General features: G+C 45.4%; 1 protein-coding gene across 6 annotated transcripts; it reads right to left on the bottom strand.

Moving 5' to 3' along the window:
- Positions 1-36,858: 36,858 nt before the first annotated feature.
- On the bottom strand, positions 36,859-63,102 carry LOC118776045 (transducin-like enhancer protein 1). 6 transcript variants are annotated; one of them, XM_036526115.1, is made up of 20 exons: positions 62,504-63,102; positions 61,887-61,987; positions 61,003-61,066; positions 60,730-60,774; positions 53,821-53,883; positions 53,458-53,562; positions 50,388-50,577; positions 49,221-49,237; positions 43,883-43,999; positions 43,580-43,633; positions 43,144-43,296; positions 42,729-42,870; positions 41,894-42,090; positions 40,717-40,793; positions 39,908-40,157; positions 39,123-39,370; positions 38,501-38,648; positions 37,838-37,988; positions 37,574-37,650; positions 36,859-37,428 (listed from the first exon to the last, which is right to left on the bottom strand). In XM_036526115.1, the coding sequence occupies exons 1-20, from the start codon at positions 62,525-62,527 to the stop codon at positions 37,321-37,323; spliced, it is 2,331 nt and encodes a 776-aa protein (XP_036382008.1). In that variant the 5' UTR covers positions 62,528-63,102; the 3' UTR covers positions 36,859-37,320. The 6 variants fall into 6 exon arrangements, with proteins under 6 accessions (XP_036382008.1, XP_036382009.1, XP_036382010.1 ...); XM_036526116.1 differs by having other exon boundaries at positions 42,729-42,867; XM_036526117.1 differs by having other exon boundaries at positions 43,153-43,296.
- Between the last annotated feature and the right edge of the window lie 8,987 nt (positions 63,103-72,089).

Below are 72,089 nucleotides of genomic sequence, written 5' to 3'. Positions count from 1 at the left end.
TAAACAAGCAAGAGAGGAGGATCTAACAGATGCTAAAGGGATATCTGTCCTGCGGAACGGCATCCGGGGGCCTCCAGCTGTAAAGCAGTAATAAAAACCAGAGTGAGAACTACAGTGGAGCTTCTGCTTTCTCAGGCCGCTTATATCAAACACAGGGCCTGCACTGATATCAAACACAGGGCCTGCACTGACATCAAACTGAAGGCAAGCACTGATATCAAACACAGGGCCTGCACTGACATCAAACTGAAGGCAAGCACTGATATCAAACACAGGGCCTGCACTGATATCAAACACAGGGCCTGCACTGATATCAAACTGAAGGTGTTTACAGACATTAAAAACAGATATCTAACACAGAGCATACACTGATATCAAAATATCAAGTATTTAATTAAAAGTCTGATATTAAACATGGGTATCAAACGCTGGGCCCACACTGATATCTCTGCAGTGTTGTGGCTGCAATAGTGTTCACTGTTTTGATATTAATATATAATCTTGTCACCAGTTATTTTTTGACATGGAGTAACAATTATATTTGACTTTCAATGAGGCTGTATCAGAAATCCTGCAAGCAGGAAGTGCCTCATATTCAACTTCCTGTGCAGCAGGTGAAACGCATTGTGGTCCTGAGGGCTGAATTAGAGAAGCAGAGTAAAGAGGGAGTGTGGATGGTGAGCTAGAGTGTCAGCTAAATGAATGTGAACTTTGGAGAGCTGAACCGGGCCACATGAGAGGCTAGGAGCACAGTGCTGGAGCACTCTAAGGGGTGATTCTGTTATTGTAGTGAGAATCGGCGCTGTGATTACCCACTGAAGAGCAAGCGACGAGTGGCCACTTATAGACCTTTAAAGAGAAGTAATTTAACAACAGGGGTCTCTCCAACATAAAACCTCATCTATTTATAATTCTGCATTCAGAACACCCCTCCCCCTCCACACACACGCACACACACACAAACACACACACACACCACTGTATTTATAGGCAGTAATCTTTTATGTAATAATCATATCTCGCATAAGCAGCTTTGGGCTCATCCTATTCAAAGGGTTTCATGTGTCTCTCCAGGTTGCATTTGTGTTGTGTGCCGTTTAAAGGCGCACACATGCTGTACACAGATGCTGTCCTCCTGTTGAGGTCACATGAGGTCACCCTATCTGCAGTCACCAGAAAGGTTGGGCTATTTTCACGAGACGTTCCCGCCGCTGTCACCCTCTCAGATCAGAGAGTAATTAATGCCACGCATTCTCTCAGTGAGTGACCTAGCAACTGCTAGCTGATACAGGCAATGTGCTTTGTAAATACTCCAAATCTCCTAAATCCACAGCAATTCCGCTGAGCTAATTCAGACTTTCATTCCTCAAACAGATTTTTCCAAAAACAAGAGGAAAAGGCCCAACACAGAGGACAGCACTGTAGGGATGACCATAAACGCTGTCTATACCACGGAGCTCAAGAGTTTGAGAGTGTCCAGTGTTACCAGGGCACTTGATGGATTATTAATGCAGAGATTCTCTGAGATTGCTCTCTGTAAAACTGCTCTGGGACTGGTAGGTGTATGTGTATATGAGAGAGTGAAGCAATCAGACAGAACCAAGTATCAGTCAGTATCAGTAGGTATATTGTTGTCGTTTGTAATATTATTATAATATTATATGTTATTTTTAAGGAAACTTCCAGATTCTTCAAATTAGGCAATTACTTTTGCTGTAATTACATTCTCAGCTCTGCCCTAAAGATCTGTCAGAGAAGTTCAGCAGTGATATACATCTACCCAAGATTGTTGATATCTTGAATGTATGCTGAAGTAAACTGACCATTTCACTGAATGATCTGAAGGGTTACTTTTACAGCTTTCATTACTTGATCATTTCAAAAGCTGCCACCAAAAACTGTGAGCAATACAGTTCTAATTGTGTCCATATTCAAGAGCCCACTTTCCAATGTCTCTGCATTATGTTATGATTGAAAAACACAGAGAAAAAAAGGAGATATTATATAGGCTAAGTGAAAACATCACAGCAGTGCCTTTGTTGAGGAATAAACAGAACCTTGGCACAGAGCAAGAGGCCTGAGAGGACACGGGCGGCTCGGTTTCTGCCTGCAGCCTTTGTAGCTCTCTTTGTTGTTCTCTGTTAAGTTGCTTGTAGGAAGGAGAGCTATATGAACATGAGGAGACACAGCAGTGAAGCCCACTCACGGACCTCATTGCTGAATTGCTGAAGCTGGTGAAGGCTGAGTGTCATTCAAAGGGGTTAAAGGTGACATAATGTTCTGTTCTTGATTAGTTTTAGTCAGAGGTGAGGGACAGGAGAATTACTGTGCTGCAGTCCCAAGGCACTCCTGTTTTTCACAGGGGACCATGGACTGTACCACCATGAGAGTTATAGGAGTATCTCAAGGAGCTAAACCATGACACCACCCCCAACACACCCTGTGCCACAGGTCTTACCTGTGTAAAAAAATAAAATAAAATGCATTTTTTTAAATATAAAGAAAATTAAACATTTACATGTCATTTCCTGGGAATAACAACAGTAAGGTCATAAATGTGAATATCACCTAAAAGACAAAGAGCGGTTACAGTTACATTTACATTTACTCATTTGCCAGACATTCTAATGAAGAGTCACTTCCAGCATAGGATACAGTAATGCACATAAAAAAGACATGCACAACTGGATGCATGCAAGAATGAACGAATGAATGGATCATTTGTTCTGAACATTACAAGCGTTTAGTCCTGGACTCCCGCTGAGTTTGAAACGGACAGGAAGCGCGGATCATAGCTGTCAGTTTAACACCACAGAAAAACAGGCAGTGTTCATAGCGGGGAATGAGCTGCTTCCCTGCGCTGAGCCTTAAGAAGATCGTCGTGCCGCGCTTCGCCGAGGCGTAAAAACGCCGTATCTGCCCTCGCAATCCAGCGTGTGACAGCAGCGCTCCCCCGAACAGCGGGTAAACACACCCACGAGGGTAGAGAAGAGCGGTGGGAGAGCTGCGCGGAACATATGCTAATCAGTCTCTCTCTTCAGGCAGCACGCGGATAATGTGCTCATTGTTTAGACACTGAAATTGTTCATTACAAAATGACACACTGTTTGCCAATTCTGTCTTCATTATAAATGTAAATATTAACCGCCGATAAGCAAAAAGAATACAAAAAGTCGACGGCAATTAATTGGCTCCAGCAGTAATTAGCAACTGCAAGGCAAACGCTTAGGAGGCGCTGTAATTGTCTGCATTAGGAATACACCTCCTGTACAGATTCTAATTAGCAATTCAAATAGTTCAGAAATTATATGCCTCTTGCCTTTCCTCTCCCTGAAGTACTGTTCATTAATGAAAAAATAACTCTCCAGTAAATGTCATTTGCATTGTTTCCTGTAAAGAGCCCAACATCAAAGCATGCCTGTTTGTACATGTTGCTCTCCCTCTGTGTGTGTGTGTGCGTGCGTGTGTGTGTTTGTGTGTGTGGGTGTGTGTGCGTGTGTGTTAATTATATGAATGTGCGTGTATGTGTCTGTCTTTGAGAGCTGGTTTGTGTTAACTCTACGAATGTGTGTGTCTATCTTTGCGCATGTGTGTGTCTGCGTTTGAGAGTGTGCATGCACACATACGTAGGTTTGCGTATGTGCGGGTTTGTAGACATATCATGTAACATTTGTAACATGAGCTGTAGACTGAAAATGTGTGGTTCTTGAGAATAGATGGTAACATTTAATTAAATTAGATTTCGTTATACTGTTTTTGTCTCAGAGGTATATACAGCTATATTTTAATCTGACTTTGTACCAGAAGTGAAATGAACAATGCATCACAGTCTATCACCTGGATGGATGTGCAGGTGCTTTCTTAAAAGGAGGAGGCTCAGCATCAGGTGTCTGATCAGCTGACCTCACAGCAGCCCTACCTGTGACATCTGGACAGCAGCTACGTCTGCACCATGCTGAAGCACCTGTCTGAGGAAACACTGCACTCTCACTGCAGTCCTGTCTGGCCTTTTCCCCAGTGCTGAAGCCAACAGAGCAGCTATCAAGGTCCTGGAAAAAATGCAACTTTTCCGGCTGTAATTCAGAGTTGCCATGGAGAGAGAGAGGAAAAACTATGCACCCCATAATTTGTCCATTTGAATACATGCCCTCTCCTGCATTCCCCTCACCACTGGAACGCGGCAGCATCTCAAGATGAAAGCGCGTTTCTGGCTGCCGTCATACGCAGTGTGTCGCCATCTCTGCAAACAATAGGAAGGGGAAGAAAATAAAGATGTTCAAAGATTCCATTTGGATCATCTGCACTGTTAATCACAGGAAGCACTCACCATGAAATTACTGAATACAGGCTTATACTGAGATGAATCACACACACACACACATACACACACCCACATATGCACGTACACGCACACACACACACACATACGTAGACATACTCATATATAAACACATACACACACCCACATATGCACGCACTCACACACACACACACACACACACACACACACATACATAGACATACTCATATATAAACACACGCGCGCACACACACACACACACACACACTGCTGTTGAAAGACTGGGAGATGGTCTGCAGCTGTGGAGGAAACAAACTGAGAGCGCTAGTGTCCTCCTGCACCACCAGAGGGTGCTGTGCAGTTGTGCATTATGTTGGGTTAGGATGTCTGGAGCCTCTCAGATGCAGCTGGTTGGTTCAGATAAATTGCTCTGCAGACAGACACTTAGCCCCCAGCTGCACAGGCGAATGCAGCACACCTGTGTGTTTCTGTAGAGCACCTGAACAGGCAGCACCTCTCTCTGGCACAGCTCGGGGAGGGCCAGTGTGCTATTCCATCCACTGTAACAACAAATGTGTCTAACTACCGATGCATTTTTAAATTAGTATTTAAATAATAAGGGTCGGCAGGATCTCTCCCATATTTTTTCCTTGGCTGTCTATCCCCCAAGCCCCCCCCCCCCCCCCTCCCCTCCCCCCGACTGCTCCTGTTGCTGGGAGAGGGGAGGGGCCACAACACCAGGACATCCTGGAGAACACTACCAAATAAACACAGCAGAGCCAAGCAGAATGCAATTCTTTATCGTCTCTGTGGGGGTCCGTTTGTCTTCTGTCAGACACAATATACACAGCGTTCATTGCCCAAATAAGCACACAATATTCCCCCATGTTCAATAACAATGCTGAATTACTCATTCCCTTTGCAGGTGTCTACATGCCATCAAACATGCTCTCCCTGACTGCACTTACACTTTCCCCAGGGAGCGAGAGGAAGCACGCACCCTTATTTATGGTGACTATCAGTGCTTATATTTTTGCATATTATACATTTATACAGACGTTTCACAGAAGAAACTCAGGTTAAGAAGGTTATATCGCTCAGGTGTACAACAGTGTAGGCCAGACCGGGGCTGGTACCTGCTTCCTTCTAGGGCATGCCCTGTACCCCCCACACCACAGCATCATTACTGGCAGACACCCTTGATGTCAGAGTGGGAATGTGGGACCAGCACTGCAGTTTCTCTCTGCTCTCCAGCAGACAGCAGCCTTTAAGACACAAATACATTATTCCAGGCTCAAATGAGGAATCTAAAATGCAATGTGCGTAAAATTTGATGTGTGAAACATACCATGAATTAGAAAGGTATGGTTTATTGTGACTCACTTAACCGAAGGCTTGCATTGCTCCCGCGGTGTGACAAGACAGAGGCATTGGTGATCAAAGGAGTGAGAGGATCTTACAGGTATGGCACTGATCAGCTGAATGAGAGGACATTACAGGTATGGCACTGATCAGCTGAATGAGAGGACATTACAGGTATGGCACTGATTAGAGGCGCAAGAGACATTAGAGGGGCATTGCAGATCAGAGGAGAGAGGATGTTACAGGTACATCACTGATCAGAGGAGCGAGAGGATATTACAGATGCATTGCTGAATCCGGCAAATATTGCATCTATGTGAGTCAAATTACACGCTCAGGTGTACTTCATCCAAGCCTAGAGCTGGGGGATGCTCCACTGCTGGATGGCAGAGCTGGAAGAATCCCACCCTCATTTAAGACAACAATGATTCAGATACTTAAAGATAACAGCCTCAAATGTAAGTCCCAATACTCCTGACCTCTCGAGTAGCTGTGACCAATGAGGAATTAAAATGAGTGAATGCATCTGCATGTTCACTCAGACAGTGCATGGTTATATAGCACATGGTGAGTACTCTGCTATGGGACGGCTTCAGACAAGCCTTTTTGATGTCTAAGCTCCCATTCAGCTAATGTCTGCATTTCATTGACAACAACTTGAGGAGCAGAACTCTGTTTGTCTAAAGGCTGCGTGACAGTAAGGTGACCTCAGAGACGATACAAGTAATCAGAAATCCATTCTCGGATGTTTCCAAATGCATGTTTTTTACCTCTTGTGGATGAGCTGGTCTTGCAACATACCTCCACTCCAAAGGAGAGCAGGAAATACTGTGGTGGAGCCCTGTCTGGCTGCCCCCAAGAGCAATGAGATCATGGGGTTATGGGGTTATCATATTCACCTACATGTTTTATTATTCTGGTGTGCTTAAACCCTGCCCCCCTGCCAGGACTCCTCCCACTTATCTGCCACTCCCCTGCACTGCCTGCTGTGACTCTATAGAGTTGGATGAAATGAAAGAATACAGTCTATTTATCCAAGGAAACGAGGGATCATTGGACTGTTATGACATGTTAATGGACTTTGGTGGAGTGTTTTTCTTTAATCTGGCAGGAATTCAGCATGCTTGCCAGAGAGCACTGTGATCACCTCCTCCCAGGGCAGCCCCAGAGCAGGTCTGGAGAGAAATTCCTCACTCTATAAGTGCACGTATATGTATATGTATATGTATGTGTATATGTATATATGTTGCATAAACGTTTTTAATCAGTTTGAAAAAAAATCATTTCTGCTGCATCTCAGTGACTTTCATTGTTTCTTAAAAACCATGTTGGAATTGCTGTGTCTTACACGCATGCGTGGAAAAACACAGAGAAACAGCCGGAAAAGGTGATCCTGAGCAGCTTATCAAATTGCCTGCCAAGTCTGAACATTTGCTAATGATTTGAATACAACTTAGAAAACAACACCACAACAAAATATGCTCCTCGAAGCCATGCCAGATACAACAGTCAAGGAGAGACCTGCCACGTGGGATGGTGTAAAAATAACAATATCTCAAAATTGTGTGACTGATTCGTGCCATGGGAAGAACATTTCCTACTGTATTATTCCAAAAGAAATATTCATGAGCAGATTAACTGTACAAAATGAGTAAATGGCTCCTACATCAAACATGTCTATTATCTTTTATTATGCAAAGCAACAATCACTGTTCTGGTTACTCTGGATCTTTTGAAATTTTATGACAGTGCTCTGAATTTTAGTTTGTGTGTGTGTGTGTGTGTATTTCTGTGTGAGTGTGTGGACTGTGGTGGGTTATCTGAACCTCCCACTTCAGAAGGGGTTGACTGACGCAATGCATGAGGCCTCTCAGCCGGTCATATCAATGTGTTTATCCTCTCAGAGAATCATGGGAAATAACCCCTCCCCAAAAGGCAAAATCTAACCAGTCTCCAAGTAAGTAAAGTAATTCTTTACATTGGTTTTGTTTTATTGTACAGCTCAGCTGTGTCTCTCTGCCTATGACAGCCAGGATGTTTCCAGACTGCTCCTGTCCGGTATGCCAGCATGGACCTGCTTTGGGGGTGGAGCTGGGGTTCAACTCTGTGGAGTCTTTTCATCCCAATGCAACCCCAAGGTGAAGAACCAGAATGAGCAGGAAGCATCATGATTCCAATAACCCTCCGTCACCATGGGCACACATACACACATACACACACACACACACACACACACAAACACACACACACACACACACACACACAGACAGGCCCACACATGCACGCACGCACACAAACTGTGGCAAATCCCAGAATCATAATGACTGCAGAAATTGACGGGGTGGTGTTGTCATACTTTGTAAAGCCTCTAATGTAGGAATTTATTTATTAATGATACGCGGTTTATGGCTCTCCATCTGTCTTGTTTTAGCGGCGGGCTGAGTGGGATCGGGATAATGTGTTTCTGATTTGCGCAGCACTGAACGCCAGAGCACACCGGCTCACGCGCCGCTCTCCGCCAATCCCGCTGAGCTGCATTATGGCCGCTCGGCCTCCGCTGCCAAACAGCTGCAAGCCCCGAACTCCAAAACCGCACCGCACCACATCAGACTTGTTCTCTCGTAAAAGAAACAGAATGTTCTGGAAGGCGTGGAGACGATGGGTTCAGCGCGACCGCGTGCAGCTCATATGGCGCGTCGCGCGCATTCGTGTGCTGGATTTACGAGCATGCCTGACACCTCGCAGCATGAAATGGCTTTAGCAGCCCCCCCTAAATCTGTGTTAAACAGAGGAATCATGGGATGTATTCCCCCAAGAATCCCAGTGTTTATTTTTTTCACATTTTTCCACTCTGATGCTGATATTGTGGACTGGCCAGCTTGATGCTTGATCCTTCCACATGCATCACAGGCCACAGCTGGACATGGATGAGCTGATGGACACTCACAGTCACTGCCTGGGAGAGGAACGCTCACGGTCGCCGCCTGGGAGAGGAACGCTCACGGTCGCCGCCTGGGAGAGGAACGCTCACGGTCGCCGCCTGGGAGAGGAACGATCACGGTCGCCGCCTGGGAGAGGAACGCTCACGGTCGCCGCCTGGGAGAGGAACGATCACGGTCGCCGCCTGGGAGAGGAACGATCACGGTCGCCGCCTGGGAGAGGAACGCTCACGGTCGCCGCCTGGGAGAGGAACGCTCACGGTCGCCGCCTGGGAGAGGAACGCTCACGGTCGCTGCCTGGGAGATGAATGCTTGCGGTTGCTGCCTGTTATCCCTTGGTGTTTCACGCCTGGTTGGACAACAGATTAAACTCTGTGTTTGGTCAGCCTGCTCCACAGTACTGACAAGTCAACACTGGGATAGGTGTCAGGTTTATCCCTGGGTTTAGTGCCTGGGTCCCGCTTCTTACATGTTTGGGCAGGATTATGTTTCTGATGTGTTCGGACAGGGTCGTGTTTCAGAGGTGTTTGGGTGGGGTTGTTTTTCCGAAACATTCAGGTAGTGTGCTGTAGTCATCCAAATCCAGCTCATTTGACGGTCATGTGACCTCTGATTCCTGTGTGCCACTGTTAACACTCGGAACACCAAAGCTGGGATTTGCATTCAGGAAATTTAAACATTTGAATCTCCAGACAACAGATTGTGCTGCAGGTCTAAATAAGCCTTCTCCCCTGCCAGCAGGAATATCCAGCCAAGCATGGCGAGTACCCTAATGCTGAACACACCATTGCATTTATGTGACGGAGGCCTTTTCATGGGATGAGCTCTACAATTCAAAATGAAAACTGAAACACACTTCAGTGAAAACTGAAATTAATACATTTAAATGCAAACATTGGAAATGAATTCATTTCAATGGATACATAGGAAATTCTTGCTTGTGTTTTTTTAAATATTATCTGTAGACCTTTAGTATTAGAGGTCTTAAATTGTATTTAGTATTAACTTACTACTACCCTTTTACTAACCTTCAATATGAACCTATTATTAACCAGTCAGGATTTTGTTTCCAGACAATGTGTGTCACTGTCTGCTTTTTGCATGTGGCCGTGACAGAGCAGCCTGTGTGACATCAGTTGCTATCGACCATTAGCACGTTAGCACAGCGGAACAAGGGGTTATAAATCTACTGGCTTCATCAGGCTGACAGCTATCAGGGGCAGTTATCCTCACCCAGCAAACGAGCTGGACTTGTTGTTTGGCGTGTCAGTTGCTATCACCACCCCCCCTCCCCCCACCCCCAACGCTTCAGGTGCTGGCTCTTCATGCTCTGCTGGCTAATGTGGCCCCCAGGGGTGGCGGGTGTCGGGGGGGGGCACTCTTCATTTTCACCTTCATGGGAGCGTGATGCATGGGGACTCTATCAGTGCCCCACCCCCACTTCTACCCCCCTCTCAAAATAAAAGCCTTGGTCCCGGTAAAAGTGTGGTGTACTGTGATGCCCCTGGCCCCCAGCAGAGTCTTCGTCTTAACACCCTCCTTATGTCCTGCCAATGAGGGCCGGTCCCCCCCCCGCCGTCTGCAAATTGGATGCTGTTTGTTTACTTTTCACCCCACAGGCAGCTCAGTCATGCTTCAGTATACGGCTCTACATGCCACATTATGAGCGGTGATTACCGTGATATTTTGTCAGTGATGGTCACGCTATTTCTACACAGGAAATGCTAATGCAGATCCTACTTCCACCTTTAGTTTAGGTTTGATTATTCTTGCTTCCTTTATTCAAAACCCAAAAATCCACAGAATCCCCAATAGGACAACACAGAATTGTTTGAGAGCCTGACTGAGCTCTCCTGTCAAAAAACATTTCTTGAAAATTCACTGTAATTCACTCTCACACAGTGGATGAGAGACTACAATGGCCTTGAAACAGGGCTGGAGGCCTGAGTATCTGTTAAGACGAAAGTGCTTTGAACATTTACTCTTTCTTGTTGCCCTCACTGTATTTTTTTTTCATATATTGACTACAGTACTAATGTTATTCATTTTTACACTAAATCCTTTTTATCGCCAGTGCAACAGAAAAACAGCCATCCATGACAAAAAACTAATGCCCCTGCCATGACCTTATTTTTTTGTTTTGAAATCCATGGTTCTGGGAGTAATCATGATATTTGGAATTTGGAAGACTGCTGCCTGATGAATTTGTGTATTCATTAGCCTACCAATATCCTTTTTTTTCAAAAACAAATTTGCAATTCATGCATACATCCAAAGATTAGGTATGCACACACTCCTCGTGCAGGCGCACGTTTTGGTTTGGTATTTATTTGGCGCTTGTTGCTGGTGTCACTATGCAGCTAGAGACAACCTCCCTCCAGGCACAGCTAAAAGGTGAACTGCTGACCGGAAGAGGAGAGAAAAATGCAGTTCCATGGAGGCAACCTTTAACTCGCAGGAGACATTGATGACTATAGTTTTAATGCATTCTGGATGAGGAGACTAGTAGTCAGAAGCTTGTTTACAATGATTTTCCATCGTTAGCAAGCTCTGTTTTAGCACAGACGCCAGTATACAGTATTTTTGGGGGGCCCACCATGATCAAAGTGCTGGTCATTTGTTGTACTGTTTGGTATAGCTGAGCGAATTCACCTCTTTGCCGCCAGTTCTTTGAAGCCGGAGCTGGCTTTGTGCTGTTGTTTTTGAAAATAAAAATAAACTTAACCAGTGACTCCAGTGGCTGTGGAGCCCAGCATCAGCTGGCCCATGAGGAGATCCCCATTGTCGGTAAGTTCACCTTTGCTGTCTTAGAACAGGGAGGTGTGCCCCTTGCCACTTTGGGTTTGTTGGTTGGATGTTTTTCGCACAACACATACCTACACTACCAGTTACACAATCTATTCTTTCCACAGCCATATTCATAATCTTATTTAGAATCATCATTGCTGGTCAGAAGACAGTATATTCATGACATGCCTTAAGTGTCCTGTACCAGCCGAGTTGCTGTATTTTTGAAGTTTGATCCTAAAAGGCTGTTGTATTCTTGCATGAGTGCAGCTCATTTAAAAGAAAGTCTAATCTGAGAGGAAGCAGTGCTTGCCACCTGAGATGCACACCAGCTGTTTAATTGTGCTTTGTGCTAGGGGAGGCTTTCTCTTTAACTTTTAATTTGTTGGTTGTCAAATGACATAGCATCAGCCATACTGAGTTAGTGCGCCTCTCTGCCTCAGAGCGAATCAGATCGCTGTCTTGTAATCCTGTCCTGCCGCCGGAGATAGTTTATCTGGCTAATGTATTCTACTTCCTGTTCGCAATTATCCCTGTCTCTCACGAGTCCCTCCTTCCCCCTGAGTTAATTATTTTTTTATGCACTTGTTAAAGGTGTCTGAAGTAGTTATATGATGAAGGTTTCCTGACAGCATGTCTGCAGTGGTTTTCCTTCAGCCAGGAGTATCTGTCCATGTTGAGATGCACTGGAAATTATATTAAAAACACAAGGCTAATGTGAAAGAGTACTGTGATGGATGGCAGATACATAGCTGATGTTACCAGTGAGCTAGTATCTCAACTATGTTTGTTCCTGGAAGAGTCTTCTCTTTACTGAATGAGCTGTGTACTTTTTACCTGACAAATGCTATTTTTAATTATGAATCATTGAGTGCCCAGACAACAACCTTGCAAAATCATGAGAGCTAAAAGCCTGAAAAATATGTTTGAAAGTGAAGATGCACTGTGTTCTGCAATTAAAATGGTCTGTGTAGTTCAATACCACAGCTCACTGGGTCATAATTTGTGTTTTTGAGATGCTGCGCTGGATAGAGCTCATTATTTTAGTAGGGGGAACATGTGGAAGGCCCTGTGTGCCATGTTGGGGTACCCCAGGGGCCTGTTCTGGGAACCCCTCTTTACTAATGACTACTTTTCTACTCCTCTCTGAAGATAATCACCCCATCACTGATGGCTGTGTTTGGACTCATTATGGGATTTGATTCTGGACCTGAAGCTCCAATCAGCATGATGCCATGTTTGCTCATGGCTACAAAATAACAAGCTTGATAAATGAGTAATGTGCACTAAACTGCCACACATCTAATGAAACCTAAAAAGAAAGGGGAAAAAAATCTGATCCCAATATCTTTGTCTGATCACAAATACAGCATGCTCTTTGATGTAATCTCCACTTCAGCATGTCTGCTAGCTAACTGTCTCTCTGGAGCAGGAAGTCTTTGTGGAGTTTGTCAAGCTGAGGGAGCTGGGGACAGAGGGATGTAAGGCCAGTAAATGCTCATTATCTCTTTCAAAGGAGCTGCAGTTGTTGGGAAGTCCATCTGTGCTGCCCCCCTGAGTCCCGGGCAGCTCTGCGTGCCATCCACCACCTTTCTCAGGGCGTGCCTGTGACCGAGTGCTGTGAGGTGCTCCTCTCATTTTCATCAGCTTTCAGTGAGAGACAGGCGGCTGCAGCCTCAACCCCCCCCCCCCCCCCCACCACCACCACCAAAGGGTCAGCAATGCTCCCTACCAGAGCAGAGCCATGCAGGCAGAGGGAGGGAACGATCACACCATTTTCCCAACAGATTTCACTCTTTTAATGCTGAAATACTGCATTCTATCATGCAGAACTTTATGCATCTAAGTTCTCAGTGACCTTATCACACCGTGGGTTTGTAGCATTCACACACTGGCCTGCTCCTCTTTCAAAGCACGTTCAGGGCTGCAACACACGGCCAGGGTCACCTGTCCCAGCAAATTAAGAGGCATGCTGATTGAAATGTTTTAGTCCAGCTCTTTGTGTGAACAAACCGACAAGCACACGTGGGATGGCTCAACAGTGTCTGCCTTCCATAGTGGAAACAAAAGCAAAAATTGGATTTTTTTTCATGGTTTTGAATTGTTTTGCAGGCAAGAGGATGACAGAAAGCAGAAACACTGTTTTTCTTTTGTCAGTAGTAGTGGTATATCAAACTCTAGGACACTGGAACCCTGGTTTACAGGTGAAGATGGCAACCTTTGATGCACCAGTAAGAGATATTCCCTTTTAAGAGGAATTGCTCTCAGCAGTCTGAGCACGTGTCTGCATGAACATGTTGGGCAGTGTGGTGAGGGAAATGGATTTATAATAGGATGCAGGTTAAAACTGAACCTGCCTAACCTGAATAGCATTGGTAAAAGTATGCAGGGATGGTGTAATATGGTGACCCGCCCAAACTTCTGTTGGGTCAGAAGGGCAACAGAGCATATGAAGTCTCTGTGAAAGTTCTGGTTTAGGTGTGACTCTGTGTCTGCTGCTGGGCCCTCAGGCGCCGACACAGGCAGTAGGCGTTCTCTCTCAGTAATGGAAAAAGCGCCGGGCCTGACGAGCGCGCACACCTGTGACTCCTCTCTCTAAAACACGGTGCTCTGCGTCCCTCGCTGGGCCGCAATTTTCACCCAGATGGGGGGTCGTTTGCATTATTCAGGGGCCTGAGGACTGGGTCCCGCCACCAGAGAGCCCCCCACCCCTGTGCCTGTGATTTCTGCCTGCTCAGAGCGGGAAAGCCTTGCTGCTCCGGTGGATGGCAGCCAGAAAGTTTTACTCTGCTAAATGACTCCTGCTCGCCTCTGCTGCAGTCATAAACACCTGAGAAAACCGTGAACTGCGTGTGGCTTCATTTCCTCGTTTTACCTGCCAGAGTTGGAGGAAAGAGGTTTGCTCATAAACAAGACTGAGGGGGAAGCTTTTTACAGTTTGAGGCTTTTATCCTGTCAAGTGCAATTTGTTTATGCTGTATATTCATCTTAATAAGGTAACATTACTATGTTATTACATTATCTCCATATGTGCAACTGTAAAGTACACCATGTCTCTTTCCTTTGTGTTATAGTCTGTTACAGCAGGAATATGAAATGTGAGTCACTCAGACAATTCTACTCCAAATAAAATTGGATTGATTAATGGTTTTGTCCAACCTCATTTTATACCTAAACGTGAGCTTTCGTGCAGGGAAAATGCATGCAGTCCTGGAGGGTGGGTACAAAAAGGCCATTCAGTACTCTGCTTTACTGTGGATGTTATCCAGTGACTCAGTGATAGCTTCATGTGTGCATAAAACGCCGATGCTCCTGAATTCTGACTGGAGAACACAGCTCCTAGCTCCACACGCTCTCGCTCCTTGACACAGTCTCACTGACCTCTATATGTGCCGTACACGGCTTCATCGCTAATTTCATTTAACTTTGCCTAAATTCCCTCCCTGTACCTTGAAGCAGACAGCCTGGTAGATGAAGAGTAATCAGAACATGCTGCATGTCACGGAAACCCTACAGGACTGCGGAAGAGAGGCAAAGGAATTAGACACTGTTATTGTAAGACAAGATAAATGTGTGGCTCAGTTCTGTACTCCTCTCCTCGTGTATCTGGGTTTAAATAATACACGTGCTGCCAGCTTCACTCAGATCATTTATTTCACCCTGAAATTGTTTGTCTGTGAGATCATCAAAAAGACTCTGGCTGACACAGTGCAGTACATCTCCTCCTGCTACAGTAATGCTTCTCTCAGCGTTGGAGGATTTGCCAGCTTCACAGGCCTGGAATTAAATGAGGGCTCTTTATTGCAGCTCAGGATATTCAGTCTTGCTGCATCAAAAACAAACCGGTCCTTAACCCTCTGGCGTAGGCCCACCGTGTCCCTGTCTTAGGGTACTATAGGGCATGTCAGATCACTATATATAAACTGATGTTTGGCATTAATTTGCTGAGACCTTCAATCAAGGGCATTTTGTGAAAGGGAATATGTTTTACGCTGAGAAGTGCACCGATCAAAGGGTCTAGAGGCATAATTATTGCACGATGCATTTGGTGTGTTTTCATAAATTCACTCATTCTCTCACTGAGTGAATTTAAGGAACACCCTGTTTTACAGGAATTGAATTTAGAGGCTCATAGCAGTCACCATGAATACTCCACTGAAGAACGGCTGCATTTACGTTCCACAGGAATTAGTGATTTGTGTTTATAAAATATATTTTTGTCTACATTTATCTAAATGGCACTGTAGTATGTTGCCTTTAAGTAGTGATAAATGATTAATGGATGGCAGCTGCTGTCCTAATAAGACCTGCATTAGTTTAGCACCTCATAAAAACACAACTCATTAAGCAGCTCATTGAGCATTGTTTTAATACTTCACAAAGGCCACTTCACAGAGGAATAATTAAACATAACCAATTCGTTTACTCAACATTTTTAAAGCAACAGTGACTGGGGTCATTAACCCCAGAAACTATATATTGAATATAAAGGACTGAAGGTTAAGCACACAAAAACATCCGAATGTGTTTTTTACCTGCAGATGCATCATCTCTTCACTGGAGGGATAATGAGGAGGATGGGTCACAGGAAGAGGATGCCAAAGTGACCCGCTGGCTCCCGTGACAGTCAGAGCAGTGCCAACAAAAACATGGAAAATCTATTTATTAATAATTCCCTGCTGTCCCTGTGGCAACCAGCAGCGCTCCCTAAGGTAAGATTAATTTTAAAATATGAATTTGACCCGCCCTAGTTTCTGTGCGCTTCTGGCTGTAGAATAAATGTTAGTATTGGCGCTGGGTGGAGCAGGGGTGGGGGGTGGATGGGGGGCGGGGGAGCTGACTCTTCCCCTGCGTGTTGCAGTGTGATTTATCCCCCTAGAAAAATGTGCACCGATGGATAGATCCCCCTCTAGTCTCTCTGTGGGTTTTTGCTGAGCCAGCCAATGAGTGCGGTCTTGGCCGTCGTATATCACCATGGCACCATTACCAGATTACTGCCCTCCTCGTGGCATAGGCGCCATCCATCACCACGGTAACTGGGTCTGCCGCCGAGGCAGGCCATGTGCAGCCCAGCCAATCACAGGCCACCCCCCCCAACACCTCCCTCTACTGAAAGCAGGGGGAATCACTGTGCTATTTTACCGCTTAAAGATCACTCCACACCCACCTGACAAAGGAGTTGCAAAACATCTTTTGTCATAAACTGTAATACCTCATTTCTGAATCTGCCATACTGCTGTGGGTTTAACTCACTGAGGACAAACATGCCTGCTAGTTTATGGAGCTTGTTTTTGCATTATCATAGTTTTAACACAACTGTAACACTGCTACAACACCACTTTAAAGACATGAATTTGCTGTAATGCTGCTTTTAATTTACTGTAACACTACCTTAAAGCCACTGTAACAGTACTGTAATGCTACGTTGTAACCCTGTTGTAAAACTGCTAAAGTAAATAGTAACAAATTGAAACAATCAGATGGGTTGTTTCTAAATTATCTAAATATCTAAATTAAGTAATTTATCATGCATTTTGTGTTTTCACAATATTTTAATGTTCATTAAACAAGGTGTAAAATGATACTAATTGGTTTAAGCCCCAGAGTCTCTGGTAACAGTCACTGGCTCATAGTCACTCAGGGGTCAAAAATCAAAAAATGCTACTTCAGCCAACATGACCATAGATTCTGTGAAAAGTGTTCATTTACACCATAAGGGACAATATAAAATATACACACACCCACACACCCCTGACACATTCTCTGTTTCACAGCAAACTCCTGATTGATGACCCTGTGTTTAGCTTATACTTGTACAACATTTTACCCTGTTGAGTATTCCTCATCCATCCTCCTCTTCCATTGTGAAGTTTATAGACAGGAATGCTAAGTGTGGCTATTCAGTCTTGAATCTTTGTCACACTTTTTTAAAACAACATGTCCTTGACTTATAATTTCATGCTTCTGCATTTTCCTGCAGCGGCTGGGAGTGGAGTGGCCTTAACAGCTCTTCAGTGTGAAAGTAGATGGGCTCTTCCCCGCAATCGCGAGCTGAAAGAGGTAAGTGATAATGACGGTGTCACCGCTGATTGTTTAAGGCCTTTCAAATTAAAAGACAAAGCCGTGTTTCTAGTTAATTAGATATTATACTTCTTTATACATTCAAATGCAGGTGGCAACGGAACTGGGTTATGGGATTATTACTGCAAATGCGTTTCACATTTTTAAATATTCACACCGCTTAATTGCTTGTGTTATACCTCTGTGTGCTTCAGGAAACGATGGATATTATTTCATGCGTGTTAGCAGGCTGATTTTACTAGCGTTAGGGCTAAATGCCTGCAAGAGCTGTGTCTTTGTTCAAATTACATCAATCTCTCTCCTCTTTCTCTCTCTCTCTCTCTCTCTCTCTCCCCTCAGTATTGTAGATTTGTCATTTTGGCAATTTTGTCAGACTAAAGCCATCTGATCACTAATGGGTTGCAATTGTGTGTGACATCCAACCTTTTACATTGATGTGTGTGAGGATTTATGTGCTGTAAAAAAGCCCAGGATTGGTATATCAAGATTCAGCCAAAAGTAGTATGCCTCTTCCACCAAAGTGATTATTTAATTCTTATCTTTAATAACTGTACATGTTTGATAATATATGTATTCATTTTAATATTCATTATTGTCTCTATATGGGGTCTGACTTAAGGCCTTGAAGGACTTATAGCTTGTTTTTGAAGTAGTGGTCGACATCAGACCAGGGGATTCTTTTTTATTGAGATTATTCGCTTGTGTGTTTGAGAGGGATCCACAATGGGGCTCTGACACCGCACAGGTTACATGTAGAAACCATGGAAGTTATATATCCCTTGTGCCCCCACCCCCCCTCCCTCAAAACTGCTCTTTAGAACAGTCAGTTTAACTGGCACATATGTTCATACTCACAGGCAGAAGAACATAAACCAACATTGTTTTTGCACTTGCATTCAGGTGAAAAGCCTGCACTTGAAAGGAGATTTACTAGAGCGAGACCAACATGCATCTGTTAAACAGATTTCACAGGAGGATTGCTTCAATGACATCCACATGCTTCTGTTTGTGTGTGTGAGAGAGAGAGAGTGAGCATGTGTGTGTGCGCATGTGTCTGTCCTGTTAATGCTCGTCACTTCCTGCTCTTGTGCCGAGTGTAATGTCGTAGAAGGGCTGTACTCGGAAACCGTTCATCACCTGTCATGTGTGAGGAAGCATTTAAAGGGGGGCATGCCCCACACTTCAGACAATGCAGAGCTGTCTGCCAGTGCCAGGCGGCCTGAGATGATGTCGGTGTGCAGGTTGGCGCTTTGGGGGGAGAGGGGAGTGAAAGGCCGGCCAAATGTGCTTCCAGGGAAGGAAGAATAAAGTGCTTCCCCTGGAAATTACTACTTCTGTCCATCAGACCTCGGTGTGTCTGTGTGTGTGTGTGTGTGTGTGTGTATGTGTAAAAGTTCACGCAAAGGTAGGTGAAAACACAGAGCTTCGTGTTTTGATGCGTAAAGCATTTACTGGGAGTTTTTCAAGTGACTGTGACATTGACATTGAAAACAAAAAATGCTTTGATTACCATAGAAATGCATTGCCATTTTATTACTACTGATTACCCCGCCCCCAATGTCTGACATGGGCCTCACTCCCTATACATTATGATTCTGTACAATTAAATCATGACAACTGTGAACTATTACAACAGGTGTTATGCATTGTATCCAATGTGTCTGTGACAGCTTTCTCCCTTCTGACTGTTAAACGCACACCGTACAACACTCTTTCTCTTTCACATGCACTCAAACATGCTGTGTCTCTTTGTCTAAAAGTCAAATCAAATGTTATTTCATTTCTCTGTTGATCACTTTGTTGATTGGTTGAGCCTGTAGAGTTGTCTAGGTTGCATTTTCATTCATCCTTACTGAGTCTTATCTATGATACAGCTCGCTGAATACCATGCTGGCGTTTCCCCTCTACCACATTTCCCCTCTACCCCCCCCCCCCCCCCCCAACCACTTGGCTCCTGAACACTGCGCGAATGTTTCCTGTGTGGATTAAGGAGAATTCTGAATCAAATAAAATGTTTCATTTGTTTGCTTCCAGCCACAGTGAAACTATTAAGATTGACAGAATACCCAATCAGTCAGAGCAAATAGACTTTCATATACCAGAGGACTGAATAGTGCTCTAAAGGTCGCACTGCATAATGGCTCCCTGGCATTTTGAATGTGGCAGATTATCATATTCCAGCTGTGTTACGGTGAGTTATTAAGATTTATATTGTTATACGAAGAGGAAAGCATTAGGCTGACAGTCAGTCTGAGATCTAATGTCTCTCTGTACAGATTAAAGGCACAAATGGAAATGATTTATATTATGTAATTGATATGACCTGTTGGTATGTTAACATGAAATGAATGTGATATTGCTAACATGATTAAATTAACATTATCAAGTAATGTCTTAACTTCTTTTCCCTGCCTGTCTGTGTTACAAATGTGTCTTTTACTGTTAATTTTTTCTCAGATGAAGTTTGAATTATTTTGTGGATTTTCATACACATTTTTGGACTCTTGTCACCCTCAGCTACAACCCCATAAATATCTCTCCCTAAACATTCATACTAATTTGTGTCTTTTGTTTTAGGAAACAAACACTAGTTTGAGTGATTTTTGAAGGCTACGATGCATATATTCATATTTGCTGTACAATATTTGAAATGTAATATGTATTACATTTGTATTTGTTATGTATTACGCAATACTTAAGCCAGCGTATCCATTTAGATTCCTAAATTACAAGTGATGTAAGCTTGTGATCAGAATTTCCTTTAAATGTCAGCCAGCTCGCTCTGATTGAAATTCAGCTGTTGCAGTGGAGCCTGGTCAGACCTGCGACAGCGAGGATGACAGAAACGTGTGTCTGTCGCGGTGATAACCAGACCCTTTGAAGGTGGAAATTAGTTTTCAGAAGCTGCGCCACATGCTTGATTGATTCTGTCTCTGAAGTCACAGGACTTTAATGTTTCCTGCCTGGGCTGCCACTGCCATACAAACATGGCCTGATAACAAACTGTCAGAGGGCTGCCACCAATCTAACATCTCTACCGAGCCACTGAGACTCATCTAAAATGCGCATATTTTACTCTGGCCCCACCCATCTGCATCTGCCTGCAGCATGCTTGCTCCTGGGGCCTCTGTTTGTAACCTGCTCAATATAGGAGCCTCTGTCTGCAATCTGCTCATTACAGGAGCCTCTGTCTGTAACCTGCTCCATACAGGAACCTCTGTCTGCCACCTACTCAATACAGGGGCCTGTCTGTAACCTGCTCAATACAGGAGCCTCTGTAACCTGCTCACTACAGGCACCTCTGTCTGTAATCTGCTCCTTGCTGGAGGCTGTGTGTGACAGAGCAAGTCTGAGCTGAAAAGTTTCATCAGAATTATTGTACCAAACCAGAAAAGTACTCACTCAGGTAGAGTGGGGATGTTCAGGTAAAGTTGCTTTTATATAGAAACTCACAGTCAACATGGCTGACACAGAGAGAGATATTAGAGCCACATGGGACCTTCAAACATCACAGTATGACTTCAGATAAAACTGCTGAGCTGTTTATGCACATGAACACATACTCACATCACACACCTCACACACGTACTCACACACCACTCGCACACCTACATGCACACTCACTTAACCTGTTCTTCACCGGTCTGGAAAGATCCTGCCTGTCATCAGTGGATGTTTTGATCACATCGCATCACATTCTATTCAGTACAGTGTGCAGTGCAGGTTGTTTACAGTATGTGGGAGCATTTTGTTGGTCCAGTAACACAGATAAAAATTTATAACCATGTCGATGAATATATGACCCTGTTGTGTGTATTGTTTGAATGTATTAATTGCCAGTGCAGCTTAAATGTATCTGCTATTCAATTCTCTCAGCCTACGACTGGCAAAAGACTGTCAAATAGAGGGCTTTAGCTGGCATTAAATCTTTAGTGGCTCCAAATAAACAGTGGTTGGATTACTGCGCCTAAAATTGCTAATAAGGGAGCGATTTATGATGTGGAATTTAAAAGGAATTCCTAATTGCTTTTCAGCTGGCTGGAAGAGGAGCTGCAACATTAGCAGCTATTTTGTTTTGTGACTTGGCGGATCTCCAAGGTTTGAGACCTAATTGGAATTAGAATAACATTTCTCAAAGGCCATTCATTTAGTCAGCCCAAGTACAAATTACGGAGCAGGAGAGGCAGAGTGGCCCTAATGATCCAGGATAACGATGTTTTATTCAGATTTTAACGAGCTGTAATCACTCTGCTTGAGAGCTGGGGAAAAAGCACACAAAAAGATTAAGAGGGGACAACAATTAGCTTTTTTTCAGCTGATAAATCACAGACGCGTTTTTTTTTTTTTTTTAGTCACGTTGGTCGAGACGTTTAGATAAAAGCTACAACTATTTTAAGTGTTTTTGTTTGTTTTGCTGGTCTGAGATGATCAGAGCTCTTAGCCGCACTTGCATATGAATGAGCAGGATGCTATTGGTGTTTTACAGTTGCAGGGAGTTGTGTGTTAAATTAGGAAGCCTACATAGACTGTCTCTAAGGCCAGGGATGTTCATGAGGCCAAATCTGAGCATCCTGATTGTCAGAATGCAGGTCTACCATGAGTAGTTTCTGCTCTTTCACCCCATCCTACATGTGCTAGAGAGCCATGGCACTCTCACCAGGGCAATAAGCACACTTAGGTTAGCAATGTTGCTATTTTGAGTGTGAGAGGTTGTGATAAGCATGGGGGTTGCAGAAACAACCCCTTCCACAACACAGGGTCCTTACCCCTATCTAGTTACTCCTCCCACTAACCCACCGGTGTGACTGTGCTCACAATCAATCAATTAGTTGATGAATCAATCAACCGATTGATCAGTTTGCCAGGGCAGGGCTTGTGTGGGCCTCGCGCTAACCGGGTTGTGTGTGGAGAGTTCCACGAGGCCTCATGTTTAGTCCCACTGTTTGTGTTTTTGCTGCACTGTGTTGGTTTGGTAAACAAGGCAGATTCTTAGAGGAAAGCTAATCGTTTGGTTTTGTTTTCTTTCCCTTCTCTCATGCTTTGGAGTTCAGCCATTTACATCTGCTGTCACTGGCACATGGCTGGTCCACAATGACACTCATAAAAAATAATTTAAAAAATTTTTAAAAATTATGTGGTCACATGCAACATTATTGTGTCCCCCGTCGTGCAGCAGATAGGGGTCTGTGTATAGGAACCTTGTTCATCAGCACATAGTCTATACCAACCAATCAACTTCTTCTGCCTCAGTCGCCGCGGAATGGTTCTCCGTGTTGAAGAAGCGCACGTTGTGTGATTGGACAGAATGTAGACGGGAATTGGGTGATTGGATGAAACTTTGAAGAGATTGCCCTATCTTGCTCTTTGCTCTACTTACAGTAACCTGCAGGAGTCTTGAAGTGGTGCAGGATGTAAAGACTTGTCCCTGCTAGTGGCATGGCCCCCACTGATCCTGGGTCAGTGACTGCTTATCTCTCTCAAAATCAGTGCAGTTACAGTTTGAGCTGGGTTCAATGATTTCGGATCAGTATGCAGACAGAGAGTAAGGGAAACAGAGAGAAAAAGACTGATGGGATAAAAGAGCCTGAGAGCGAGAGCAGCGGAAGCCTGTTTGTCTGCCTGCCTGTCTGCTGCTTCTGTCCATGACCTTATTCTCTTATTCCTCTCCTTCACTTTGTTCTGTTTTGACGTATGATTTGACAGCTGAATATGATTTGATAAAAGATGAATGTGTATGAAGGTTTTTCATTACTGCATAATGACTGAATTTTTTTTCTTCTTTTAAAATACCCATCAACGCTGACATTTCCAGAGTTAACTAATGGGTGGAGGATTAAAGGCAGTGCTGTATTTCCAAGCCATCTTTAATCACAGCTCTAAACATCCCATGATGGTTTTTCTGATTAGTGTAGCATGTCATTCTCTGCTCCGCTCGATAATCACATTCATGCAGTGAGACCTGGGGACACCAAATCCCCACGGCCCCTGTGTCTCCCTCACAGTGAATCACACAGCCATGGCTCTCAGATCAATGATCCCCCCCCCCCCCTCCACATACTCCCCTCCCATGTAAATAAGGGCTCCAGGTCCAGCAGGAGCATGCCTCTGCAATGTTGGGCCTCACAGGAGACACGGCGGTGCTGTGTACGCTGTCTGAAGAATCTCTAATTATATTATATTGTATGGGTCATTGTCAATTCAAATTTGATGTATATAAACACATAGTGCAGATGAATGTACTTCTGTGTAAGTGTATTATAGGCACTTACGGGCTGGTCACCATACTGTGCATAACATTTAAATAAAAATAAAAATCTATCAAAATCAAAAATAAAAAAAACATCCAAATATAGTACTCAACAATGTGTGTGTCCACGAGCATGTGTGTGCTTGTGGTTGTGCGAGTGTGTCTGTATGTGCATCCAAAGGGAGAGAACTGCCTGCCTTTGGGCATCATGCTACATGTTGTGTACCCCTGGGCTCTGTGTAATGATGCAATTGATGAGCCAGTCCCACTGGTGAGCTTTTCTGAATTTTACTGTGGGAGCAGATGACATAAGGAGACCTGACTCAAGCCTGGCCTGACCTCTGACCTTTCCTTTAATCACAGCCATTATTCTTCTGTAAGCGAACTGAGGCTGCCCTGCAAGGTCAGAACAGGCTGTATTTTCAGTGTTTAATGAAGTACAAGAATTCATGAGACCTGGAGTGTGATTGGCTCTTTTGGCTTTAAGGGAGGCATAGCCCATTGGAATCCCCAATGTGTCCAAAATGCATGTAGGAGACCATGTGGTTTTATGGCCTCAAGCTCTCTAGCCTGTGGAAAAAGAGAAATTGTGATTGGTTCCCTCATAGCCATCACAGTGACATAATTTTCTCTGTCAAGGTCACAGCATAGTGTGGTTATTTAGCATAAGCAATTTCATATTCATCTCTATAATCATCTGTCCATTCTCAGCAACACAATCACCAACCATGATGTCATTCACGTCTCCTGTCATTTTATTTAATTTGACCCATTAAATTTATAAGCTACTATACCATGTGACTGGAAAAATTTTATAAAATAGATGTTAATTTAAATATACTTCCATGAAAGCTTCATCAAGATTGTATGATCAGGATGATCAGATACTTCTCTTACAACATCAATATCAATAGAACACCAATGTCTTTACTACTTTGTATAAACTGTGTGACCTGGAGATTTTCAGTCAATCACATGATGGCTTTGCTTATAAGCCCCAGAAAAATGTATTTAAGATGCTTATAAGCTTCGCCATGATGTTGTGTTCAGAGAAATCATTAATTTTATCCTGCAGCAAAATGTAAACTTTCCAGAATAAGCCTTCGTTGACAGATTTCTGACAGAGTGAGATGGAGCTAAGAGGTAATGAACCTGCTGCTTTGAGCAGCCAGGCTGTTCCTTCCAAACCCACAACAAACTGGATTTAAATGCTGCTGTGTGCCAAATGTATGGCTATTAGCAATTTAATAATTTAGATGGAGCTTGTATTTAGTTTCACTACACTGTGGGTGATTGAGGTGATTGAGAGGGACTGGAGGAAAATAAGACATGAAGTGTATTTAATGTGGGGGGGAATCTCTCAGAACCACAAGAAATGCAAGGACAGAATGCAGATATTAGACCGCAGAGAGAGAGAGAGAGAGAGAGAGAGAGAGGAGGTGAGGTTAGAGGGAGAGACAAAGCGGAGGAAGAGAGAGAGGAAGAGACAGTGGAGGGAGGGAGAGAGCGTGTGGGCGGGGGAGAGGGTGGGAGAGAGAGAGAAAGCACAGAGCGGTGCACGGAGCCAGATTGATGCTGATACCCTTCGCTGCCAAGTGAAATGCCAATAACGCTTGTATAGCATTTTGTGAGGGCAAAGGCAGTATTGATTCTCCAGCAATAATAAAGAATGAAGTTGCTCTCTCAGGTATAAAAAAGAGTATTGGCAGCTGTTACAAAGCGCTGACTCCTGACGGCCCGAGAGCTGCCCCCATCTTAACACAAATCAGCGGGTCCTCGCGGGGATTGGGAAGGCAGTGGGGCGTGCTCCCAGGGCGCGTCTCGCCGCCTATTAATTTACCTGCTGCTTTCTGCGGCTTATCAGCGGATTTCTCCGCACGCCGGCGCCGCGAAATGAATTTCTCGAGGCTTGTTAAGCGAAAAATGTGAAAAACTAGAGAGGCCATGAAAGTTTAATTTGAGAGGATATAGGAGGAACACAACACGCGCGCAGCATTTTAATGAAGCGAGAAACGGGCAGCATCAATATTGAGCCGGGGCACGCGAACAGCCACTGAATCTTAATAACTCGCGCCTGTTTAAGCAGGTGCAAAAAAGAAAAAAAAGACATCGGATTCAGGGACGAAATGAACTGTGGGGACACGGATTAACGCATCAGGTTTACGCTGTCATGATAGCACGGACTTTATTGGGGTTTTTTTAATAGGGTAGTGTTTTTTTGACATCGTCTGACATTACCTTATGCACCCCCTGTTTGCTACTTAAGTGTTGTTATAACTAAGATTCATACGTTGAGTTTCGAGTTAGTTTGCTCCCTAAAATAATTTCGTTTAGGATTTCTGTTCATATGTAAAATCTAACGAAGTCTATTTGGACACGTGTGCGGTCGTCCAGACTGCCGGGCTACTCGGATCCTTTATTGGCTCCGCAGAAAGATCCGTTCTGACAGGTATTGGCGCTCAGGTGTTCAGAGGTCTGTCACCAGGGGCACTGTTTACCGTGACAGTGGTGGAGCAGATGCGATACTGGTGTTTACACATTAGCGTGCGTTTGTGTGGATGCAAACAAAACCTTCATGCAATCACAGAGGCACACATACTATATTTATATTGCTTGAATAATAATTCCTTCCTCCCAGTTCTATTTCCTGTCTGAAATTATAATCCTTTGCCAAAAATGTATTATTTCTCAATTGACTCGTTCAACACAGTGTATCAACTATTTGTTTGAAAATTAAATTAGATTTACTGTCTCTTCAAGGTGATTAGATTCATGAATCATGCTGTGCTGCCTAAACTAGCGTTCTCCTGTGCTTGCAATTGTTTGCATCTGGTAAAAGCATTCCTGCTCGGGTTTCTCTGACTTCCTGGCCTGATCGAGCAGTTAAATGCCATTGTTTTACACTAGAGGTCACCCCTAGCAGAGAAATCCTCCCACGCACAGCCACATCTATGATTGCAAGAGCGATGCGAAGACCCGAGCTGCTGGTGGAAGGTGTCCTCGTGCAGGACAGGTACGTCCATAGTATGCGATCCCATAAAAGCAAACTCATGCACGTATTTAAATTCTGAAATGTAAAAAACGGTTATGCATCATGATTGTAGTCGGAGTAACCACCGTTATTTGTAGGATTCATCATAGTGATAAGCGTACATTTGCACGTGCATTTGGAATGCTCACGTTTAGCGGGAAGGGAGGAAAGCTGTGGGGGAAATGGCTAAATTTTGTGCTTCAGTGTTTTTCCTGCCGCTTGTGTCACGGCAGATATCATTATTATATCTTTATTAAGCAGATATCTGTTTTTAGATCAGGTTATCTTACAGTTTGGCGGATTATCCATACATATTCAGCTAGATAATTATTGAAGCATTTCTGAAAAGGGCCTTGCTCAAGCAAATGTGTATGCATGCATGCATGTGACCGTGTGTGTGTGTGTGTGTGTGTGTGTGTGTGCGTGTGCATGCGTGCGTGTGTGTGTGTGTGTGTGGATACCTCAGAGCCTCAGGTGACCTCGCAGCTGATCCCTCTTATTCATTATTCATGACAGAAAATCATTAATGATTTAAATGCTGTTAAATCCACGGCTGATTATGACCTGTGACTTCAGCACAGGTAATTCTCCCTCTGAGTGACCAGGAGATGCCCCCGAGAGACATGGGGTCACACTGCAGGATCCCCCAAACCTGAAATAAAAACACAGCCATGTAAATAAATGCATTACCTCACAGGAATATAATGATAAGTTAGCTGTGTAGTGCACGAGGAATGAGGACATGAGTTGAGCTTTATGTCGTAGGAGAGTCCATGAGATGATCATCACTCAGATTAATGAGGGCTTTTAAAGGGCTTCTCAGGCATCCTCTACAGCTATGGCCAACACCTTTCCCTTCTCACAGGAGATACAGTTGGTTTATATGGCCTGGCTGAGGGGTGTTTATGTGGGTGTGTATATGTGAGGGTTCTCTGTAGGGGGGTTTATGTGTGTGTGTGTGTGTGTGTTTGTGTGTGTGCGTGTGTGCGTGTGTGTGTGTGTGTGTGTGTGTGTGTGTATGTATTTGTGAGGCCATGCTGTTGGTGTGTGTGTGTGTGCCTGTGTGTGCGTGTTAATAATTAATGCAATTTGTGTATACGCTGTGAGGTGGTGAATGAAGGTGTATTTGTGTAATCATGCTGTTATATGGTGTAATGTGGGTTCTGATGGATGGAGGTGTGTGATAGTATGAATACTGTGTGCAGTGTTATGGTGGTGCATGAGGCTGAATAGAGTGGTGTGTGACAGTGGATTTTGTATATCTTGTGCAATGTTATGGGGTGTGTTGTTTTTATTGTGTGTTAGTGTGTGTAGTGTATTGTGCCATCTCTTTGTGTGGTATGTATTGTGTTATGTGATTGAATATTGTAATATATAGTGTATGGTGATGCTTGTGTCTGGTGTTTGGTATCTAGTGGAGTATGGAAGGATGTTATTGTATCTGGTGTATGATGGTGTAGAGGATTTTAACTCAGTGGAGATGTTTAGGGTTAGGGTTCAGAGTTAAGATTAGGGGTTAGGGCATGAGTTAGGGATAGGGCTGACCATACTTATGGTTAGGGCCATGATTAATTTTAGGGTTAGGGTTAAAGTTGTGGTTTAGGGTTATGATTAGGACTGGATCTCTCATTATCTCTCTCCCATCACACTGTCATGTTCTGTGTACCCCAGAAAGCCCTCAGGCATGCAGGCCCCTAGGCCATAAGAACTCTGACCAGGAGGTAGATGTAAGTACTGCACATAGTGCTCATACCGTCAGACCAATCATGACTTATTCTTCCCCAAGGGCCAATCAGAGCATTACCTTGGCAGGCCTGGAGAATTAATTCTTTCAGCTGATTGGAGGGAATGATTGCCCTATTATTCTCTGGTGTAGGCTACTCTGACAATTTATCCTCCTCCCCAAATTGTGTGTATTTCCCAATGGGGGGCACTTGCAGTGACTGTGGAATAGGAGAAATGTCCCCTGCAGCCACAGATCAGGAGTAGCCAGTCTTCATGAGTTTCAGTTTGATCATAATTCACCATGTTAGTCCTCCTTGGTTAAACTTAGTTATTCACATGGGGAGTTTTATAAATGTATTTTTTTTCCTGTTTTCTGTTGCAATAATAATTATATAGTATAACATCCTGATACCATACCGATCAGTCAATCTGATATATTTATATTTCCAGTGAAAGATAATTTATGGTTTTGCACTGAGTCTGAGTCGCATATCCAAAATGTGCACGTATCTTACTATCAAAACACACACACACACACACACACACACACACACACACACACAGGTTTGGGGACAGGCAGGGGCTTGCATGGAGCCAGCGATGCTCGTCGTTACCGAGTGGAGGCAGAGCTGAGGCAGACAGGTGCAAAAACATACAGGATGCAGCTGTCTTTTCAGGGGATTCAAAACCTGATTTATTTTGACTGTGAATACATTTCAAACCTCATCTTTCCTCCCATGGGAAATTCCGTGCTACCAGCTGTGTTTGCGTCTAATAAATTCCAGCACACATTTACAAGTTATGAAAACAAACTGCAAATATGTATGAGGATTGAAATAATTAGTAATTGTTAGGTTAAAAGCCACATCATATTATAAGATGTGTGACTAATACCCCCCCCCCCCCCATTTCCAAGATTAGGATGCGTCTTATTTACATATGCAATATATAGCACGCTGATAATGAGTTTATGGTCCCTCAGGCGGTTTACAGTTTAATCACTAAATTGCATGTGTGTCAGACTAAACCTCGACAAGAAGGCTTTGATGTGTTTTTTTTTTTTTCAAACTGAATGATTTCCTTTTTTTCTTTAACTTAAAGTTGGGTTTAAAACTAAGCCACAGGCAGTTTCTTTCCCGCCACTTCCGCACGGCGAAACCCGGGATTAGAGACGCCGGTTCCCACCACGAGCGCCCGACGATAAAAATCGTGACGTCATCCGCCGCGCAGATCGCGTTATTGTTTATCGAGCGTGTTCCTCCATCCCACCTGTTCCGTAATGACGCATTCCTGCGAGGCCTCGTCGCGCTGGCGGGGAGCACGCATTCTGCTCTGCAGAGATACGGATTAAAACTGAATTGCTTCACTCCTCTTTTTAGAGACTTTGAAAAGCGCGATTAGCTGCTTATCTGAAATGAGGCTAAACGCGCCGGCTGCTGCCCAGATCCAGTGACGGCGCGGTGGAGTTTTAGAACCATTAATAACGACATAATTCTCACTGGCAACCTTGATTAGTTTAATTATACATGCACTATTCTAACGAGGGGGAAGAAGAAAAGAATAACATTATACAAATTAATGAAAATCTTGAATTAAGCTCTTTTTTTCTGTACCCCCCCCCCCCCCCCTTCTTCCCCAGTGATCTACACAATGACTCTTTTTGACATTTGAAAGCAGGGAGCTGCCAGTTTATCATAATTGTCAATGGCGTGCTTTGTGCTCTTGTAGGAGCCAAGATGAGACACACAGCCACCAATTCCCAGTGCAGGGAACAATCCTGTTTTTATTTGCTAATTTGTAACCTGCTGCTTTACTAATGACTGGCTGTCTGATTGAGGGAGGTTGCTCCTGGGGGGGTTGCAGCTGGAATAAACAGCCAGGTTGAGAGGAGATCATTGAGTCAAGAAAGGAGAGGGAAAAGGAGGAAACAGCAGATGGTGCAGCCGCTACATCTTGGGGCCTCCGCTACCAGCTGCAGACATGGTTTAACTTATGTAAATATATCTAAATACATATGAGGATAACTCCACTAGATAATATTTAGTTGTTGGTCTGTTAACACTCCTCTCTAATCTAATCAACAAGTTTTTTAACAAACACAGATTCACAGGCGTGTTTGTATAGGTCGACAATAGCGGGATGTCTCCCTGTGCTGAGAGTGTATCAGTGTCTTCTGCTTCCCTCCTCCATCGGCCCTGCCCTCCCGCTGTGCCATTGCTGCTCTCTGATCGCAGGCTACCTCGCACCTAACTTTCCTCCGGAAACAGCAGAGTCGGTTCATCAGCTCAACCTGCCTTACCTCGGCAGCAGTGAGGATGCGGCCATATGCAGAAATTATGAGACGTCCCTGTCCTCCAGGTGCCATCAGGATGGTCCCCAGCCCACTGTGTCCCCCTATATGTGGCTGTCAGCCTCCACCTCACCCAGCAGGCCCCTGAATCCCCCAACCTCCTGCTTCTCTTCTGTACAAGTGGACAGAACAAGTATCTGACTTCCAGCCCAGAAAAGAGTACAACCATCTGACCACCACTCCAGGAAAGAGATTGTGCAGGCATATTTCTGTGTGTGTGTGTGTGTGTGTGTGTGAGTGAGTTGGAGTGTGGAGTCAGTATAATTCTCTCCTTCTCACTATTTCCCCTCCCCCTCTCTTAAGTGAAACTAAAGGAGTGGGGATCTGTGTGTGGATGCTGAAACCGTGGGTATATGGCAGTCTTTTCATAACAAAGCAGGACCTGCTGTAAATCTTAAAACAGAGGAGATCCTTTCATAAACTCTCCCACAAAACAGAGCTTAGTGAGGCCACCGTGGGCCTCAAAGCCTTTTATCACCATCGACGCAAATAACCCTCCCACGCTTTAAATATTTAATGCACAATCTGTGGATTAATAAAGCTTACAGAATGCCAGAAGCTGATTATTTTTAGTGTTTACATGACAGGAATATTCATATCTGTGGGCTGCAGCCCATGTTGGGAGTAGAGCTGTAGCAGGTGTTCCTGTTAGATACCTTCCACATGGACATCAATAATCACCTCATGGCGTATCCCCCGCAGGTGGGCTCAAATGCCATTAATACCATTACAGTATTTACGCTCCTTTAAGGAGTCCTGCTGTTTGTTTGTTACCGTCTGGCATTGTGTTGTATTTGCTGTTCTGTTTGTGTGCTCTTTAAAATCAAATCTGGGTGACTTTTTTTTTTGGAAATCTTTACTAATCTTTCTGGATAATCCTCCATGTCTTCTGTACATCATTAGAGCTAGTTATTGTGTGTGGATTTGGTGAGCTGTTTTGATGGGGTTATTTTCTTGGATGTGGTATTTAAACACTGAGAGCTCGGGCTGGGAGAAGAGCTCACACCTTTGGGATCATGTCAGGACACAGTTTACACACACAGGCACAGAAGAGAAGTGTTGCATCTGATTCTGTTAATTCAAACAGTCTTCAGGTCCATACTGAAAACAGGAACAAATAATTGTAAATGCTTAATAAAGCAAACAATTATGCAATTATGGATCATTAATAAATACTCTGCTGATATTTCATCAACATCAATAAGACGCAAGATTATATTGTGTACCGCTGAGTTTGGAATCTGTACAGCATAGCAATAGAACATATTATAACCTTGCTTAGATTTTTCTCAGTCTGGAAATATTGAACCCCTCTGTAACATAGGTACTAACATTTAAGTAGGAGAAAATATCAGCGTTGCATTTTAATGATGTATAATGCAGCCATATAATCCATATAAACTGTTTCTATTGCAATGGTTGGTGGTGATGTTTTCCTGTGTGTGTGTGTGTTTGTGTGTGTGTGTGTAAATCAGGGAGAGAGCATGTGTGTATGCAGGCACTGCGTGTGTCAGTATATATCGTATATGCTAATGATTGAGACAGAATTTGGAGGGCAGCATTGGAGTATTGGCCCTTGTGCCAGAGGGTCATGGGGTCAAATCCCAAGACAAACTCTGCTATACCCTTTCCTCAGGTAATAACTAGCTATAATTAATTAAAAGTGCATAACTGCAATTTTCACTTTAAGATTTCTAAGATAAGCGTGTTACAAATTATTATTATTATTATTATTATTATTATTAGTAGTAGTAGTAGTAGTAGTAGTAGTAGTAACAGAGACTTCTGTCAGAGCCTGTGTCAGAGCCTTCAAGAGCAAAATAGCATCAGAAGTAAGCTGAAACAACACAATGTGAGAATCAGGCCTGTGTGTGTATGTGTCCTCACTGCACACTGAGAATAAGGTGAGTGTGTAAGTGTCAGAGCCGAATGGTGAGGCTGATGGATATGCATGGCTATCTTTATTGCTCTCCTGACTATTTTGTGCTTTGTGTCATTGGCTGATTTTTTTTCCTTTTGTCTGAAATAGAGCTGTGCTCCATTAAGCAGCGTTTCCATTACCAGCTCAAGCGGAATATCTAATGATGATGTATAATGCATGCCAATGTGTTGCTTCACTTTCCCATGCGCTCTTTGTGCTTTCTGTGCCAGAAAAAATGGGACCCTAAAACCAATCAGTACTCTCTTAATAGGCTGGTAGTTATTTATATCCAATTGGCACTTTTTGGTGAGCCTAGTGGATGTATTGATATCTCATCGGGACCCTTGAATTAACCCAACAGACGTATGCAAAACCAAACAGCACTATCTCTCACTGACCTTTCTCACTGCTTCTAAGCATATACTCTGGTGAAGTCTATAATATCACAACAATATGGAGCATATGCAGAGTTTGACTGCATCCAACAGAGGTTTTCTATGAAATTCCTGATTAGGGAACTACTTTTCGTTTTTTTGTTTTGTTTTGTTATGACAGAATGTCTGTCAGAAAGGAGGATGTGCTGTCTGTAATGCTTTCAGTTTAAACTGTTGAAGGTGAAGAGTTACAGTGATGGAGTTTTGTTTTATAAAATGTCTTTGGGTTTTGCTCTTTAATTAAATATAAAAGATATAAAATAAAATATCATAGATAAATTGAATAAATAGCGTCGTTTTATGTACAGGGTAGTGATATATTCAAGCTGGGGGGAGAGGAGGAGCCTGGCGTGTCCCTGACTGCGTGTAGGCCATCATCTCTGTCTCCATTTCCTCTGGAATTGCCCACATCAGTGACGGACGGTTAATCTGCTTCCTGGGCTGTGAGAGGTCAGACACTTCATCATTTCTTTCACCGTTTCCTTTTTTCTGTGTCAACTTCTTGTTGTTCTTCATTTTCTTCATAACATCGTATGACTTTGTGACAATGACATTTAATTTGCTGAAGGATCTGAAGCACAGAATATTTGAAAACAGGCCACTTAGCGCAGTGCATGTGACAGACAAATTCAAACCTTCTCCCTGCAGAGCGAAGAAATGTCACTCTCTCTCCCTCCCCCCTCCCTCCCTCGCTCTCCCTCTCTCTCATCTAGGCACTGCTCATAGATCATCTCTGATGGGTCCACAAACAAACTGATCAGCGGTTCAGCTAAAGCCAAACAGGGAGGCGGGCGTTTTTTAACCGCGACGTCATGTGGTTTACATAATCTGTTGATCCACTGAGTAAATATATGTTGAAAGATTAAGCCAGAGGGATTGATTTTGCTGCCATTCAGAGCCAGGAATGTATAGCGGACTAATTTTCAGCTTGACTTGCAGCTTAGGGATTTGGAAAAGAGGGAAAAAAATCAACTTGGCTCATATGGCGCGGAGTTATCTCCTGTGAGCGACAGAGGGATGGGCCGGCAGCTGATCCAGCCATACATTTCACCACAGAGAGGTTTCCTTCTGTGAAACAAACTTTCACTTTTTATGATCTAGAATGAATTTACTAAATCTGTGGATATTACAAGGAAATATTTTTTCTCTCTGTAGTCTGCCTAAATATGAATTAATGGAATAATACTACAGTGTTTTATTATAATCAAAAAATTATAATATCAATCAAAAAAGCTGCAAAACATTGAGGCCAAACCTGTATCCAACTGTGCTGTGGTGCAGTTACAGAAGCCTGAAACTGGTAAGCATGTAGTAAGAATACATACACAACTTGTCAAACAGTGTTTCCTGAAAGTACTTTGATCAAAGTCAAACACAGAGAAATGTGTGGATTGACTGTAATGTGTGCTCATTCATCGAGAAACTGTCGAGAATTGCTGACTGAAATTCAAATAAAAAATGCATTCTTAGCATGGCCACACAGGTGTAAAAATGTGCCTTAGCTAAATATACATACTTAAACTATTAAACATCAAAAAGTATAAACAAACAGATATGCAAATATATACATAAAAACATTCAAAACACACGCATAAATAAAGTCCATTTATGGGATGCTTCCTACCCACTGTCCCTCATGCTGTGGCTCTCTGACACATACCACACCTCCAAAGTTGCCACATTTCCCTCTCCTAGAAGAATTCTTTCATTTTTCTTCATCATCCCATTTCTTAAACATTCTCTTGTTCTCTCTCCCTCTGCTATTCTCCCTTTCCCCTGAGCCCGTAGTGTTTTCCCTCACAGTGTATATTGATGTAATTTCTTGCAGTCTGTCTTCTCTTGCCCTGCAGTTCTCTCAGGAAGCTAGCGTGTGGCAGGAGCTGCATGTGGTTGGAGGATGGGGAGGACAGGTGATGCATGACTGCACCCTGCAACAATTTTAATTAATTGCAACAACTGCCTGAAAATTCTGCCATGAAATCTTTTCTTTCCGCTTGCCTGGGAGTCCATCTTTAAGTCATCTTTAAACCGGTGGTTACGACACCAAAATGGAGACATCTGAGGACCCGCCTGAGTCTGATCTATTGGATGGATACAGAACGCATTACACTCCCTCAGTGAAGCCTTCACACCTTTTCTCTCTGAAATGGCTAACTGGAAAATGAAATTGGAATTTTGCTCCTGAAACAATCCTTTTGAAGTGCACAAGAAAATTTTGTGATCACAGTAATTTACCCAGAATTACTGGTCCTGACATTGTAACCTATTTGTTTTGATGAAACAATAAAATTCATTATATCCTGTATGAATGGTGTGGACTTAATATCAATAACTTGCAGAGTGCTGTTGGGTAGCATGGTAGTGTTATTTTCAGAGAGGTGCAAGTTGGATGATTGTCTGTGGGAGAATACCTGTAGTTTTCAGCCACCTCTTCACTGCAGATCAGTGGGGATCTTAACCTTTACCACCTGTACTGGCATCATAGCTTCATCAAGCAGAGGAAGGCTTGGCCAACCACAGACCATTTCCTAATGACTTATCAAAAATTTCCATTCTACATGACCGGAGCTCATGGAGGTCATCCATTGTTCTGGAATCACAGCAGCCCGCAGTTACAGTGTCCCAATCAGCCATGAAAACATTTTCAGTCATCTCCTGATTGGACACTCTTCGAACAATCTTTTTTAGTGTGTAGCCTAGACATGGTTATGACAGGAAATTTAAGAAGTGAATAAATGCAAAATGACAGACTTCAAAGAGGACAAAAGTGCTCTCTGACAACTGAAAAGGGCAGGCTGGCATGGCAACGTTTCCATTAGGAAATATCCTTGTTTTCACCATTCCCCAAACTAACCACACTGTATGCGCCGTTTCAGAAAATTATGAAGCAGAGAATTAAGCCATTTAGGTTACATTTTGTTGGGTGAGGAAATTTCTCCTTGCACTAATATGTTGATATGTCAAAGAAACATCTCAGGAGTTTTTAAAGACCATGAAGTGTAATGAAGCCGTCCTTACCCATTCTACACACTTTCATCACAGTGAAATCAACATCAAAATGACACTTAGGGACAGGGGTCCCCCTCAATTGCTGCATGTGAGGGTCACGTAGTCACAATGTCATGTCCATTCCTCCATCATTCTGCAGTGGGCAGCACAGAGCATTGGCGGGGTCCTAGTAATTAACCAGCTCGACCGCCTGAGTGTACAACCGCTGCTGTCCAAACATCCCCAAAATGCCCTGAGTTCCAATTAAATCTGAACACTGAGGAACAGGGGCTGCCTAACCAAAGCTGGCAGGCAGAGGAATAGTAGATTTGTTCCCAGTCTTCCAACATTGCACTCTGGAACAGGGACCATGCTCTCCTACCCCCCACACACACTCGTGTTGCTGTGTCACAAACAGGTGCATCACTTCCATGCTAAAACAATGTTGTCTGGTCCATTATTGGGGGGCATACTATAATCCATCCCCTGTAAAATGGACGGTATAATGGCTTACAACACAGGCTTACTGATATAGCAGTTCTGTGTTTGTAGTGCAGTGTTATGTATATTACAACCACAATCGTAATCGAAATCTGACATCAAGAACATTTTGTTAGAAAAAAAAACATTTATTGTGTAGACGAATCCATCAAATTATATTAGACAGTATTTAGGACCAAATGTTACCCTTGCTATGTTATTTTAAAAGACATACCAAATGTTGCTAAAGCATTTACTGTAATAACCAAATATATACAATTTGTACATTTGCTTGAACATCAAAAAAGGTAATGTCACAAGGTGGCAAAAGCATGTAGATAGGGACACATCACAAGAGGTCAGAGGTCAGGGGTCAAAATGTGACAGTAAGGACTGAGGTCACTGAGACGCAATGCATTCTTGGTCTAAAAACATTACAAACCCGCTTCTTTTCACAATCTCTCCAAGACATCCATCCACCTGCCCCCCCCGGAACTGGAACAGATCTGAGAATTCAAATCACCTGACAGAATGGACAGGTGCAACTGGATCACCTGTCAGAGCGGACTGGTGTGACTGGATCACCTGACAGAGGACAGGTGAGTTTTGAGTTTTCTGACTTCATGTCAGTTCAGATGTGTAACAAAAATAGATCTGGAAAAAAGACTTTGGTATTCAGTAGATAACTTCATAGACAGTGGCCTTCTTGTCCCCAGAGCCGGTGACAATGTACTTATCATCCACGGAGATGTCACAGCTCAGCACGGAGGACGACTCCTTTGACTGGAAGACAGAGAGGAAATGGATGAAAAACACCTGCAATATTTACCTGAACCTGAATTTACCTGTTATTGCTAATATGCATGTGAATTGCAGTGTCATTTTAAAAACATCCTAAAAAATCTTAACATAGAATCCTGCATCTTACCTGGAATATGCTGGCTCCATAAGGTGTTCTCCAGGCATTCAGCAAGTTGTCCTTCCCTGTGCTCACAAACCATTTACCTGCAGAATTAAAAGAAACATCACTTTGTTTACTGGGCTTGTATATAGCTGTAAGCAGGTCTATATTAGCTGGGCTGTATACACCATTGGAAATCCAGTATAGGACACAATTCCTATGGCAAACTGTACCGATTGGGGAGGAATGTACAGGCCTGAACTGTGAAGGGAAGCTACAACTGGCTCTTACCACAGTATGCAAACTGCAGAGACAGCACACAGCTCTCGTGAAGATGCAGCTGGTATTTGTCCGGTTTGGTGACATGTAGCACCTCCACATTACTGCTCTCCATGCCAACCGCCAGCCACTCTCCAGTGGGACAGTAACCCAGAGAGAAGATCTGAAACAGGGAGGAGAGCTTCATTCAGATATCCTGCCCCTCTGATCACAACCATTCCACCATGGAGTGCACGTCAGCATCAATTTACTGCATATCATATTCCAACAGAACAACAAACAAAAGGGTTAGACCACTGAGAGGAAAAAATTCGACCATTCCAAATCATTGGTCCATCACGACAACAATCATTACTGTGCCACAGAGATGACATCATTCAGCTTCTTCTGCCTGTGATATCATAATGGAGGTCACAAAGTGTCTCCCATCACACTAATGATATTACCCACAGAGCACCAGCACCAGGTCAGGTTACAGGGCATTTCATGCTGGAAGAGGTTACATTTTATGCTGGAAGAAAGATGGCTGCTTTCTTCTGGGTGTGTATCAGCATGTGTAGAGGACAGGAAGGTGTGCTGAGTAAGTGCTGGGTGTGAGGAGTGGGCATGTTTAAGCATGTGCAGCGTGTTACTGTGGGTGGCACTAGTGTGTGGGTAGTGGGCGAGGAGCTCTACCTGTGAGGTGAAGTCGTGCTGCTGGAGCTGCCGGCCCTCCCTCAGGTCCCAGGACCTGACGGTGTTGTCCAGGCCTCCTGTCCACAGCTTGGTGCCGTCATTGGAAATATCAATACAGCTGGCCCCGTCCGTGTGCCCCTGGAACTGCCTGGGAAAATAAACAGGGCCTGAATAAAGATTTCCTGAGTGAGCTGGAAGTAAATGCAGTTGCGTTGTTAGTGTTGGACGCTGCATAAAGGGCTCCGTCTTTGTTCTGTGCTGCAATGTCTGGCTAAGCGTTTGGATACACAGAGCTGGGTATTACATGAAGTGTGCTTATGTTATGTAAACTCTTCCCAGGTGGAGGGAAAACACACCAGGATGCAGCTGGTAAAACAAACCCGTCCTGGTCAGGGAGCCCCGGCTAACGCGTGGGGCCCAGGAACGCTGCAGAAAGCCAGGGAGGGGGTCAGATTCCAGACAGTCTCTAAACAATCACCCGAGTGACCCGCACAGGAAGAGCTCTAAAAATATCATCCTCACGTCTCCAGGGGACAGGAAGACTAGAGCACTCGCACACGTATACACACAGGCGCATGCACGCACATAGCGTGCCACGGGTGTGGAGGGCGGTGGGCCTCACCTGACGAGGGTCTGGTTGTGCAGGTCCCACACGGCGATGTTTCCATCGCTGCAGCAGGAGAAGCACACCTTGGAGTCGGGGCTGATGGCGAGGGCGTAGCAGGCGGGGGCGGAGGAGGTCAGCTCCGCCTTGATGCGGGGGGTGGGAGCGGCCAGGTCCCAGATGGACAGCGTGCTGGCCTCCCCGCCCACGATGAGGGTGCACCCATCTGGCAGGAGCTTGCAGGAGCGGATGTAGTTATCCCGGTTCTGAGTGTTCAAACAGAAGAAAGGGAGGTGGAGCAGCGTTTAGAATGGAAGCAACACATGTATATACATTTCATCACTATATACCTGCCTCCCCCAGCACTCACAGGAAGCGCTACGCTAAAACACTTGCAGAATAAAATGCAGGACTTAATAAGGCTCCACAAATAAACAATCTGTATGCTCCTCTCTGGACCCTTCCACAAGCCACCACTGCTCTCCCCTGCAAATCACTGCAGTCCACTCACTCCCAGTCTGACATTATAAACACAATGTAAATGTGTTTATATAGGTGTAAATGTAGTCTTCCATGTGCTCATCCTCAGTCCACAAGCTGATATGACATATGAAGAAGTACACAGGAAACTCATGTATGCATTCTCGACACGTACACACAAATGGTCCAACACATGTTCCAATACAGACTGCCGTCACGATGATGGAGTTGACTGTAGCACGGTCTACGTACTGACCCTATGTGCTGACTGCGATAGGGAGAGGGGGAAGGAGAGGTAGAAAGACAGAGAAGGGGAAGCTCACCAGGCAGTCCAGCTGGGAGACGGGACTCTTGTTGCCGGGGTGACTGATGTCCCACACCTTGACGCAGCCCTTGCCCCCGGTGTAGACATGGCGGGTGGGGTTGCTGATGGTGACGGCACAAACCACCTCTCCGTGACTCAGCGTGTTGATCTGGCGGGCGTGGCGCGGGATCCCTGGGCCAATCAGAGCGTCCGGAGGGAAGGGGACGGGCTGCATCTGTCCGTCTGCACTCACGTGGAAGGAGTACGCACTGGGAGAAGGAGAAGGGGGAGGAGGAGGAGGAGCCATACCAGTTAATACCAGAGAATTACAAACATTTTTATAACTACGTTTAAAAATACTGCATCTCTCTCTGCAGTTATTTGAAGAAATGAAATTCTTTTGCAGATTCTTCAGAAATTTACACCTCATAATGACTAAAACACTCATCTTTATTTCTGAGGAGAAATGTGCCAAATATTTGCAAATGTTGAAGGGATTTTAAAGTGCTCGGTGTGAAATTGCCCAGTGTTCAGGACAGACCAGGCAAAGTAACACACTCACATGCCTGCCAGATAAATCCACATGCCGTTACACGATGGTTTAACCACGCGCACCAGCAAGGCTGTGCAGCTCTGACTAACCTCATGAGCAGGACTGAGGAAGACCACCTACAGTCAGAAGTAAACATCCACCATTCACAAGGACCCACTTCCTATTGGCCCTGTACACTGGGTGGGGTCAATGCTCATCTGAGGAGGGCCACACCCCCAACATACACCCAGGCCTGTAGAAACACACAGAGGGGATGAGGGACGGGCTTTACTCACGGCTTTCCTCCAGGGATCCCGGGCAGGTTGGGAGGCATGCCAGGCACTCTCATGTGAGGATGTGGGTCAAAGCCGACCTACAGCAAAAAAACAAAACACACACCAGTCAACAAGAGAGGCCACACACACACGCGCATGCACCAGTCAAAATGAGAGCCCACATGTGCACGCGCACAGACACACATACCGATCAACAGGTGAACAAGTGCATGCGCGCACGCGCGCGCACACACACACACACACACACACACACACACACACACACACACACACACACAGAACATGGGGGTCTTTACTGCACAGGCAAATGGGTCTACATTTATTGCTGAATAATACATGTGCTCTAATGGAAGCAGAGCTACGGGCAAAACTAATTTCACATAATGTGGAATTTAAAATATGACCTACAAACTGCTTAGGCAAGTTACTTTTTAAAAGCAAACATTTAATGTAAAAATGTACAATGTACCTGAAATTGAGTTGAAGCAATGAATGTGTAATATGAGGCACACAATCCCTTTTTTCATCTCATTGCCAAAAGTTTCCAGCAGACACTCAGCCACGCAAACGCTGCAAAGATGCAAAGAAAGCCAGCGAGCAGTAGGGCCAGAGACCCAGTCCACACTGACTCGTGAGGCACAGACCCTCCCTGACTCTCCCTCTGGTCTCAGCCTGATGCAAGGCACCATCAGGCCTAATAATCACAGAGAGACAGACCTGCTCTCACTGAACTACGCTCTGCAGCACAGAACTGCAGAGTCAAGAGGACGGCACGCCACCCTCAGCAGAGCACAGAATTCCACTGAGGGAGGGGATCAGCTGCCAATCTGGCAGGGTTTGGTCTTGATATAGTGATATAGTAAGACAGCCAGAGGGAAGTGCCATTACCTGTGTAAGAGTCTGACACAGTGTCATCCCACACTTCCCAAATGAATGCAACAAACACAGGTAGCCGATCAGCCGTGAGGTGCCAGCTAATGTGGACGGCCATGGCAGTGAGGTTTCAGTGATAATCCTCAACCAGCAGACTGCCTTTCGCAACCCAGATATGTGTTGTGCAGGTGTCACGGGCATGCGGAAGAGGATGTTCTTGTGTTCAAGGTGCACACTAACGCCCCGCAGAGGGGGAGGAGCGTGGAGAGCGGAGTCTGGCAGGCGGATTGTAGGAAGCACCCACCATGGGGGAGCGTCCATAGGCGGCGGCAGCGGCAGCGGCAGCAGCAGCAGCGCTCATCTGAGGGGAGATGCTGTGGAGACCGGCGTAGGCGGCACCCGGGCTGGTGAGGTCCCCGTTCATGCCAGCGTGGGGGGGCACCATCCCAAATGGGCCAGGGTACGGGCCTGGAACCGCCAGGGGGGTCCTCAGGCCTGCAGCTGGAAATCAAGTACAAAAAATAACACCATCTGAATGGAAGAGGCTGAAGAAACACAAATAAAGGAACATTTTATACTCAACTGCTATACACCAGTGGAGTTACAAAGCCACTAACAATTACAGTGTCGACAGCCATGTAGTTACACTAAATATTACATAAATATTTACAATACTGACTTCCTGAATTCCTTAAAAAGCAGTAACAGTCTAACATGTAATGCTTACACACTTGTTTAGTTACAGTCTGACTACACTAGTATGTATGCACGTGAATGTAGAGTGTTAAATAAATGCTACACTTCTTTTCAAATGTGTCTTTAAGGGTCTTTACACTAACTCAGAAAGCTGTGGGCTACGAAACAGGAGCCAAATAGGAAGATATAAAATGCTGAATGCTCAATGCTGAAGCACTTCTTTCATATGAGGCATGCCACAGGGCCACCCAAATCCAGAGAAGCTTCTGCTTCTTTGTAAAGTGTGAGTGTCCCACAGGACAGTGAGAAAAGGCGAATCAGGAACGTCCTCCCTCTGCCAGTGTGTGTCTGCATGTGTGCTAATCAATCAACAAACTAATCCATCCGTGTTTTGATTTGTTTGTTCAGGTCTAAGTATGTGTGCCTATATGGGCGTTTCTTACTGGGTGGGTGTGGCATTTCCATGGAGGGTGGTTTTGCGAGGCCTGGCCGCAGCCCGGGCGTGGCACTGGTCCCAGGGGTGGCGTCCCCTCGCGGAGTCGGTGTGTTGGACTTCAGCACGGGCGTGCTGGCCTTCTCATGCTGCTGTTAACACAGTAAGAGAGCTGATTATGCACTCGAAACATCCACAGACCTCATGCCTTCACCCACATCAGCCATTCATCTATAATCACACCTCACAGCATCAACCTCAGAATAACATAATACCCTGGTCCTGGTCTCTAACACCCCTGAGACCCACTCTGGACTTAGGCTGCCTGCCCGCTTCCTGAATAAGATCTGTCCATGAGCGTGTCTCTTCTCGGGGAAAAAAGCACTGCCCCAACCCCTGCCCCTGCCACTTATGGCTCCACCCACCAGGCTCATCTCTTTGGACTTGAGGGAGGAGGAGCTAGCAGAGGAGGCAGTGGAGGCGGGGCTACTAGAGGCATCCTTCTTTAAGAGGCGTGTCTTGTCCAGACCATTCTCCCTGGGCGAGGGGATGGGCGTACCTCGAGGAGAGGCGGGGTCCTAGGAACAGAGGGATCCAGTTACAACACACACATGTGCACACACACACGCACGCACGCACCTACTTGCATGTATGCTCAAATACATACAAATACATGTACACAAAGCATGCACAGAAAATTTATTGGACCCACACACAGGCACGTGCGCAACATGCACACACACATATGAAAAATGAACACATACAAGCAGGCACACAAATCCAAGCACACACATATGGAAGAACTGTGTGAACTAGTGAGAACAGAGTACAGACAAATCCTTGATGGACTGAGACACAAACCTCATTGGAAACATCGACTACCAAGTTGTCGTCACTCTTCTCTCCATCACTGTCCTGTAAAGAAAGGCAGCAGCATTTACAACCTGCTTGTTCATACTGCATTCTAAACACTTCTGAGAGCAACAACAAAAAAGGTTCATTTTGTACACATAAATTATAAAAAAAGGATTTTTGCATTTATTAAAGAGAACTCTTTGGCCTCTTCTTTCATTGTGTGACTATTATAGAGGGAATGTGTATAATCTGTATCATCCATAACATTTGTTGACAATCATTCATTGCCATGTAATCTGTTTCACTCACGTAATGGCTAGAGTCCTTGTCCTCAGCTTTCCGCTTCTTGGTATCGCTGGAGAACTCCGGAGGGTTTCTGCGTTTGTCTGCTGCTCGCATACTCTCAGCCATCAGCAGGGAGTTACTCTGAAGGGGGCAGAAAAAAAAAAACTGTCAGTATGGTATGAAAACACCCGATATACATTCCACTAGCTATGGTCATTGTGATGTCGTTTCCCCTGGCCTCATCCCTGATTACAGATATTCCATTTCCCAAACAGAAGTACAGATGTGTCCCCATCTGTCCGGCATTGTTCAGTGTCTAGGTGGTTCTCACTCCAGACTCCAGTTGTGACCACACTGCTGTAATAACCATCAGAACACTTTCACCTTCAACAATGGCAGAAACAGAATGTTCACCATACCATACATTCACCATACAGTATCTTAGGTTTCTACACAAATCCATTTTCCATGTCTTTTCAATGACATTTTGCTAATTTAAATTTTTCAAAGGTTATTTTCAATTCTATGAAATTAGGGTCTTTTGAACATGAAATGGTGAGTACTTTGAGATCACACTGTGTGTCTGACAGACAGACTCATTTAAACGCATGTAGTGATTCCAGTCACCAGTAACTTGTGGAGGTCTGAATGTGCCAGCCAGTGAGTCTATTTGGGAGCAATATGAGAACACTGGTAGGAAAGATCTCCAGCTGGTGAATTAGGAGAGAGAAGGACGTATTCATAGCAGTGAAAGAAAAGTTAGAATGAAGTTTATTTTCTCTAGATTTGGGACAGTTTCCATGACTTCTCAGGGAAAGTGGGATACCCATCTGAGCTTCCAAACACTACAGTGAGCCAAAGGGCTGAAAGCAAGGAGGCCATAGATGAGGAGACCTGGCCAATCAAAGCCTGCCCTCTGTCTAAATGAAAGGAAATGGACCAATCAAAACCTATTCTCTGCAAAACTGTAAAGAAATGGACCAAAGACACTTGGCACAAAGTTCCCTTTACCAGTGAAGGCCATGCATTGCGGTGTAAAAATATCTATGGACTACTCACGCACTACTCGCCGATTGGACAGTACCAGCTCTTCCCTCACACAGACGCACATACACACACACACAGACATATGCACGCAAACATGCACGCAGAAGCATGCAAGAAGCATATGCACAAAAGCACAAACAGGGCTGTCTTCTTCCACATTCAGGCCTTCTGCATTTTATGACATCCAGAAACATTCCTGAAGACCACCCTTAATGCCAGACGTGCCAAGCAACTTTCTTCAATATTCATTTGAAAACACAGAAAAAAAGTTGCAACCGATTTGGGGGGGGGGGGGGGGGGGTGTACTGCTGCCTGTGTGCTCCCCAGTGAAAACAACAGATCTTTCTTCGGTGTAAATCGCTTTAATTCCGCGAATAAACTGCGCTAATCCCTGGGGAACAATGCCTCGTCAGGGCTAAGAGCAGCACTGGGGAGAGCAGGCCCAGATTTAGTGTTCATGGCCGTGGCGTGAAACCCTTCCACCGGGATTACCATCAAATAATTATGTAAAATACATTTTAAAATGTCTGACAATGAAATGGGCATCAGCAGCCAGAGACACATTAACACACAAGCCAGCGGGGGAAGGGGGGGGAGGGAGCTAAAAGGGTGTTTGCGAGAAACGCATTCACGTCAAGCCACACAGGGCTAAATTATTTAAAAGGCCTTGAAAAATAAACCACTGACCCACGAAACGCAAGCCTTTCTGCAGCTTTTTCAGGTCACATGAGGGTTTCTGCCAGCTTCTCCCCTCTCTCCTCTGGCTGAAGTATTAAAAGGCGTTACAATGAGTCCTTTTGAGCACGGCATTAGCATAGCCAGGGCGGTTTGTTCAGTGATGTGTTAAACGCTGGGAACAATGCAGGGATCTTTTCATGAGGCCCAGCTAAAGCCTCATTTGGAGGAGAAAACGGCTCAAATCAAAATCCAAATCGGGGAGGTAGACTGCTGGCAGAAATCTCTCTCTCTCTCAGCCTCACGTACAGGCCCCGATCCGAGTCCCACACAATAGGATGCTTCCAGCAGAAACAGACACAGCCACATCAAAACAATCTCCTCAGGAAATTAGCGAGACAAGAGTTGTCCCTCTTCTCAATGCTCTGAATGAGACGCTATGTTGTTAGAAGGTGCAGTCAGACAGTTGGAGTACATGCAAGTCAACTACCCCACACTTCATTGTGACATAACCGACCTCCTGCAGAACCCTGTGCTGCCATGCTCTGTGCAGATGCGCAGACACATGTCCAGATGTCCGCTGCGCAAACAGAGTTTGCCACTGACCTCCTGCCAGTCCTTTGGTTCCATCCCCACTTCCTGTTAAACAGCCACCGCAGAGAGCGGAGCAGGCAGTGCTACTACAGTTGTGCATGTTCCCCGTGAGGCACGACTGCTGAATTTCACAGGTGTGAACCTGCAGGTGCGGCACAATGTGGCAGCGCATGTGTGAGCCGGAACAGACGGAGTACAGAGCCGCAGAGGGCGGGGCTTCCGATTGCTCCTTTGAAAGGCATTCACTCCTCGTCTCAGGTATAGCTGCGTTCACAATCTTACCACACGAGTCACACCTACACACTCGCACCCACAGATGTGGCTGCGCACACACAGGGTCCAAAATTAACACCCGGCAACCCCCAAACATGGATAGGCTACTGTGTTACTCAAAGAACCATTGTTAAATTCAAGATGCCCAAATACACACCCCTTTCAGTCTGATTCTTATTTTTTTTGTGGAAGTCAACAGCCAGACGCCTCTGTTAGTTGTGAAGTCTCTTATCTGCTCAGAAACTACATATGACCGCGTGATGCAAGTTCTTCTACCATGGGAAGATTTGGCTTGATTTGACAACTAATTCACTAGCTTTAGGGTTAGTTACTCTTTACCTCTCTGGTCTGTCACATTGCATATTTTGATAGCTGAATCCACTATCAATTTCAAAATGTGGTAATGCTAATAACATTTAGTGACCAGGAAACTGTGGTTTAGCTGTCAGTTTTAGCTGTAACGTTATCTTGCTAGCTATGAGTTCTGTTAATAATATATGATGTTGCAACCATCATATATTGTCTGGTGAAAAAACAGCCAAATAGCTGCATGCACACACATGCACACACAAATGTAACATGCATACACACATGTGCACACACACATGCTCACACAAAAGACAAAACTAAATCATTGGCTGGAGGCTATACATCTACCATCAATAGCACTTCACTCAGAGGCAGACAGCCTGCCTCAGGGAAGGCTTTGAGGCCAGGAGATGTGGAACCTGGCCTTGATAGTCTGGCTGCCTTGGAGAGAGGCCCTTGTGTCATTATTTACCATTTCACCATTTTTTAAAAGTGCTGGCACAATAAGAGTTACAGAGCCTCCGTAAACTGATTTCTCAAGCTCAGATTTTTCTCCACTGTTTTTCATTCTTGAGATGCACATTGCTGAACTGGGTGAATCCCAGAATCCTCTCTGTTCACTACAAAGGCACAAAAGCACAAGGGCAGACTTCAATCATACAGACATCTTTATGAAAGAACCTGACAAAATGCAAAAACACAGGCGGGAACCCTTTGAAAGAGAACGCCAGGAGAGCAGTGAGTTGTCAAATGGAGGGGGGCATGTTTCAGTGAACGATAGTAACGAACCAAAAGCAAAAACCCTCCTTGCCAGAACCCCAAGTTCTACCTGCTGGGGGGGGGGGGGGGGGGGGGGGGTGCTGCCTACAGCAGCATCACTGGCTAACCAGCCAAGAGCCACTCGGCTCTATTAATGACTGCACACTAACACATCAGAGTGTGAAGTGATGGGCTGCTTCTTTAGCTGCAACACTACGCCACAGTAATAAGGTCTCTAAAATGTAAGGGGATCAGAGATGCTGTGGCTGCTGCCGATGTAGTGATAACAGTCGGTGTCAAAAACTGCAAGTGCGTATTGTGTTGGCCACATTGACAGTGACTGTGCAGAAGGATGTCAACACCTTCAATAAAGTCCAGATGACATCTGCAGACATTAACATAGCTGCCAATGTTAACATTTATGGCGCAGCTCTAGTAAGCATTTTTCCTGGAGCATAAGTCTGAATACAGTACTGTGCTGTGTGGGATCTTCCACAGGACACTCAGATTCAGCACAGAAAGGTTCACAGAGGCTTTACATCTCCTGAAGGCAGCTCCTGTGCTGAGGCCAGCATGAAGATCTATGTAACCCTTTCATCCCTGTGCTGCCTAACAGCAGGGAGGGCTTGAGGGGTCCTACAGACAGACGTTCATCAAAGCTCACGTGAAGGTGTTTTAGCTGCACCTCGGGGGATTCATCTCTGACACTCTCTGCTCAAGTATGCCTGCCACCTCATTTTCCGCACATCCCCAGGGCTTCCCGAAAGAGGCAAACCCAACTATGCACGGCGATCCGCTGCTGCATAAATATGAGATTTTGCTTTCTTTCACTCGTCTCTCAGTCACACCCCCCCAATCACTCTGACACTCCGCTACCTTGGACTGAACTGAGAATGAACTGCCTGTTCTCCAAAAAGGCCACAGAAAGGATCTCCATGGGTCATTCTCCATAGCAGAGGTTCCAGAGTGCACTTGTATAGAGCATCCTTGAAAAGCAGAGTGCACATTGCACCCTCAATCACACTGTATCTGTCACTTGCAGCTCCGCCAGCAGGGGGCGGCGGTAAAAATTCTCTATACATAAACAAGCCTTTAAAAGGAAGGATATGTTTATGCGAGGCTAGGAAGTTCCCTTTAAAAGAGCCACATGCCACATGACTGACATCAGAGGAGAGGCAGAGCTTATTCCCACACATACACATACACAGTGAGCTCTGTGTCAGTGGCTAAAAGACAGCAGCTCTGGTCATCAACACGATTCAGTCCCAAACACCTAGGAGCCTACCCTCCAGAAACACCATTGTTGGGGGTCATTACCTGACGATCCAGGTGTGGTAAAGTTCTACACGCAGTCAACAGCCAACACTGGTGTTAAAAAGCATATCCTAACATACATCTCTACAATATGCACTACAATCAAAGCTCCCACACACATGCATACACTCAACAGCACTGCCCCTGCTGACACTGACTAGGCCAGACCAGGAGAGCAGAGGCAGGAGGACAGCAAAAGTAGGAGGAGTAGCAGGAGGAGGAGAGTCGAAACAGGAGGAACAGGCAGAGGACGATTAGAAGGAGGAGTAGGAGGAGAGTAGAAGCAGAAGGAATAGGAGGAGGAGGAGAGCAGAAGCAGGAGTAGTAGCAGGAGAAGGAATAGAGGCAAGAGCAGAACAGAAGCTGGAAGAGAGTAGAAGCGGCTACTCACCGTACTTGGCTCTCGTTCTGTTTCCATGGTTACCGAGAAACGCACAAACATGGCCGTTCAGATACAAGGTGCAAAAGCAGAAATGAAAAAACAAAGGAAAAAAATAAATTAGAAACACAGGCCAATTCATGTTTTTCAGCTGACTTTATTTAAACAACCATTGCACATTTCCTAATACAGCACACTTTCCTGGACTTTTTTTTTTTTTTTAAAACACGTTTTTCCTTAAGTTAACAGTAACAGATTATTTCCACTCTTGCCCACCCCCTTCAAAAATTTGTGACAGTAAAATGAACAAATTACTGGTCAATTCAGTTTCTTTAAATTGACACGAGTGCAATTTCTTGTCATTTATTAACTACAAAACAGGACATTCCTCTGACCACCTGAAACCCTGCTGCTGCTGTCCTGCGTGGTCACAGAGGTGCTCTTTCCCCACAGAGTCAGACACGGGAGCAGTTCTACTCTTTAATCAAAATAGAAGAGTACCCAATCAAGAACATGACCATACTTTGCTTACATGTCTACACTGCTGCCTCTGGCCTAAGCAGACTGTGCGGTTTCACACTTGTTCAGTTATCAGTACAGGACAGACCTGCCTGCTGTCTAATGGTCACAAAGTTTCCCTTCAGGTCATTTTAAAATGTGTATTGATATGCCACACTTCTTGTCAAATTGATAAATAGCACAATGACATTAGTCATACTCGGGATGAGCTTCCTGTTTTCTCAGTTACCCCTGAATTTGAGAGGAGCTTTGGAAAAACAAACAAGCAAAAACAAATCCAATCTCTGCAGAGCGCTGTGCAAGAAACCGTCCCCCCATGACACAAACGTCATAGACCAACCCTGTGGATCATCTGCTCACAGGCTAAAACTAAGGGACACCTTCTGGAGTTACAGCTGCTGAGGAAAACAACAAACAAAAACATTTAACAGGGTGGTGTGAATAAAAAAAAGAAAAAAAAAAAACAAAATAAATGAAGCAACTGAAAAAAAGACATCCCATGAAAAGCAAGGCCCCAAGCAGCAGCATGGAGTCCATCATCTCCTTCAGGAAATGAAAGGAAAAGGACTAAAAACAGCAGCAGCCTAGTGCTAGAGCAGTCCTGGTTGCGCTAAATCTCCGGGCTCGCACCGCGCTAATCGATCTTGCCTGGCCGCTCACCTCTGTGGTGTTCCGAATCGTGGCCGCTCTTTTTGTCGTCCTTGGGCAGGTGCGGCGGTGCTCCGAGGGCGCTGGAGAGGGCGAGCAGGCTGGCGCTGCCGCCCAGGTGAGGCAGTCCAGGTGGGTGCAGCCCTGCCGGGTGGGGCGTCAGCGGAACCGGGGGGCCGTGACTATGGGACAGATGCTGCTGCTGCAATAAAGAGCCCAGCAACCAATGAGCAACCAGTCAGTCAACCAGCCAACCGGTCAAACTATCAGCCAACCAAGTCAACAATTACATCAAGCAAATATCCAATTCAGTTATATGGAGTAACATTCCAAATAAGGATATCAGTATGGGGCTGTCCTACCTATAGAGGGCTCAGTCCTACCTATCCAGATTATTTAATGATATGCACAACAGAGACCTCAGTGTAAGCTGCACGAATTCATCTCTCCCAGAGTGCTTTGCAACAGCCTTCATTTCCCAACACACTCTGGGCTGGTAGTTTACTACCACAAACAATCACCTGAAAAGTTACACATCCCAAGATGCCAATCCTCCTCACTGTGGAGTTCAGTTATCTCAAAACCATCCAGTTGGCTCATCTCCTCTCAGCCAGTCACCACCACTCAACAGTAATATTAGTGAGGGGTTAGTGCTGAAGAATCAGAATATTGTATGTCAGAAGCAGTGTTATAATGTCATCTGTGCAAACTCAGCTAATCTACAGGTCATTAGAGAACAGAGCCCATCCTGTCCCTGAAGTGTACACACGCTGCAGAGAGCAGGTCTGAGCCGTCACCACACTATGATCAAATCAAACTCAAGACACATGCTCGCGGACACACCCCCTCTGTCCGAGGGCCTATAAAAATAATCCTTTCACTTTGCGTTCACGCAAGAGGAGCTCATCTCTGCAGCGGAGGCCGGGAGGCCCAATCACGCTCCCCCGAAGCGGGGTCCCGCCGCACCCACTAATCTTCCCATTGTCTCCCTCTCAGGCTTTCTGTCCTCCGTGTAAGTACTTAGCAGATCTTTCAGCTGCTATTAACCGCCAGCAGCAGGCCAGGCCCTGCGCTGCCACCGTAACCTGCCCCAGGCACAGTCTCCCCCCTTTGTGTCTGCACGCTGGGGTCGAACCGTGAACAATGCTGGCAGCTGCGGCAGGGGGGCTGCGCCGGGCCCAGCTGGCTCCTGGAGGTGGTGTTGGGGGGGTTGACACTTCACACAGGCAGCGGGGGGTTGGGGGGCTAAAGGTCTAGTGAATTGTCAGGCCGATTGTAGAGCGTTTAACTGTCAGGATGCACACAGCTCTTTCACTCTGAATCAGGAGTGCGGCGGAGCATGAAAGCGCATTGTGTCTCCAAACATCATTACAGGGCACTGAGGACTGCGCATGACTGCGCATGATTGCACAGGGGAGGGGCAGCAGCACAAACAATGCTGAACATTTATACCAAACTGCGCATTAAGTCAGATTTATGGAGCGCTACGAGGACACGACTTTGCACAGTGAACTCTAAATGTGCGTTTCTGGTTACAGAAACAGGACTCAAGATATTCTTGGTTATTTATATACGACATGATTTTTGTAGGACGTATGATTTCATCCCCTTTTACTGGTGCACACTTTTAATCCAGTAAGCAGATCACATGATCTGCCCACATCCATAATCCATAATTACCCATTTAGTGTGATGTATGGCCAGGCTTGCATGCGTTATAGCAGCCCAAATGAGAGGCGCAGATACGGTGCTGAGACACAGCGGTGACTTCCGTGTGACCTTGAGGTGTGACTTTGATAAAGTGGAGTTAAAGCAGAGGGCGTCCTCTCAGCTCTCTAAACCTAAACGCCCTTTCACACGGTCCTCAGTCTGGTCTCTCCTGGTACTGCGTGGTCGAGATTCAATCACCACGATCAAACAACATTTACTCAAAAAAAAAAAAAAAAAAAAAATCAATCTCCCCAGAGTCCTGGCCCACAGCTGACTGACAGGAGGGGGACGAGGGATGGGGGGGGATGGGGGTGGGGGTGATATGTTTATGCGAGGCTAAGCTGTCAGGTAATATAAAGCCACATGAATAAAATTTAAGCCGCAAATCCCCTGCAGCTCAGAGGTTTCCAGCACGGGGGCGGAGTCAGACGGAGGAGAAGGTCAGCCCCCACTTTATTTCCCCTAATTGACTGCCAATAGCTCACCGGCGCCGCCCCGCCGAGGGAGGCCACTGAGCTGCTGATGAAAGGGGAGTTTTCAGGCACAGACTTATCCCTTTATCAGCCGTAATCCCCGCACTTACCCCCCCACCACCCCCCCAGCTGTACCCAGAGTGAAATAATAACGCCAGCCCCCGCGGGCCTGCCGCTCCACGCACAGATGGATTAACCGCTCGCATTGTTGGGTCTTCAGCAGGCCGCCTCATGTCTAATTATCATCACAAAATGTCTGGGAGACCCAGTGAGACCAGCAGGGGCATCTTCTCACAAGCAATTAACACAAACTGATAAATGAGTCATTTGAATCTTCTCAACCTGATAATGCTGGAGGGTTTCTTCTTTGTACCCACCCACCCCCCCCCACCTCCCCATCCCAAAAGGTCTATTTCAACTGCCAATACCGTAGCTAATTCCAAAGCGCCCCCCCTCCTACTCTTTTCTTGCCCCCCGTTGATCCACCGCGACCCCACCCCAACAGCGCTGGGACTTTTCCTCCCGAGCTGAAAGGTAAACAGCGAGAGGCCGCTTCATTAAACTCCAATGGGCCACAAACCCGCTCCGATTGGCCGCTTGCTGGGTGCATAGAGGCCCACTCAGCGGAGCACATCGTAAACCCCCCCCCCAAAAAAACAACTCTTCTTAAAGGAAGGGAACCAACCAATTAAGAGACAGACATTCAACCCCATCAAAACTTTACAACAGATGGAAAACAATGCTAAACAAACAGAGAAAATGACTCAGAAACATGGCTCTGTGTTCTGGCCCAATGACCTCGCACACTGGCAAAGCAAAGGCCCATGACATTACCACATATACACCTTACCCACAACCACCCCCTCCCCCTTCAGGAAGTAATAGAAAGGTATACACACTGTAGGAGGCAGACCAGGAAGTCCACGTACCCCGATGATGGCATTGAGCTCGGCCATAGTCACCTGTTTGGCCCGCTCCACAGCCTGAGCCACCTGCTGCTGGTGCTGAATGGACAGACAGACAGACAAAGAGGGCTGTTACAGAGCAGGGACAGATAGAGAGGACCGACAGCGGACTTCTTCCACTTTCTGTGGTTGTATTGCTTGAAGTTGCTGCTGTGAATAAATGTTTAAAGCTGATTTGTACTGGAAACACAGAACAACACAGCACACACCCACAACAGTAGTAGTTAAACAACATAACTGTAACACACCTATATATAGCCCCACCCACACACATACACGGTGAGGACACCCACTTACTTCCTGAGACAGAAAGGGGATGACTTGAGCGCAGATTGTGTTCAGCCTCTTTGCAATCTCAGTCTGTTTGAAAAACGAAAACGTCATTAACAACTGCACACCTTCACAAAAACATTATCAAAAACGATAACCATACTGTAAAAGGAAAACAGATAAGTAAACAGAGTTAGCGCCTAAACATTTTAATGTGCCTGATTAGATTTAAAAGGTTCTACCAGATCAAAGGTTGGAGGGTCAGTCCAAACAGCAGCCTGCTAATGCTCACAGGCAGGTTCATAATTAGCATTTAGGGTCAAAGGACACTTTTAGCTTTACTGCAGGATTCTGTAGTTATGTTTAGGAAGAATTCCACACCAGGTTGAATGCTGTATGGTAGGAACGGAGAGGTGTCTGTTAAAAAAAAAGCACACACGTGCCGTGGCCTTCTGGGCTGTGCACTGGTGACATGCTATAAAAGCAGTCACCTGGGATACACACTATACCCTCATATACCTGGCTCTTACTGAAGGAGGTTCAGGACCTTGAATAAAGGGTACAACAGCTGGGAACAGATTCCCCCCCCCCCCCCCCCCCACACACACACACACACACACACACACACACACACACACACATATGCACACACAGACAGACAGACACAGTGCAGTTACTGCTGTGCTTTGTTCTAAATGCTTAAAGAGCAAAGCCTTAATGCCTGAGACCTTAAGCAGAGTCTCTTTGCACTAACAGACTGCATGGCTTCCGATTTATGGAGCTCAAGTGTTCTGCCTTTGCAACAATGAAAGATGGAGGAGACACTCCAATAGACCTGGCCCTCTAATTAGGATCGCTCTTAAGCTCTCTGGTAATAACGAGAAAGATGGAGAGAGCAGAAAAGAGAAGGACAAGGGGATTGTAAACACTCCTCTTGCAGGGTCTCTACAGTGTCAGTTCCTCTTTGCACAGGCAGGAGGGGGCGTGTCCATCACAGAGTGACAGCCAATGAGAGCATCCCCATGTCGAAATCTACCTTCCCCTCTGGCACACAATTAACATTAATATGGACACCTCCACCTCCACCTAAGGCATCTGTCTCTGTATCGCTTAGTTTTTACAAAACTTCCCACCTTTCTTTCCAATGAAGAAATGAACAGGAAGGTTGTTTAACAATAAGATGTTACATGAAATTTAACAATTTTCAATAAAATGTCCACTGTGTTATCTTTAAAATGTTCTGCTCACTGTACCCAGAGCAGGAATATTCACTGCTAACTCTGGGACCAGGAGACAGCAGTCTCTCACACACATAGATTCCACAGGGTGAGAAAAGGTCTGAACTCTGATCTCCTAACAGTGACAACACAGGGGACTCGCATGTTAATGATCCATTAGATGTTCTGGGTGGTCAAAATCCACCCTAAGCGTTCATTTAAACTTTATCCCATCCTTCTCTGCTTATGGGAGACACATCGGCTTGCTGTGAAGACCACCCTCTTTAAAAACACACCTACTATCCACCAATTTGCACTGCAAGCACCACTGGTGCTTCTCAGAGCGACATGGTGATTTCCTGCACGGAGACGCACAGACAGGACCACAACATGACAAGAGTGTCCTGTTCACACACTGATGCCTGATCTCTGATAGTCAACCTGCATATCCACAGGTGTGTAGCGACAGACAGGAGGTCAGAAAAACTGAGCAATGGCAGCCACCTCAGTCCTCTGTCTGCTGGTGAAAAAAAACAAATCCAACTGGAGCTGAGAGGCTGCTCAAATCAGTGACGCAACCCACCCCCACCACACCCATCCCAGCTCATTGAGTGTCACAGTCAACCCCACATACATACACCCGGGCAGGTACAGCTGGTTCTGTGTTATTCAGACAAATACTCTCTGCATTTTACTGTGTCTTTTGATACAGGACACCAAACAGCTTGGACAGCTGGCTCACACACACACAGCATGCCCAGAAGATGACCAGCTGATTCATAGCCACTCCCTGCACACTCAGGTACACTGCAGGTAGCGCAAACGCTTTCATTTTAGGATTAATAAAAGGATGTCCAGCTGTCCTGTAAGCGCTTTGCCATTAAGGGTCAGTCTCGGAAGACACAGAGACAGGAGCCCCTAAATGCAGTTGGAGCATAATCACCACGAGCGCACCCCCCCCCCCCCCCCACCACCACTGCGCACTGCATTAATGTCACACAATCCCATGTCAAGCTTAGATTCAATTTAGCCGAGTGCCACTGACAAATTCCCCTATTCCCATGCGCACTTTAAGATTATTTCATTGCTTAAAATTTAATTTGTTCCGACTCATGTCTCCATGGCAACACGAGTCTACCCTGCAAATTATTGAGATAATTGGATATCTTATCTCTCTGTTGCTCTCAAATCGAATGATTCTGCTCAAATTGCAGCAGCCAATCAAATTTTGCCGGCCTCCTGAGTAAGAGTGGTCTGAGAGCAGCCGCATCCATCTTGGTTTTCCAGGCGCACTCAGGAGCAGGTGATGAGCACCAGAGGCAGGGCGGGGCCATGGGTTGGGGTTTACAGCCTCCCAGGGGACCACGGGATATCACTGGAGGTCCATTAACATCATAATGGCTCTCGGACCCTCCCGGACATCATCATAGCTCTCGCTGAGCATGGGGCTCTCCAAGACTGCCCAAGCTAGTACTGAAAAGAACTTAACTCGGAGAGCAAAAGCGTGCAAAGGAAGGAGAACACCACCACTACAGGCCTGGTGAATGGTGCCCATACAGCCATCTATAATGCTAAAGCTAAAATTGAACATATCATTTAAAATACATTAATTGCACAGAGATTTAAAAAAAATCAGTGAATATGAAGCCCAAAAATCATAGATTGCATCATGCAAATGTAGTAAAAAACTGTTTAAGAATTGCCTTTTTGACTTTTACTGCCCACAGTACTGTTAGAGCAGACTATAGCAGTGCCTTTAAATAAAAACACACTTTATATAAAGGAACACATTAGCCTATGGGTTTGCAGCCGATTGAATGTTCCAATTAAACACCAAACACTGTCCTGCAGAGTCACTGTTTTAGACAAGAGCGAGGCCTTAAGAGAGAATTCCTGAATGCCTTGCCTTGACATGAGTCTTAGGAGGAGCTGTGGGAAACCCTCCTTTAGACCAGTGTTTCAAACTTAAAAAATGTTTCAGAAATGCAGCCTTGCTGTTACCGTGGGTCAAACCCCAGCAACTGTGTCACCAAATCCCCCGGTTCACAGTCCTGCTGTGAAATACTGAAACCAACATCCCGCTCTTCCTGAAATCCATACATTATACATGGACTACATCCTTAAGTGGCCCTCCGTCATAATGCTTTGAGAAGTGGAACAAGGAAATCTAAGAAAACAGAGTCACATTTCAAAACAAGAGGCCCCGACACTTCCTGTGATTGGTCCCATTAATGCTGCATGGAGGCATTAAACATGCATGTGCAGTGAGGCGCTTTGGTGAGGACGGAGGTGTCACTCAGAGAACGAGCTGGGAATCCCCGCTGGCGGGGTCAGGGCGCCCAGAGGTCTCTGCGCTGTGCTACCGTAAGTAAGTGTTTGTGAACCCCTTGACTGAGGTCTGCCCTTATTCAGTCCATGAGGAATTGGCAAAGTGCTGTTGCGACAGATCACTGACCCAGGATCAGGGGCTCAAGAAGGAGCCAAAGGGAAGCTGAGGATACACCATTACAGAGAATAGAAACAGAAACAGGGCAAAATCCTGCTGTGAACGTTCCCTGGGACACGTCTGAGAGCTCTTGCAGACAAAAAAATGCCACTGTCATGTCATGCCCTTTTCTCATAAAGCTGCCAATCTCTGCCTGAGGATGACCTGTGCTGTTCCCAGAATCACCTGCACCACAGGTTCCACACACTCTCCACCACAGCGTTTCTTTCTCAGTATGCAGCTCTGACCTCTGACCCTTCATGGGGAGCAGGCTGAGAGGGCGAGCAGCCCTGCAAAGAGCAATCTGCTGCCCCCTCACAGCCTTTCCTCACACAGACTGCAGAGGGCGCCCTGTAACACGGACGGGCCTGTTTTCAGCACAGTTGACAGGGAAATGACTGTGGGGAAGGTGGGGACACATTCACTGAATCCAAGTCAATCTGCCAAACCGCCTGCGATTGAATACAAAACCAGATTTCAAACTCTGCACTGTCACAAACCCGCATAACAAATGCATTTTAATGTGGCATTAAACTGTGAATCCAGGTCTTACAATGTTCATGAACAGCAGGGAATCCATGGACACAACTGGAAGAGAGAGGTTGTGTCCACCTGCAGGCTGAGAATCATAAGGGCAGAGGAGGGTGGAGCCACAGAAAACCTTTACAGGGCCTTTTGTTTCCCCCAAATGATCTGATTGACTGAGTTCCTCTCCACCAGCATGGCCCTTCTACACCTCATTAACACAGGCTGAGTAAGCACTCTACAGTGAGGGGATACGGAGAGGGCATATCTGAGGACCCCCAAACACACCCCACTGTGCACTGACCCCTCCCCCCATGGGAAACCCTGAATCACTCCCAACCCCCAAGTCCCCCAATCCCACATAGAAGAATCACTGCCTCTGCACTGTTTTGTTTTTTTGTTTTTTTTTGGGGGGGGGGGGGGGGGGGGGGGGGTTCTTGTAACAGTGCAGCAAAGTACCATGATTTCAGGCATAGAAAAGTCTGTAAACACTGTTCTAAAAATCAGTGCGTCAACTAAAGTATGTAATGACTGAAAGCTCCAGCATCATGGGATACTGCCTATAAGGAGTATGGGTAATGAGCTGGCTTTGTCACCACAAGGTCAGAGGTTGGAATCCCACTGTTTCAAATGTCCAACCATTACATATGATTCCTCAAATGCAACATACACACGTCACCTGGGACACAGCCATCTGCTACGCATGTCAATAACAGGGAGGCACAGGGACCTTCATATCACCAGCTCTCAGGGCATCAGAGAGCCCAACATCAGTTTCTCTAAACACCTACAACATCCAGCTCTCATCAGCCAACCATCAGCCTCTCTCTTATAGACAAAAAAACCCTCTACTGTGTCCAGCTCTCATCAGTTGATTTCAAAGCCTTTTACAGCTGCCAGTGTCAAAGGAGTCATTTCTGTAGGAAAGCAGGGAACTTAAAATCCTGTTCCCTAGCAGAGACAGAGGGGTGCGGGGGTTTCTCTGCCTTCGCCTCTCGACAGCACCTTGAATGGGGGAAAATGAGAGGCTGAATTAAAGCTTTCCTAAAAGGGAGGAAAAGAAAAGGAGGAAGCAGCAGGAGGCCTCGGCAGAGCCTGGGCCCACGGTGAGCTGCAGCGACAGGCCTGCAGTGAAGCGAGGCTGGGGGAGACTCCACGGCACTGCCCCTCTCCCCTGCTAACAAAGACATTGTCAAAGTGCCATTCTGCCTCACAATGGGAGCTGACATTTCCTTAAAAACAACTGAAAGAGCAAAGCAACTGGAGGAGGGGCTCGATCCCCCCATCCCCCAACTCAGAGGGAGCTGCTGTCAGAGGTAATGAGAATGGCTGTGACAAACATGAACCCAGACTGTATTGCTCTGAATTAGGACCATTACACAGAACTGAGCCAGACCCAGCAACTAGCTGGAACCGGCACAACGAAACGCATTTAGAGCATGGTAAGGATTACCGTGGTTTGCAGTTTCACATAACCATCACATGACCACACCGCCAGTACAACGCATTCAGGTTCCTCTGCACACAGTCAAACGTTCAGCTCTGTAATCGCCTCAGTGTTCAGTTACAGGAGAACCTGTTCCCACGTCCAAAACTCCCACTTCACCAGCGGAGATGTGTGGAGGGTTTTGCAGCCAAAACCCTCGAGTTTTCAGGTCAAACACGTGGCACTTCAAACAGTCCTGAGCTATCGATTTCCTTCACCACTGCATTTTAGAAGCAATTATGAGAAAATGAATTCAGCCCCTCCTCCAGTGCGGCTAATCCTCCAGCAGTAGAGACAACGGAGCGCGCTCAAACCTTCGGGGGCGAAATGAATACGGGCGGAAGATGAGAAATGTTCTTTGAGATTCCCTGCGCATCTGCTTAATAAAAGTCTCGCAGCGCAGCCAAAGAGAAGACTTCACTAATCGATTTGCGCTCTCCTCTGACCGCCGTGCCAGACTCTAATGTAATGAAACGCAGGGACTCTCAGAGACAGTGCTAATTCATCAAGCGAGAATTTCATTCTGCGTCTGAATGCAGGCAACCTCATCCAGCCATAATCCTCCGAAACCCGGCGATCGATTCCTTAAAGACTCGCGGCTGCCAGGTCAGTGATGAAGCAGCTGCCCTCGACACATAAACAGAAGAGCTACACCTCCTCCTCTCCAAGAATGACAGCTCTGCTCAGCTCCCGAACCAGGCCATGGTACCACAGTGCACCTGCACCCCCGCTTCACAAAGCACAAGCCAAAGCCAGGAATACATTTGTCCACACACTCTCTCTCTCTCTCTCTCTCTCTCTCACACACACACAAACACACACACACACACACACACACACACGGCATGGGCCTTCAAATCATAACAGCACCAGGGATCCCATCAGCCTAAGGCTCGCCAGTGCAGAAGATGTCAAAGTTCCACCCAAAATCTTAGAACACACTAACTCACCCTCTGTCTGTTTCTTGGGCTCAGAGGAGTCAGACTTCACACTGTCACTCCCTCATAACCTAATACACCAGGGACATGCACTGGGAGCTGTGGGTTGTGGTGCTAGAAAACAGAGCTTGTAACCCAAACGCTGCCAGTCCAGCCCCCAGGTTCAGCTGCTGTTGTACCCCTGGGGAAGGTACTGAACCCACTTTGCATCAGTAAATATCCAGCTGTATAAACGGATAATGTAAAAAGCAAATGTCACGATATTTCAAACGAAGCTGGACATACCTGTTTGTGCATTTCAATGTTGAGTCCATAGGACATCTCATAGTACTGCAGGGCCAAAGAGATGCAGTCAGTCAGTGCCACGAATGACATTTCAGCTTAGCATCTACAGTGTCCATGTGCATAAAAAAATAACTATAATGGTTGGCATGGCAACACTTCATGTGCCACCAAAAGCATTTTGACATGGCATTTTGGTGAGAGTCGGGAAGCCACGCTGTGGCTGTAAGGGCACGGCATCGCCCTGTGGGACCGTGCGACAGGGCGGGCTCTCACCATCACGTAGTGCCGCTGCATCTCCGTCTTCTCACTGGCCAGCTTCTCACATTCCAGCTTCAGGCTGAGGGAAAAGACAGACAGTACTGGGACACAGTCAACTTCTCCCTCCCCAACATTAACACACACCACCTCAGAGAACTTCTGCAACAGGGAGGTTACTGACAAACACAGAGCCACAACACCCTACTACCACATCTGTGGAGAGCAACTACGGAAAGTAGTGACTGGGCTCGTTCGCGATTAACAATTAGTTTTAATTAAGCAGTTTTCAATCCCTTACTTTATGGCTAGTGAACTGATCCCCTTAGAAAAATTCTCCTGGGAGTGTAAATGCTTATCAGTCAATGTTACTCCAGTGCAAGAAGCCTTCGTTCTCTGTATTAAATATAGGCGAGGAAAATTTAAAGCAACTAGTCCACAAAATGGTCACCTATAAATGCACGTGGGAACTGGCTGCAGAAGACGAGGATGCAAGTCCTGCAGAGTCACATCCCTTAAATCACATCCTCTCTACAACACATCTGCTGATAAATGTCACTCATCGTGGACTTTAAACTAAGGCACGGCAGGAAGCGAAAACGCTCTTCCGCTGGTTACGTCCTCGGCCACCCACCCGTTCGTTTCTAAACTTTTGGACTGCCGTGTATATTTACACAACACACATACACACTTTCATCACGTATATTTAGACAAGCAGCTCGTGGACAGGCGGAAATAGCCGTTTCTTGCACTGACTCGAAACGCCCCCCTCTGGTTCCCGGCCCAAACCGCAGCCTTACCTACCGCAGACCCCACACAAAGAGCCCGCATGGAAATACCGCACGCGCAATAGAGATATTTTAGCGTCGACTGCTCCCGTGCAAATCAAATACCGCACTAACCTGTGATACTGGGCCTGTAGAAACTGAAATTCTTCCTTTATTCGGTCCAAAGACTCCGGAATCGTAAATTTAAACGGCTGACCGGGAGCTTGGTGCGGCGTCTGTCAGGGTAGACAAAATCGGAAACATCTGAACATATATTCGGTGTTACATGTTCTGCAAAAGAGATTTTCCATTTCTTAAAATACAGAATATGGAACAGATACGAAAACTTTTCAATCCAGTGTAAACACAACAAACAAACAGCTACAGACATTAACAACATTTCAAAACAACACTAACATAATGAATATCAGTGCAACCCATTTGTACATCCCAATTTAACTAGAACACATCACATGAATCTCGTGTCAAAGGCGCGCTGCCGAGAGCCTGGTCGCCTGTTGTACTTAATCAAATGAGAAACAAAGGAGATGCTTGTGAGAACGAGCCGACTTCATGCGAACATCGCTGCGCTGCCGCGGGCTCACTGGAGCTAATAGCAGGATACAGCTAACGTCCGTAGAGTTTACATTTGCACACCAACAAACAATAAATGCAGCAAATGTTACTCGTGATCGTTAAGGAACTAAGCTAGTAAACAAGAGCGCTTCCTGGACGGAGAGTGTTGGACCTACCGGGTGTCTGCTTTGAGGAAACATGGCTAGCTAGCTCTCCTCCAGGAATTGGATGGTCTCGGTGTTTATGTTTTAACCTGTTTCAGAAAACACGGAGAAGCAGTAACGGGAAACTGTGGACTACAATAAATTCATCCTGGATCGTCCCCGAAGAAAAGGGGCCCTTGAAAACACCAATCCTCGACCCCCCGTCCTGTTGGTGTCTCTTCCGTGGAACAAAACAAACGCTCCCACCACCGCGGCTCTCTAATCAACAAACTTGAGTCCGATTGCGCGCTCTTCCTTGATCTCTTACAATACTCCAATGAAGAAACAGAAAAATCAATCGCAAAAAAATACAACACGAACCATCGGGAAAACAAAACAGGTGGAGAAAAAAGCTCCCAGCCAAGCCCCGTGCAGAAGTGAATTTTCTCCTCGCAGTGTAACGATGTTCTGTCTCCACGGGATATCCAAATGGAGCAAAACAAAAGACAGAAAGCAAAGCGTTTTCACTAAAAGTCCAAAAGCGATACAAAAAGAAAAAGAATCTACACAAGCAAATCCTCAGAAGTTAATTGCGACAAAAAAGTGACGCCAATTAACGATTCGAAGTTGTTTTTGAACGATAAAAAGCACGCAGTAACACAAAAAGTCCACGATGATAGCTGTCCAAGAAAATAACCGGTGGAGAAAATGTTCTCCTACCAAAAAAATAGTAGTACTGATAATAATAATCTCTATAATAGCAATTACAACGCAGCCCCCTATCCGACTGTCTCACACTAGATACTTTCACACGCGGTTTCACACTCCCAGAGCTAACCAGACCTAGGACCACCTCCGAAAACTGAAATCAACCAATTGAGTTTATGTACCCACGTGGGCATCAGACGTTTTGCGTGAGGCTCGCCAATAGGGTGCGTTCATGTGAGTTCATGCTTGTCAATCACGCTGAGCTACGCAGTCACCAACCAATTGCAGCCGCTGTAGTACTGAGATTGGAATGAAGAACGAGAAGGTCCGGCTACCGGAGAGTGACAATCCTCTACTGTCAATCAAAGTAACGTGGTTGACGCCGTAATCCTTAAAGAGACATACGCCAATCTTTCCCATATTAGTCCGTGGTTTATACGACGAGCATTTTAAAACTTCTGAACGTGTTTCGAGAAACCACTTTCGCCCGATGGATGTCTTTGAAAAATCTTGTTTTTATTCTTATGGTAATGCTCTTTTTATCATTCAAGATAGCAGAAATTTCATGTCTATTAAATGAGTCTTAATGAAAAAATTGTCCTTGAGAAAAGTGCTGTGCATTCTATCGCTCTGTATTCACTGTGCATGTCTCTTTTACACGGAGTGTGCAATGTTTTTATTTCTCTCCGTCATTTGCATATGTAATTCTCTGCAGGATGTTATGATGCCTGTCTTTAACAGTGTATAACTGCTAATTATTGGAATGAACGTGTTCTGTTTAAATCATGATTGATTGTCAGCACTTCTAACATAGCTGCTGAAAGCTGCATTTATTTGTAAATTCATCATTGAAATGTACTGTTGAACAGTAACCATGTACTGTGTTTGATTACATGTACTATTAAACATAAATGAATAAACAGATCAATAAACAATACAGCAATGAATGCACTAAAAACTACAGCTTTGTCATGGTAATTTGTTGTGACTCTGTGAGTGTCCATCTTTTGAATGTGTGTTCGGTCAAACGTAGAAAAAGATGAATGCAGACACATTGTATGAGGAGGGAATCTACCGAGCTCTGTGGCCAGGAAGACGCAGGAAGTGAATTGCACTGGCAGCATGATGCAGCAAGGTCAAAGGTTGTGACCTGTGCTCCTGAGAGCTGTTTCTGTAGGGGGGGTCGGGGACAGATGGTGAACACAGTGCTGTTGAGGGCGAGTGGTGGGGTTGGGGGTTGGGGGGTGAGGGCTTGGTGGGGTGCTGGAATCATTCACTCACAGACCGCTGTTTACTATCAAAGCACCTCAAAGTGCCTGCCTCATGCTTCTGTAAAATTCTGCTGCTTTTCAGAAACATTTCACTTGATATATCTGTGGTGTATATACAAAGAGTGTACTTATTGGCACTGGGACAAAACATTGTTACTCCTTTTATTTATATGTTTTTGGTTGCTTGGTGACTTACACAGCTCATATGTTGCATGTCATGCATTTACACAGCTGGATATTCACTGATGCGATGACAGTATCTAACTGAAGGGTCCAATGGCAGATGAGTATCTAACTGAAGGGTCCAATGGCAGCTGGGCATTTAACTCAGAGCTCTGCTTAGGAACTGAGCCTGGATCTTAAAGGGTGAGCTTGCACAGCGTGAGCATCACAGCTCAACCTCTAATGGGCACAGCTCTGCAGTCACCACCCTGTGGTCACGGTCCCCAGCCTTCAGTCACAGTCACTAGCCTGTGGTCACAGTCTCCATCCTGTGGGGTCACAGTCCCCTGCTTACGGTCCCAGTCACCACTGTCACCATATGGAATTGCTACAGTGCCCTGGCTGTAAGGGCATCACAGAGCGGTCAACAGCAATCAATGATGACATTTAGCCTGATATCCCTACAGCTTCCTGGCCACCTCCTCACTATGCATCTCTCTCTCCAATGCAGAAACCCCTGCTGGGGACTCAGCCTCCGCACAGATGAACCATTCTGAAATTAATAGCTTTGTCAACCAATTAGTTACTACCCCTATCCTCATGTCTATGTCTAAATTCCTACAACACCTGACCCAGTAAGGTCATTATATCTCTGCCCCATTTATTTGATGAATAGATTTACTTTCACTTTATTTTTATTTAACCTTTAACCTTAACCTGGGAAGGTCATATTGAGATAAAGATGTATGATATTAAAGAATGTGGTGAATATATGATCATTGATCCACAGTACTGTGAAGGCTTGTGTGCTGTGTAGTTTCATTTCAGTTCTTTTCATTGTCTGTCTGTGTATTTAAAGACGCGTATTCATCCAAGGGTTCTCAGGATCCTCCACCACTCCTCCTGTGAGGTCATATGTCATTGCTGCCCACCATTGGCCAGGATATCTGATTTTACATGTTGTCCATTTATACAGCTGGGTATTTACTGAGGCAATTCTGGGTTAAATACTTTGCCCAAGGGTACAGTGGCAGTGCCCCAGCGAGGAATCAAACCAGCAACCTTTTGGTTACAAGTCCTGTTCCTTGCCACTATACTACACTACTGCCCCAAGATACACCTGCTGTCTGGAAAAGGGACCAGCCTTACCAGGCTGAAAGCCTCCTCTCTTCTGCATAACACTCATCTTTCAGGGCCAGTTTCATTCAAGCTCACTGTGTATTAATATCAGGGTGTCCTACACTCAGGGCCAAATGCGCCCCCCTCAAAGCCTGCACTGTCTGTACATGTGCCCCTCCAGCCATGAGGGGGTGGTATGTGAATGAGGAGCACGCAGAATGCATTTACATTTGCATTTATTCATCTGGCAGACACTTTTATCCAAAGCGGCTTACAAGTGAGATACAATGCAACACAAGTTAAAAAGCATACAGAGTCAACAATATTAGAAACATTGCATGACAAAGTCCCAAAGGTTGGCCAGGCGAAGTATCAACTAGCAGGTAAAGCTAGCGAGTGCGTTGAGCCATTACAACCAAACCATTACGTTTAAACCATTACAACCAAACCAATACACCAAACCATTACGATAAACCACTACAGCCAAACCATTACATTTTTTTCATAATATAGTTAAATAGGAGACAGGGGGGAATTGTTTCAGGTGCTCAGGTGAGAGCGGAAGAGCTGTGCCTTCAGATGTTTCTTGAAGACAGAGAGGGACTCAGCAGAATGGATGGGGTGTGGAAGTTCATTCCACCACCAGGGGACAACGGCGGAGAAAGTCCTGGATAGTGATTTAACGCCATGATGCGACGAGACCACTAGGCGCCATTAGCGTAGCAGAACGCTGCTGTCAGTGTGCATTCCCGGCCTGTGAGGGGCAGTGGGGGTGCGTCAGGGACTGTCTGCTGCCCTGCTATTATTTGGGGGGACTTACACGTGATTCTCAACTAACAGAAGCAGTGGCTGCCATGGTCACACGCTCAGGGTCTTTATAAGTGCTCCACAGGACAGCACTAAGAACATTTAATATTTCTAATCATTGCCACTCATTCTCAGCTAAAAATGGCACTGATGTCAAATATCACTGAGTGCACAGTGTGTCATATCAACACACCCTGCCATGGTCATCAGCCATGTCTGTAACATTTATATAGTTATATATTTTACAGTAACAATATCCGTTACTGCTAAAAACTGCTGTGATTTTTCTGTACTTGTCTAAGAGTTCTATTGTATAGCCTTATACAGCCCTTACGAGGCAGGTATGCATGTATACTTAAGACTGCATTACGGCCAGGGTTAACCAGGTTTTGACTGGTGGCCTGCAGCTTCACAGGTGCAGCTCTTGGATGGACCACTGTTGCTCCTCCCTTGGGCACTTCACCTGACTCCCTGAAAGAAGCATTAAGCTTTGGATTAGAGTCCTCTCTGACTGTGATTGGTTGGCTCTTTCACATGACTTGTGTTTTGGAAGACCTTCCCCTCCAGCCTTGTTTTGCATTTTGTCACAATGTAACTTCATTTCCTTGGCAAATAGCTACATGATCCCATTTATCGGCGCTTCTCCCAGTTGCATGTGCGCGCTGTGCTTCCATAGGTCATTACCCCTGTTTTGTTTGGCAGATATATCAAGCCAACAACAGAGATTTGTTATTCAAATATGATCTATTTCTTATTTTATGGCTAAACAAATTATGAGTGTAACAAAACAGATATCAAAAGAATTAGATCATTTAAACTCTGCCAAGTCTGGTAAGAAAGGCAGTGGGGATTAGCAAAAAAAGACTACCCCTGGCTTATTTCACCTTCCCCTCATTTACAGTAGCCAGTAAAGAAAGTCTTTAACCAATCACCTGGCATGGAAGTCCTCTCCCTTCACAACCAGGCTGAATGGTGATCCATACCTCATCAATAAATCACTGGAGAAGTTAAGAAGTGCGTAGAGTGGGGAGTCCAAACTAGGTATCTGTTTTGAAAAAGAAGCTTTTTTGATCTACACAGTTGTATATTTACTGGATATGTTAAGAACCTACCAGCTGTATGGGATAAAAATACACACAAGGAAATGGAGCATATGTGCCCTGTGTATCGCACCCACAATGACACAGGCTGGTCTCATATGAAACCCAGACCAAACAGCGTTCCAGACACACGCATAACCGACAGAAGCCAGCACACGGCCATATGCATCCAGCCTATGTGGGCCTGGCTCATTTGCATAATGGGTTACTCAAGGACATCATTTGCCTCCCATAAGCCGGCAGGCAGATCAGGGTCGGGCGGACAGGCTCTGCCCATGGAGTCACATGCTGCCGGTGCGACAGCGTCCGCACGGTCTGCACACTAACTGCGCCTTTGCTAGAACATGGCCAATTAGTCAGGCGTGCTATAAGCAGCATTCCTGCCTTAACTGTAGGCCTGCTGAATATGTACCATCCCCCTTCAACACACACAGTCTCACACACACACAGTCTTACACACAGTCTCACATACACACATACACACACACACACACACACACAGTCACACACTCACACAGCGAAACACACACACAAGATATTATGGGTCAGGTTTTTGCATTTCCATTGCTTTCATTTAGCATCTAAAACTCTAAGCATGCGAAACTCCTTCCTGAGCCAGGAAGGAACTCAGACCATGTTGTTGATTGGCAGTCTCTGGTCACTGACTCCACCTTCCTCACCCATTTTGTCTTTTCATATGGCGCTGAGGAGGTGTGTCCAGCCATCACACAGAGACAGCAACAAGACCACAGCCACAACCCACCAATGCCTTCACATGCCTTAGACTGGACTAGACTAGACTGACCGCAGTACTACCACGACCACGACCTACAGATGCTTCTCACCAGCATTCCCTCTGGACCAACCACAGCGAGACTCGCAGATCAAACAGTGAGAGCACCTGGTTCTGGTTATGATGGTGGAGACCACACAGCCCACACACAGACAGCAGGTCAGCGCTGTGAATACTAACAGAGCAGTCTCGCGGTCAGGCCAGAAAATGTGTCATCAATTTGGTTCAAAGCAGCTTTAAAGAAAGTGAAACACTGCACTATTTTTATTGAATGAGGCACGCATGTCTCAGCACCACCGTGGTTTAGCGTCGAGCCCTTCTTCCACATTTAGGCGGATTTACCAGGAGACATTGTGCTGAGAAGATTTGGTGCTCAACACTTCAGCTACTGAATCATCCATCAAAACATTTATGACATTTACCTGAAGGCACACTGTTGTTATTAATCACAGAGTATGTAGTAATATTGTCAACAGAACTTCTTATGCGTCTTCTGGCTCACCTAAATGTTCTCTAAAATGTATGAAACCACAGTCATGCATCAGCTAGTGCTGCAGTGCGCAGGAGGAAGATCTCAGACCTGAGAAATGTGCAGGGCTCTGTTCAAGTGGACCAGCAGAGAGAAGCTGGGCACCAAACCACAAATGAAATCATACATCAGGAATATCTGGTGGTTTGTCACGATAAGGTAAAATGAGATATTGCAGGAAACCAGTAAAACCTAACTGAGAACACTTGAGCAGGAATAAGCAGCTTTTATGGAAATCACACACTGGCAGGCTTGTGTGCCTTTCCCCACCCTCCAAAAAAAGAAAAGCCGCGTATTTTATCAGCGACGTCTTTGTTGAGCCACACTTCAAAGCACCCAGGCATGTGCTTTGGGTTTGTACTAACAAGGAAATTACAAGCAGATGCTTAATAGCCGTCCTGTTGGTTTTTCCATGCTGATTAGATGTGTGGCGTTGTTTGCTTACACGTGTAGCCGTATTATTACTAATGCAAAGCAACGCATTGCTGTTTGAGGCACTAATTAAGAATTTTGGAAACTATCCACGTCCAGGGACTGCTCTGTCCTTCTGCCAGAGTAACATGCGGCCTTCACCGCTAGTCTCGGAAAAATAAAACCAACAGCCCCTTTTTTCCAAAAGCCTCCCCCGAACTTCCTCTGCCTGTGGGATCCCTGTGGGATCAAGTGTAGAGAAATTAGGGGTGCAGACCACACACACTTCACCTCTTTAAACAGAGTGCTTTCCATCTGGCCTAGCTCTCACCCTCTTAATTAGCAAAGCCAACAGAATCTGGGCAGTAAGCGGGCAGCACCTGTGGGCAATCTGAGCCAATCGGTGTGAACACAAACAACCTCAAGCAAAAGGAAGACACGCAGTGAGGGAAAGAATGAGAGAGTCAGGGCTCAGCGCTTCCTTTATCAAAGGCATCTATGGGACACTTATCTTCTCAAGCTTACTTCAAATTTGCTTTTGTGTTGGTTAGTTTAATGGCCCAGAGTACAGTCCTGAGAATTACTTCTGAGTTTATGACCACTGACATATTCTTGTCTCCTCTCATCCATAAAACACATCCCTCTGCATTTGAAGACTTGCGAGTCTGGTCGCCATATTGAGGTTTTCTAATCTTGTCTGGTGAATTAGTCGGAAGTAAATTATTTGGATGCTTTAAGCCCAACGGGACCAGTTGTCACGCAGCCACATGCCCTGGGAGTGTCCTAGACTGATGATCTTCAAATGCTTAGACCTTCCACTCAATAATACCAAATATGTGTGAATAAGAAAGGTGCCGGTGCAGGTCCAGTGTCTGTAATGATGGAATTGTGCTGCAACACGGTGAAACCACAGTGAGATGTGTCTGCAGGGCATTGCCTGTTTGGGTTTGGGATCAACCTCAGAGCCAGTGTTTTTTAGTCAATGTTCAGAGATGATGTCACATCAAACATGAGGACGCATGTCCAAGCACATGTTTCCTAAAGCCCTGCTTAGCGGTGGGGCAGCACTTGCCCACGTTTGAACCTGCAACCCTTTGATTGGCTCTAACAGGCCTGATGTGAGGGGAGGATGGAGGTGTAGAGTGAGACAGAGCACTGAGAGCAGCCTGTGTTCAGCCCTAAGCACGACAGGGGACATGTGGGTGCATTCATTCATAGTCTCACATTTGCACAATCAATAGGGGGCCAGAAGGCCTGATCCCTCCTGTCAGACAAAAGGAAGACAAACAAACAGGCTGGGAAGGTCAGAGAGAATCAGACACTGCAGTCTCCTGAAGACACTATACACCATAACATACGCACTGCACATTATCATAGACACACTACACACCATCACACGCACACTATACACCATCACATACACGCTACACACCGTCACAAACACACCGCACATGATCACAGACACAATACACACCATCACAGACAATACACACTGTAGAACTGTATGACCATAACCACATGGCCGTATAACCACATGACTGTGGAAATGTGTGACCATAGTTTCCAATCATACTGTACGACTATGTGACGGTAGGACAAGAGGACCACATGGATGTAAGACAGACTGTAGAAGCCATGGTTAAATTACAGTGAAGCACAGCTGCAGTGAATGGAGTCTCAGCCCCCCCCCCCCAGTCTGAGAGCTGTTTACCTGCAGATTCTGCCTGCTGGCCCATCTGGAAGACTCCTGTATTGGAAAACCCTGTGGTGTATCATTCAAAAGAAGTGTTTATTTTTTCAATTCATTACTTTTGAAAGGCTGCTTTCCTCTTAAAAGAGAATAGAAAATTGTAACTCTTAGACAGCACACAGTCACCGTAATGCAGGGAGAAGTTTAAAGTGAGAGAAACACAGAGAACAAAGAAATAGCTAATGCATTCTGCTTGATCCCTTCATTCTCCGCGGAACATGTTTGCATCCAGTCTTTAAGCAGAAAAGCTCTGAAAAGAAAATCATTATTTTTTGTGTGTGCTGCACGTCCCAATCAGCACAAAAGGTCCTTTCCAAAAGCAAACAACGGAAAATATACTGAACTCATCAATTTCAAAAGTGTTTTGAATCTGTGAACATTTATTTTTAATTGCAAATCCTTTGTGGTCTGTATAGGCAATAATCTGAAATGCTTAGAAATAATTAATGAAACTTCCAAAGTCACTGTGAAGAGTGTGTGTATGGAGAACAAAGCTGTTTTGCTGTTTTCATTGCAGGATAAGGGATGATTGCCATGTCATTCCTGAAAGTGGAATGCCAGTGTGCAGGACCCACATGGTTCGGACAGTGTTCTTGGCTACCTCTGGCTACTGCCCCCCTCCTACATGTGTGAGGAAAAGCCTCTCTTAGTCTCTGCACATCATACAAACCCCCCCCCCCCCCACCCCATCTCAGGTTGCAGGTATGCACAGAGCTGCTCAGTGCTTGTAGTAATAAGTGTTAAATGAAGCCTCGGGATATTGCCAGTTGGATATCGGTGTTAAAGACCAGGGGAGGTGGAACATTGACCTCACATGACGTGTGCAATGGAGCTTCAAGAAAGATGCAGGGAGTGTGGGATCGCCCCGTCCCTCTCTCTCCTCTGGCCCCATGCAACCTCAATCTCATTAGCGGATGAGTTCTGGAGATGTTGGGATAGACGATGGAGAGTTTAGGATGGGATAGATGT

The sequence above is a fragment of the Megalops cyprinoides genome, chromosome 4 (assembly GCF_013368585.1).
Source record: "Megalops cyprinoides isolate fMegCyp1 chromosome 4, fMegCyp1.pri, whole genome shotgun sequence".
In the NCBI taxonomy this organism is placed as follows: Eukaryota; Metazoa; Chordata; class Actinopteri; order Elopiformes; family Megalopidae; genus Megalops; species Megalops cyprinoides.
Note: the sequence above shows the minus strand (reverse complement) of the source record. Positions and strands in the feature narration are given on the sequence as shown.

Bases quoted from the DNA above. Each gene is read 5' to 3' on its own strand.
- LOC118776045 (XM_036526115.1), bottom strand. From the start codon at position 62,527: ATGTTTCCTCAAAGCAGACACCCG. The intron at 61,988-62,503 runs GTAGGTCCAACA...CTACCCTGACAG, and splicing joins TTCCTCAAAGCAGACACCCG to ACGCCGCACCAAGCTCCCGG. The intron at 37,429-37,573 runs GTAAGATGCAGG...TCTGTCTTCCAG, and splicing joins ATGGAGCCAGCATATTCCAG to TCAAAGGAGTCGTCCTCCGT.